At 37.8% G+C, this 63,386-nt stretch overlaps 2 protein-coding genes across 7 annotated transcripts; one reads left to right on the top strand and one right to left on the bottom strand.

The window, feature by feature from the left end:
- The first annotated feature begins 26,635 nt into the window (after positions 1 to 26,635).
- Positions 26,636 to 46,163, top strand: LOC115989608 (phytochrome E). Of its 5 annotated transcripts, none has more exons than XM_031113387.1 (5): positions 26,636 to 28,838; positions 29,530 to 30,337; positions 31,716 to 32,009; positions 32,241 to 32,318; positions 45,598 to 46,163. In XM_031113387.1, exons 1-5 carry the CDS (start codon positions 26,792 to 26,794, stop codon positions 45,824 to 45,826), a joined length of 3,456 nt encoding a protein of 1,151 aa, XP_030969247.1. In that variant the 5' UTR covers positions 26,636 to 26,791; the 3' UTR covers positions 45,827 to 46,163. The 5 variants fall into 5 exon arrangements, with proteins under 5 accessions (XP_030969247.1, XP_030969246.1, XP_030969250.1 ...); XM_031113386.1 differs by having other exon boundaries at positions 31,713 to 32,009; XM_031113388.1 differs by lacking the exon at positions 32,241 to 32,318 and having other exon boundaries at positions 26,637 to 28,838; positions 31,713 to 32,009.
- Positions 46,164 to 46,675: 512 nt separating this feature from the next.
- On the bottom strand, positions 46,676 to 55,476 carry LOC115989610 (protein MEI2-like 5). Of its 2 annotated transcripts, XM_031113391.1 has the most exons (13): positions 55,220 to 55,475; positions 53,136 to 53,178; positions 52,903 to 53,046; positions 52,403 to 52,824; positions 50,952 to 51,110; positions 50,741 to 50,857; positions 50,481 to 50,632; positions 49,605 to 49,696; positions 48,562 to 49,522; positions 48,373 to 48,457; positions 48,182 to 48,250; positions 47,776 to 47,955; positions 46,676 to 47,517 (listed from the first exon to the last, which is right to left on the bottom strand). In XM_031113391.1, the coding sequence occupies exons 2-13, from the start codon at positions 53,164 to 53,166 to the stop codon at positions 47,389 to 47,391; spliced, it is 2,541 nt and encodes an 846-aa protein (XP_030969251.1). In that variant the 5' UTR covers positions 53,167 to 53,178; positions 55,220 to 55,475; the 3' UTR covers positions 46,676 to 47,388. The 2 variants fall into 2 exon arrangements, with proteins under 2 accessions (XP_030969251.1, XP_030969252.1); XM_031113392.1 differs by lacking the exon at positions 52,903 to 53,046 and having other exon boundaries at positions 55,220 to 55,476.
- Positions 55,477 to 63,386: the final 7,910 nt, after the last annotated feature.

Below are 63,386 nucleotides of genomic sequence, written 5' to 3'. Positions count from 1 at the left end.
TTCTCAGCACACAAGTCTCATATGTACACATATGCCCACTTGAATATTAAAAATCAAAACATAACATGGATAAAAAACACAAGCCATTGAATATTTTCCTCACAAGCCCTAGAAACACGAAAAACCCCATTCTGCATTTAATATTGAAATCGTGCTGCAAGTATAAACCTAGACGAGCAATGGGTTGTTTGAGGGACTAAAATCCTGGTAAGAAAATCAGTCATTGTTTGGGTTTTTAATTTGGGCTTGTGGTTTTTTCATAGTTTTTTGAGTAATCAGTCAATGGTTAATGTTACTTGTAACGGAATGAGAATCTTGGTTGTGTTTATTGATGTTTATGAAAAATGTGACCACCTGTTGTTTGGATTTGTGTTTGTTTATGGGCATTTTGTCTGTCGTGGTCATTGTCTCTCACAGTGGACCCAAATTTCTATTGGGTTTAAATTTTAGTGTTTGCATATGCTTATTAGTAAAACAGAAACAAAAGCAAAGCAAAAAATGTGGTCCCTCTGATGTGTGTTGCATCCGAAAAGTAAAACAGAAACATACAAGTGTTTACTCTTTATGTGTCTATTGTTTACAATTCTTTAATTGTTAATTATGTACGTGTCAAATGGTAATTTGTTATTGCAGATGGATGATGAAGTGAAATTCGAGGTTCATTAAGGGGGTACTTTTCTGTGGAACCCAAGTTTAGAATACTTTGGTGGGAAAGTTGAAATGATGTATAAGGATCCTGATAGGCTTAGTTATTTTGAAATAGAAGGTATATGTGCGGAATTGGGGATTGATGAACCATCTAGGGTTCATTATTTAGCTCCTGGGGGCAGCTTTGAGCAAAACTTGAGGTTGATAGAAGATGATAAAGATGTGGTGTCCATATGTAAGCTTAATAAGGGAGGGTTAAGAGACACCATCATATTGTATGTGAAGAGTGGTCATGCTCCACTTGCAATTGAAGTTCCTGATGGGGTTGGTCAAGGGGTTGGTGCCAGGGGTGGTGTAGGGGTTGCTACAGGGGCTGTAGGGGTTGGTGCAGGAGCTAGTGCAGGGGGTGGTGCTAGTGCAGGGGTAGAGGAGAAGTTTGATTGGTTGAATGAAGGTCTGGAAGGAAAAGACTTTACTGATGATATATTTGGTGAGTCTTCTTCACCTCACACAATTCCATTTGAGCCTAACACTGTCCCAACCACTGATACACCTCAACCAAACACAAATATACTTAGGCCAAGCAATGTTCCTCCTCTAAACATAAATTTAGATGAGTGGGCTGAACCAGCTTTAGAGGATGATATTGCAAGTGTAGATGGTTTTGATGATGAGCTGAGACTTGGCAACCCAGAATTCAATGAGAGGATTGATATGACAAATGTTAAGTTGGTAAAAGTGATGAAATTTCCAAACTCCAAGGTTTTTAGGAAAGCTTTGAGGGAGTATGTGATTCAGCATCACATTGATATCAAGTGGAAGTTAAATGAGAAGAAGAAAATTTATGTACATTGTAAGAAAAATTGTGGATGGAAGTGTTATGCCTCAATGGTGACTGAAGATGGCACATTTAAGATCAAGACACTTAATCCTAAGTGTACCTGCCCCCTAACATTTCAAAATGGGCAAGTTACATCAACCTATGTGGCAAACAGGTGTTTGGAGGATTTTAGTAAGAATCCTAACTGGGAGGTCTCAGGTGTTAAGCACTATGTGATGCAACAAATTTTGATTGATAAGCACTATGTGATGCAACAAATTTTGATTGATTTAAGTCTTAGTCAGGTGTATAGATCAAGGAAGGCAGCTAGGGGTTTAAGGTCCGTTTAGTAGAGGAGTCTGAATAATGTTGTTTAAAATAATGTGGAAATGTGGTTTAAAAAGTGTTGTAAAAAATATGTATTTATAGTATTCATAAAGAGAAAAATGTGTTTGGTAATATGTTTCAAATAGATATTTTGGTGTTTAGAAATATGAAGTTGTATGCCATCTAATAAGACATACACACTTAAGCCATAAATATCCACTAACATGGATAATAGGCATGACAGACTGTACATGGTTGCCTAGTAAATTCAGGTTTCTGTTTTCCTAATTAGTTTTATGATTTTTGAACTTAAACCTAACCCTATGGTCTAAACCAATAACTGCACAATAATAAAATGGTCGTTTAAACAGAAAACTCTACCAAACAAGTTGTAACATTATGTATAAAAGAAAGTAATACATCTAGAGCAACACAGAGTCAAGATTAACTCAAAGTAGTTATTATAGGTATATTTTGAAGACATTCTTTTGCAGACAAGTTACATACAACATGGGAAAAAAAACCAAATCTAGAATCACAATCATAAATTATTTGTAGGAAAGCAATTAACTAGTTAAACCTTAATTAGCTTCAGGAAGCCCATTTCACAAATTATATGTATATGAACAGTTAGAAGGGCATGGAGGAAAACGTGTCCAACATCAAGAGCAACAAGCAACAATCAACAGCAACCAAGAACAAATTTCAGTAACGGCAAACATGAACTTTGAATTTAACACAAACATTAAACACTTACCTTAGGTGCAAGAACTGTGTTGGAGGATGATGATGAAAATGGTGGAATGATTGAGGAGGACGAAGTAATGTCTACGAGCTCCATATGTAATGCTAGACGCGGTTTGAAGGGCAATTAAGGTGATTTGAGATAAAGCCTATTGTGGGATTAACAAAATCCAACAATAAACAGTGCTTAAGGGTGTGGTTGGGCTATGAGAGTAAATATGGTAGGTGGAGAGGTTGAAAGGCAGTACAATTTGGGGAGATGTTTGTGATGAATTTAGGGCTTTAATTTTGGGGATCTGCTCAACGATTATGAAGGAGATGATGGCCGTTGGGACGAGTTATGGTGGATTGGGTGGGTGTGTGTGTGAGATTAATGAAGGGTGTGTGAATTATGATGATGCGACATGGCTATGCGAGAGGGACAGGAGAAAAGCTTACAGAGTTTCTTGCTACACAAACGCGTGGGAGAGACGTTGCTGAAAGGCCACATTGCACTGACGCGTAGGAGAGAGGAGACCATCTGCTTATATGCGTGGGAGAGAAGAGTGAGAGTTTAAGTCAGGTAGGCCCAGAGTGTTGAACTCTCATGTGAAATACAAACTCAAACAACCCTTAAACACTAAACTCAAACAACACATATTCTAAATCACGTATCAAACACATATTTCAGCATGGGGCCCACCTGTTTGGGTGTTTAAATAGCAAACGACATTGCTGAAGATGGGGTACTGTGAGAGTGCCTTTTTCGGGATACTCAAGCCCAAGGATCCCGGGCCTGAATGAAAAGGAAGGATTTGGTGGACCGGGCCTTGATTCACCGCAGCTAACGAGCTGTTTAAGAATCAAGTGAATGCAGAGAATACTCCTGACAATATACAGAAAGACAACAAACAAGGATATCGAAGAGTACCAAAATTAACAACGTAAGTTCAGAAGGAAACAAAGCAGGATTAGCAAAACGATAAAAAAAAAAGAAATAGTGCTGCGGGGATCCTGGGAATTATTAAGCAGTGTTTCATTAATAAGTTATCTGTTTTGATTACAGAAAGCTCACTAGGACGTGATACAAGGTCCAATCAAGCTCAAAAATTGCAGTCTTGAATGGCTATTTCAGCCTTCAAAACTTGCAAAGTTTGATTCTCGTTGAATCCGAGTATGTGCAATAGTGGCCTTTACAGGATATCGGGAAGCAGTATTTGTTCTTCCCTTAGTATTTTCTTTCTGCATAGTTTTTTCTGATGGTTCTTCCTAGAGAATTTCTTCTTTCTTGTGTTTCTTTCTTTTTTTCTCGCTGCTTTCTTCACAACCCGTCCCCTCCTTTTATAATGGAGTTTTTCTGGGTGTCCCGGGTTCCCCTGTTTTGTTCTTTTGTAAACAGAGCATGTTCTGTCCCTGTCGCCTCGGTAAGTCCATTTGCCGTTTTCTCTCATTCTTTCCTTCTCTTGGTTCTGATTCCTTCGAAAGCTTCTGGTTGGCCATCCTCTTTGGGACGTGTTGAGGTATGCCCTTCTCGGCATCCCCATTTCTGGCGTATTCTTCTTTTCCCTTTCTTTCCTATTTGGGCGGAATCCTGTTCTGCCATTTTTGAAAGTCATTCGTTGCCATTCTTCTTCCCTGTCCTGGTTTCCCAAGGCCCTTTTGCTGTCTGTGCTATGAGAGGTCACTCGCGTTTCTTGTTTTTTTTCTTTTCCTGTCTTCTTTCTACCGATCTGTCCCAGTCTTCTTTTTTATTTGTGCTTGAAGGGATTTGAGGATCCTTGCTTCTTTATATTTTGTCGTGGTCTCTTTTTGGGATGCTTCTTCCTTTTCTGGGCTTCAGGATCCTCTGGGCCTTCCTTTTATCCCCCATGGGTCATCCGTGCCTATTACTTTGGGCTTAGCCTGAGATTTTTCCTTTTGGGCTTGACTTTTTCTTCTGTTTTGGGCTTATTTCATTATGACCCTTTTTAGACCTCAACATTTAGCCCCCCGAACTCGTGGGTTGCCTGAAACCCACGCGTGAGTGATTTAGGTTTCCTAAGATTTTCGTGGTATCCCCCTTTTTTCGTCTTCTACTGGGTTCCCTTCCTTTTTACTTGGGATCCCGACCCTTTTCTGTTGCTTTTAGTCACCTCCTTTTTGCATGTTGTATTCCCTTATAATTATTACCTTTTGCAGCTTCCTTTTTATACGGGACGTGGCAGTTAGGTATTTGAGGTAAAACTCCTCTACCCACTTTTCTCGTTTCCCGTTATTTCTCATTAATAACTGCTGATCACTTCAAATTAAATTTCTTGGCAACTGGCGCGTCTTTCCATAAACTGTTTTCCCCAACTGCTATTTGCACCTTTATTGTAGCCGTTTCATCTTATCACTTTGCTTCTCTGAGTTTTTCACTCTTTGTGTTTCTCTTTCTTTTTTCTCTTCTTCTCTGTTACTCTGGTCTTCCTCCCTTTCGCATTTTCAATCTCTTTTCTTCTCAGAGTGCGTGTTGTTTCGATGTCTTCTTCTTCTTCTCGAAAGAGGAGAGAGCGTACTCCCAGTCCTTCTGAGGGTGAAGGTTCTTCTGGTTCTGCTCCGAGTGATTCTCACGAAGTTACTGAACGTCCGGCCTTCCCTTTACGGGATCCTTGGTATTCTCTCAGTTTATTTTTCCCTCATATATCTCATGGTGAGGCTCCTCCATCCCCTCACGTTTGGATGTTTTCTGGTCAAGCGGGTTTCGCCGGTTCCGCCCAAGTTCCTGACCCTAGAGAGATTTTTGATCTCCAGATCAGACAAGGAATCTGAGAGGCGGTTCCTATTTTCTTTGATTTTGTTCCAGGAAAGATTCAGGGCTGGCCTATATGGGTAGATAAGGAACTATCTGATGCTGAATTTGTGGGTCGTTTGGAGCGCGCTGGTATCCTAAAGGCGGTGGCTATTTCCAGAAACCTTGAGGGCTTCAGAGACGCCAAAGGGCTCAGGCATCTGGTACGTCATTGGTGCCCTTCCCTTCATACTTTTTTCTTTTCTACTGGTGAATTGACAATTACCTTAGAGGATGTGGTTAATAACTTCCTCCTCCCAGTGTTTGGTGAAGATAATCCCTTTGATATTAACCTTTCTGGTGAGGATCTCGTGGTAGAAGAAAAATTATTTGGTCATTTCGGTGGTCGCGCCGCCTCTTCTGGTGGTAAGCCGGCTAGGATGGGGAGATGGGTGATGACCCTCTCTCGTGAAAAAGATAAGGAAGTGAGGTGGGCCGGTTTCCTGGCTTTTTGGCTTAGTAAGTTTTTGTTTAGTGAGTTCCCTGGGTACGGAGTGAAGTCTTCGTTTTTTCCGTTGGCAATCAAGTTGGCTCGAGGTACCCAGTATCCTTTGGCCCCTCTGTTTTTGGGTCACGTTTATTCTCAATTGGACCAGCTTCATGGAGATGAGGCTGAGGGTGATTCTTGTTATGTGATCACTTCATCTCTTCATTGTGCTATTCTTCAGATTTTCATGTGGGACCGTTCTGCAGCTACTTTGGCTAAGTGCAGGAATTTGAAATTTGTGAAGGACAAGTTCCAAGGATCCCCCAACATAGTGAAGGGTCTTTGTGGCAATTCTACTGATGCCTTTCCCATTATTTTTCGTTGGATTAGCTTGAAAGGTGGTGGCCTCAATCTTGTGGAGTTGTTTGACCAAGCAAGGAGCTTATATTGGAGATCCCCTCGTGAGTTTGGTCCTGGCTTTGCGTGTGATTCTGTGTTGTCTTCTTTTTTATCTTCTACAGGTAATACCTTTGACTTGCGCCGTGGTGATGAGGGCAGTCTGGCTTATCTTGCCTGCATTAGCCCATCCTGGCTTCCTGTGCCTTCTTCAAGTGGCCCAAAATATACTCATTATTCAGCACACCGGGTGCTCCGGCAATTTGGTTTTGATCAGGACATTCCTCCAGTTTTTAAGGATGTGGTGCCATCACTTCCTTCCTTGGATCCTTTCTTGAGGCTGCAGGCCTTTTCTTATTGGTCACGGAGGAGCCCCCAATTTGCAGTGCCTAACTCCCAGAGAGGAGTCTTTGCTTCTAGTGGCTATACCAGTTATTGGAGAAGAGTACAAAAGTCCTTTGTTGATTATGTTGGCACTGGTACAGTTCAGGATGCCCCGAATCCTAGCATTGTTTCTGCTCCGACATCCAATAGACGTCTATCCCTTCCTACTGCTGGGATTGTTTCTGCTGCTGCAAGCAGCAAGACTGGGTTTGCAGAGTGGCATGCCTCCAGGGGAGGTTGGGTGACTTATGGACAGGATTTTCCTGAGACCTGGCTGGGTGATAGTCTCATCATTGGTGCTTCCTCTGGGGTGCCCATCAAAAGGGGTGCAACAGAGACAATAAGTGCTGCCACTGCTCCGAGTAAAGGTAAAGATGTCAAGTCGAAGAAAATGAAAGCTGCTGATGTTGGCGAAAGTACAGGGGGTGTGGAGATAGGCTCTGAGGCGAAAAGAAGGAAAACGGGGAAATCTCAAGCACACTTGGCATCTTAGGAAGGCAAGGATGTCAGGGAACCTTTGGTTTCAAGGACCCGGAAGAAAACCAAGGTAGAGTCTTCTTTTCCCCAGGTTCCTGTGACTGCTTCAGTCCATGGTTCTTTAGGATCCTCTGGTTTGGTATCCCAGCCTCCTTTAGGACCCTCTGGGCGTACTCGTAGTAAGCAAAAGACTTCCAGAGAATCTGTAGAGAGAGAGAGAAGGGCAAGACTTCTTTCCTTCTTCTCTTTTTTTTTTTTATTCACCTTATTGTACTTGTTTCTATTTTGCTGACGAGTGGTGATTTCCTTTGCAGTCCAAGCGCAAGTCTGATCACAAGAAGGGTAAGAGCCAATCTTCTGGAGACGACGTGGTATGTGTGTTCCCCTTTTTTTTGTTCTTTCCCTTTTGTTCTGACATTGTGTTGTTTGCATTTCCTGCTGTTGTGTTTTTCTCTCTTTTTTTTTTTGACACTGCCTTCTCCGCTTCTTCTTCCTTTAGGTGGAGGTATCCCCTCCTGTGACTGACAAGGCTCTAGGGGGGGAAACTATCACAGCTCTTTCTGTTGTTTTTCCTGTTATGGGGGAGGAGACCCCTACTGATGATCCAGCTGAGGAAACCGGGCAACCGATGCAAGGTTCCCAAGATTCTTAGGATCCCAAAACTTCTAGGACCCCGTCATCTCAAAGTCTCCATCTTGAGCGCACTCCTAGTCCTATCAGGACTGTGTTTCCTCAATCCTTGTCAGATAAAGGTGCTTTGGGAGACACTCCTTTATCCAAACAAACAGGTAAACCTTGTTTCCTTGAAATAGCGTTATATTTTACTTTCTTTTTCAGTTTTTCTTGAGTTCCTCCTTTTCCTTTTCCTTTTAAGTCAAACCAGTGAGAAATCTGCTCCTAGTGTTGCCTCTTCTTTAGAATCAGAAAGCTCAGAAGGTGAGTGCAAGCTGCTCCCATCGTGTTTCCTTTTCTTCCCCCCCTTCTTTTTTTTTTTTTATATATGGCGAAGCCCCCTGCATCTATCCCTTCTTTTAGCCACTTTGCCATTGGTCCTTCACCTTTTCTTCAACTTGCCTTATGTTCCTACCCAGAATCTTCGGGGAAGTCAGGAGATCAGGAAGAAGAGGCTCTGCCCCAAGAAGCTGGAACCGGTTTGTTCTTCTTTTTCTCCCTTTTTTTTTAGACTAAATCCGTTCTTCCTTTTCTTTTCTTTTCTTCTTTTTTTTTGAATATTGATACAGGCTTTGCAGGTTCTGAGCCTGTTATTCCTGAAGGAATTGTGAGACCTATTCAAGTTGCTGACCTTCGTCCAGAGCAAAAGGCTGCAAGTCCTCCTGTCTCTGCAAGTGGTGACACAGTGATAGGGGATGCCTCGAAGATGACTGCCCCAGATCTTGATTCAAGGCTTTCCTCTTTTCTGGCTCGCTTTGATCTCTTGGAATTCAACAGTCTTCCTGCCAGCCACTTCCATGTTTTTGGGTCTTCTTATGGCAGCTTCCTGCGTTTCTCTGTGGAAGGCCTGCCGCCTAGAGAGTCTGCTCAAGAGTCACGGGGATTTTACCAGCGGCTTCAGGGGAGGCGTTTTTCTAGGCAATATTTTAATGGAGTTGCTGTGTGCTGTGCTGATTTCCTTAAGGAATTCCTCCATAGATTCCTTGTCTGAAGAAAAGCTTTTGGAGTGGAGAGGGGTGGTGCAAGACCTTCTAGAGGCTAAGTTTAATTTGTCTTTTCTGCTGGATCACTTGCGTCTGCTGGCTCATATGCTGTTTCAGAGGCAATCATTCGAGAGTATAGACATTGAGATAGCTGCTGCTGAGGAAGCTTTGGCTCGTGCTCACAAGGTTTTGTAAGACTTGAAGGTCAAGCGGCAGAGGATCCTTGCTACTTTGGCTGTGCCTGTTATTTCTCCAGATGCCTCCCTGTTGGCCGGCCTCATTCCTTAGCTTTTTTTTTTTACATAAACAATTTGGGATTGTATAAGTTTTTCTTTTTGAACATTGTTCTGCTCTTTGCTTTCTCTTTTGTGTTTCAAAACTGCTTCTTTTTTTTCTTAGTATGTGAATCTACATTTTTCTTTGGTATATTGCCTTTTCTTTCCTATGGCTCTTTTCTTTCCTGAGTCCTGGACCATGCTCTTCACAGGCTTCACTGTAAATTCTGGTCCAGGTACCCGGTAATCTATTGTGCAAGTACTGAACTGGGTACACTGGTATCCTTCCCTATGTACATATTTTTCTTTTTGAGACACGGTCCCAGTTCATGAACTTTGACAGGTTCCCTTTTGCCAAGTGCTAGGCTAGGTATCCTAGATATTTTACTTTTATTCTGTGATCCTAGACCTATGCACTTGGGACTGTTTGTGGGATATCTGAAATTATTTGTGAGGTGAATCCTGGGCCATATGTAAAAGGGTATTACATACTCTCCCCTTTTTTTTGACTCAGGTATCCTTCCTTAAATTTATCCAAATTTGGTTTTTTCTGCAGTATTTAAAGAAAAACTTAAATGTTGAAGAAACAGGAATTTCATTAAAACATGGTCATTTTCAAGGAACAAAGAAAAAGTCTTTTGGTGCAGTATTGACCACAAAGTGTCAATCTATCACATGTTCCTGAACAAAATTATCTTAGACCAGAATTCATGATAAAGGCTGAAAAATAAAAAGACAAAAATAAAAAGAACTTAGCAGATAGTGAAGTTGGTGAAAGGACCCTGAGGTACCGGGATCCCCTTGTCCTTATGCATAGTATTGCTTCAGCCATTTCCCGTTTATGGGCTCTGTCAGGACTGTTCCATCTTCTTTGGCAAGGTAATAATACCCACTTTCATGAGCTGCATTGATGATGTAGGGTCCTTCCCATTTTGGGGTGAACTTGGAAGGCCCTGGCAGGTTCCTCCTCACGTGCTCCGCCATCCTTAGCACTAATTGCCCTTTACTGAACACTCTTGGGCGTACTGCTTGTGCATATGCTCTGGTCATTCTTTGCTGGTATCTCTGGCTCCTTTTCTTAGCCAGTTCTCTTTCTTCTTCTACTCCTTCCAGATCTGCTAGCCTCTTTTCATTGCTTGCGTCCTCACTTTCTCCCTGGTTTTCCTCCAGAACTATCCTTGGTGTAGGAATGACTAACTCCACAGGGCTGATGGCTTCTGTTCCGTAAACCAGGGAGAATGGGGAGAATCCTGTGGCTGTCTTTACAGAGCTTCTACATGCCCAAAGCACATCTGCCAGATGGTCACTCCATTTTCCTCCATACTCATGCTTCATTTTCTTAAGGATTTTTAATATTACCCTATTAGTAGCTTCAGCTTGGCCGTTTCCTTGTGGGTAGTATGGGGTAGATCTTCCATGCTTGATGTGGCATGCTTCAGTTAATCCCTTCATATCTTTGTTTATGAACGGGGTTCCATTGTCGCTGATCAATCTTCTGGGGATCCCGAACCTTGTAATGATGTGGTCTCGAATGAAATTTGCTACAGCTGCTCCAGTAGCTTTTTTCAAAGGGATGGCCTCTACCCATTTTATAAAGTACTCCGTGGCTGCCAGGATCCATATATAACCATTGGATGGAGGATTTATGGGTCCTATGAGATCGAGCCCCCAAGTATGAAAAGGCCAGGGCGTCGTCATATCCTGTAGGACATTTGGGTGATTGTGAATTGCATCTCCTAGGACTTGGCAAGCGTGACATGTTTTGACCAGCTCCTCAGAATCTCTTTTCATCGTTGGCCAGTAATATCCCAACAACAGTAACTGCTTGTACAGCCTTCTCTTTCCTGGATGACTTCCACAATCTCCAGAGTGCGCCTCTCTGACTACTTTTCTAACTTCCTTTGGTCCCAGGCACCTGAGGGGATCCCCATGGTATCCCTTTTTGAATAAAATGTCGTTCTGCAAGAAATACCTGCACGCTAGTTTTTTGAGCTTGTGGGCCAGTTCCCTGTCGGTTGGCAAGATCCCCCGAGCCAGGTATCCCATGAAAGGAACCCGCCAATCTTCTGCAATAAACACCGCGTAGCTTTCTTCTTTATCAATTGCCAAACAACATTCCTGGCATTTCCCCTGTATGATTGTTGCTTCCTTGTCCATATCTGGCCAGTAATACCCCATGCGTTGCATCCTTCTGTATAGGCTGACTTTTTCTGCAACTCCACATGCTTGGGCGTGTAATTCTTCTAGTTTCGCCTTTCCTTCCTTCTCGGTGATACATCTGGACAGTATTCCTCCTGGCAGTCTTTTATACAATTCTCCTTCTATCTGAGTGTAATCCATTAGTTCTTTGATGTTCCCTCTAGGGCTTGCCTCTTTCATCCTTTCTTTGATTTCGTCCCTCCAGTCCCACTGTTTGGATTCCCCGGGGTACATCCCTTGGAGGATCCTTACAATGGAATGTTCCTGCCTTCCTATTTTTATAAGCGTATCCCTCCCATTAAATGGTATTTGGGATCCCAGGGTGGCGAGAGCATCTGCAAACCTGTTTTCACTTCTTTGAGTGTATTCTATGCTGAAGGTTTGAAATTCCATTTCCAGCCTTTGTGCCCAAGTCCTGTAGGCTGCTAAGCTTTGTTCCCGTAATGCGAAGTCACCTTTCACTTGGGAGACTACAAGATTAGAATCTCCCAGCACTCTCATATGTTTCACTCCTATGCTGAGTGCTATAATCAACCCAGTTAAGTATGCCTCATATTCAGCTGCATTATTAGAGCATGAGAAACCAAGCTTGAAGGACAGGGGCATGATATCCCCATTTTCGCAGCTTAGTATAATTCCTACCCCATTTGAAGTTGCTGTAGTTGACCCGTCAAACCTCATGGTTCATTTCTTCCCTGGGATCTCCATCACTGCTACCTCACCAGGGATTTCCTCGCTCAGTGGGCCTTCTTCCTTTCCTGGGAATCAGCCTTGGGAGTTCTTACACCTATATCATATTGTGAGAGCAACACTAGCCATTGTGCTATCCTTCCCATGAGAAGGGGCTGGTGCAGGAGCGCTTTTATGAGGTGGGACTTGGTTACCAAGAGGATTTGGTGAGCTGAGAAGTACCTCTTTAACATTTGGGATGCATAAACGATCACTAGGCAGGCTTTCTCTATTCTGGGGTACCTGGTCTCGGTATCCTTGAGTGTTCTGCTTACATAATATATGGGCTGCTCATTTCCTTGGTCGTTTTCTTGTGCCAGCAAAGCTCCTATTGCCTGAGAGTTTGATGCTAAGTATAGCAACAGAGGTCGCCCACGTACTGGTGCCTGGAGGGTGGGCAGATGATTCATAATGCCCTAAATTCTTTGAAAAGCTTCCTGCTGCTCTGTTGCCCAGGTAAATTCATTTCCTTTTTTCAATAGTTTGGATAGGCCTGCTGTAGCTGAGGCTAAACCAGGCACAAATCTCCTGATATAGGAAACCCTTCCCAGGAAGCTTTTGAGTTCCCTAATAGTAGTTGGTCTTCTCATCGTGGCAATAGTTGTGGCCTTGGCTGGGTCTACGCTTATGCCTTTGTGATGTACCAGGAACCCAAGGAACTTTCCAGCAGACACTCCAAAGGCGCACTTCATGGGGTTCATACGTAACTTGTATTTCCTGCATCTTTCAAAGACTTGTTCAAGTACTTGGAAATGTCCTGTTCTGGTTTTTGACTTAACCACGATATCGTCTACATAATCTTCCATCTCCTCATGCATCATGTCATGGAAAATGGCTGTCATGGTCCGTTGAAACGTAGCCCCCGCATTTTTGAGGCCAAAGGGCATTACAGTGTAGTAAAAGTTCCCAATCGGAGTTCTGAATGCAGTCTTCTCTGCATCTTTGGCTGCCATGCGGATTTGGTTGTATCCACTGTACCCATCCATAAACGAGAACATTGAATTTCCTGCAGTTGAATCTACAAGGAGGTCGATATTGGGCAAGGGGAACTCATCTTTAGGACATGCCTTGTTCAAGTTGCGAAAGTCTACATAGCAACGGATCTGACCATTTTTCTTCTTCACAGGTACAATGTTGGAAAGCCATTTTGGGTGTTGGATGGGTTTGATAAAACCAGCTGTTAGTAATTTCTTGACCTCTTGGACTATTTGAGCTTCTACCTCAGTGTGGAAGACCCTAGCTGGTTGGACTACTGGCCTCATCCCTGGGTCCATATTAAGAGAATGGACTACCAACTCTGGGTCTAGACCTGGCATCTCATCATAGGTCCATGCAAACACATTTCTGTATTTTTGAAGCAAGGTTATCAATTGTTCTCTTTCTTGAGCCACCAATTGACTGCTAATGAAGACAGGTTTTCGGGATCCTGGTTCTGTTCCCAAGTCTACTTCCTTTAATTCTTCCTCAGGCTGAATCTGGGCCTCCTTAACTGGTTCTTCTGGGATTTCTTCTTGGGCCATCATGCAGCTTGGTGGTCCGGGACCTTTCTGCACAATGCATTCGGGTCCCGCGCACCTTCACAAACGATAAATTAACCTTCCCCCAGGTTCCCACACCACCACACATTCTCGGGATCCTGAAGAGCTGGGCTCCCTCTTTTGTCTTTTTCTTTCTAGAAGGTTTCTCAGGTCACGGGTGCCCCTTCCTCCTTCTTCTTCTTCTAGGACAGGTGCCCCCAGGGTCCCTGGGGCGGGGTTCTCATCATCTGGCTCCAACTCATCATAAAACATCGTTTCTGCAAAGTTCACTTCTCCCTGGCTGAAAGGATTATGATTGGCAGGGATCCTTATGGGCCTCCCATTCAGTCTCCCTTTAATGCATTGATGGAACGTGGATGGAATAAGGCGATGTTTATGAAGCCACGGGAGTCCCAGCAACACGTGATAAGAAACTTCTGCATTAATCACATGAAATCTTGTCAGAGCTACTATCGGCCCCACCCTTAAGGCTAGCTGCGCGTATCCTTCTGTTGACTCTACTGATCCTCCAAATCCTGTTATCTCCATGGGAGCCCCCAGGATCCTTCTGTCAACTAAGCCAACAGCTTCCAGGGTACTTAAGGCTATGAGGTTAAGTGATGCCCCCGTATCTACCAGTGCTTTTCTGACTTGACCGCCATTTATGGTGGCCATTAGATAAAGGGGTCTACGGTGGTCTGGGTGCTCAATCTCCATGTCTTCATCAGTGAAGGTTATTGCATTGTTTGTTTCCAGGAAAGCTCGACTAGCATGTGACTCAGCTGTAAAGCATTCCATCCCTGAATCTGCTGCTATGCTCATGAGAGACTCTGTGGCCACCCTCCTTGCTTCTGGTCCGAATCCTAATTGATTGAATAGTGACCTGAACTTGGGATTCTTCTGGAGGGTCCTGACTGTGCTCGGATGGAAGGATCCTTCAGATTCTCCTGCTTCTGCCGGGTTCCCGTGTATTACCACTACTACCACCCCTTTTCCTTTGTGGTTAGGCAAGGGGTTCCTTTGCACTTCCGGCTCCTTCTGAGTGAGCTCCAGGGTTCCTTCTCTCAACTTTTTGTGGAAGAATCTGCGAAGGGTCCAGCAATCCTTGGTGGAGTGCTTGACATAATTATGGATTCTGCAAAATAAAGGGTTCTTCCTTTCTTCTTCTGTTGGTGGCCTGGACACAGTGAATGGCCTGACAACCCCATTTCCAATCCACTTGTCTAGGACATGGCTTAACTCCTCAGTTGTACATGGAATCACTGGTGGTTCCTCAAACACCTTCCCATCTGGTCTCTTCCTTTTCTCTCCTGTTGATGCTGTCATAGCTTGGGATGCGGGCAGCCTTTTTGTTCTCATGGTTTGCGCCATCCTTCTAGTTCTCTGTAGCAGGTCAGCAAATTGTGTGATACATAAATTTTCAAGGTTGAGCCTGTAATCAAAAAGCATGTTGGCTATACAGGTTTCTACGAGCTCCTTTTCTTCATGGTCTCCATAGCAGTCTAGGGACACATCTTCGAATCTTTTAATGAATTGAACAGGATCTTCTCCAGGTCTCTGCCTCACCATTTGCAGGTTCTGGAAAGTGATTTTGTCTTCACCAGGGTAATATTTGGCGCAGAATTTTTCCATCATCTCATCCCAGGTTTTGATGGACCTGGGTCTCAGTGTGGTGTACCAAGTGTATGCCCTATCCACTAAGGATTTGGCGAATTCCCTTAGACATAATTCTTTGTCTCCTGCATAGGGGCCCATAGTGTGGACAAACCTACTCACATGTTCCACGGCACTTCCATTCCTTCCATCGAAAGGATGGAACTTTGGGGGTTCGTACCCCTTAGGGTATGGTTTGCCAAGAAGTTCTGAAGGGAACAGGGGATCCCGAGAGAATTGCTTGGGGATCCCTGAGAGTTTTTCCCTTTCTTGCTCCAGGAGGGCATTGACGTCTGCCAGTGTCAAGTACTGAGGGTTGGCCCTTCCTCCCACTGCTGACCCTCTTTCTGGCTGCGTCCCATCTTGGTGGCCAGTAGGGGGAATATTGTCTCTGACTTCCTGTGTCCTGCCTTCTTTGAGAAGACGAACTTCTTGCTCCAGATCCTTTAACATTGCTGTCATTTTGGCCATTAGGTCTGGTTCCTGCCTTGCGTGTCTTTGTTCTGACACCACCTCCTGTTCTACCAAGGGTATCCCACCTCCTTGCCTGGAGACTTCCTCGTTTTCTCCTACAGGCTCAGAGGCCGTAGGTGGCACATTAGTTCCCTTGCTGTTTCTTTGTCTTGGAGGCATTCTCTGTGAAGGGTTGCTTCTTTCTTCTTCTTTGCCCAGTCCCCAGTGGAGTCGCCAAAATGTGAGAGTGCCTTTTTCAGGATACTCAAGCCCAAGAATCCCGGGCCTGAATGAAAAGGAAGGATTTGGTCAACCGGGCCTTGATTCACCGCAGCTAACGAGCTGTTTAAGAATCAAGTGAATGCAGAAAATACTCCTGACAATATACAGAAAGACAACAAACAAGGATATCAAAGAGTACCAAAATTAACAACGTAAGTTCAGAAGGAAACAAAGCAGGATTAGCAAAACGATAAAAAAAAAAAAAGAAATAGTGCTGTGGGGATCCTGGGAATTATTAAGCAGTGTTTCATTAATAAGTTATCTGTTTTGATTACAGAAAGCTCACTAGGACATGATACAAGGTCCAATCAAGCTCAAAAATTGCAGTCTTGAATGGCTATTTCAGCCTTCAAAACTTGCAAAGTTTGATTCTCGTTGAATCCGAGTATGTGCAATAGTAGCCTTTACAGGATATCGGGAAGCAGTATTTATTCTTCCCTTAGTATTTTCTTTCTGCATAGTTTTTTCTGATGGTTCTTCCAAGAGAATTTCTTCTTTCTTGTGTTTCTTTCTTTTTTTCTCGCTGCTTTCTTCACAACCCGTCCCCTCCTTTTATAATGGAGTTTTTCTGGGTGTCCCGGGTTCCCCTGTTTTGTTCTTTTGTAAACAGAGCATGTTCTGTCCCTGTCGCCTCGGTAAGTCCCTTTGCCGTTTTCTCTCATTCTTTCCTTCTCTTGGTTTTGATTCCTTCAAAAGCTTCTGGTTGGCCATCCTCTTTGGGACGTGCTGAGGTATGCCCTTCTCGGCATCCCCATTTCTGGCGTATTCTTCTTTTCCCTTTCTTTCCTATTTGGGCGGAATCCTGTTCTGCCATTTTTGAAAGTCATTCGTTGTCATTCTTCTTCCCTGTCCTGGTTCCCCGAGGCCCTTTTGTTGTCTGTGCCATGAGAGGTCGCTCGCGTTTCTTGTTTTTTTTCTTTTTCTGTCTTCTTTCTACCGATCTGTCCCAGTCTTCCTTTTTATTTGTGCTTGAAGGGATTTGAGGATCCTTGCTTCTTTATATTTTGCCGTGGTCTCTTTTTGGGATGCTTCTTCCTTTTCTGGGCTTCAGGATCCTCTGGGCCTTCCTTTTATCCCCCATGGGTCATCCGTGCCTATTACTTTGGGCTTAGCCTGAGATTTTTCCTTTTGGGCTTGACTTGTTCTTCTGTTTTGGGCTTATTTCATTATGACCCTTTTTAGACCTCAACAGGTACCAAACGGGCCCTTGATCACTGGGAATGAAGAGGCTAAGTATGGCCTACATAGAGCATCCACACCAGCTCGTGTAAACTTATCATTTATTTTACACAGAAAAAGCTATTTTTTCTATTTTACACATCTATTTTTACAAAACACCCGCATCAGTTCATCTATTATACAATATATTTTATATAAATGATATTTTTATATTCTTTTTTTAATATTATTTCACCTACCCGTTTCTTTTTCCAATACCTCCTTTTCTTTCTTCTTTCTTTCTTTTTCCTTGTCTCTACCGTTTCCTCTTTCTTTTCTTCCTCTTCTTTCTTCTTCTTTCTCTTGCGGTCAAAACCCAGAAGCACCAAAGCAAGAACTCCATCAACACCACAACCATCACAAGCACCACAACGCCTCTCCAATCCACCGATCTCCATCTCTATACCCATTTCTGTATCAACTTTCCCTCTCGGTCTAATCCACACCATTTCGATCACAAGCACCGATCCACAACTCCAATCAGGCAAGCACCGATCTCCACAGCTTCGATCCACAAGCACTAATCAGGCAAGACCCATACCCACGAGCTCCGATCAAGTGAGACTCACGAGCTCCGATCGTTCCAGTCAAGCACCGATCTCTCTTTGTTGTTTGTCCGTTTGGGTTTGTTTATGTGTGGATGTGTTTGTGTATCTCTGTGTTTTTTTTTTTTTTTTTTAGCAAGTGTATCTCTGTGTAGATTTGTCTGTATAGATGTGTTTGGGTTAATTTTTAGTTGATTTTGGATTAATTTTCTGTTGATTTTAGGTTAATTTTCAGTTGATACTGGGTTGATTTTGGTTAATTTTCAGTAGATGTGTTTGGGTTAATTTTCAATTGATTCTGGCGCGCTGGGTTGTTGTAATGGTTGGAGAAGAGAAGTAGTTTGATAGAGGAGAGAGAAAATAAAATAAAAAAATGGTTTACACGGTGAACAGTAACTGTGTATATATACACAGTTACTGTTCATTTACACAGCCAGGTGTATATTATACACAACTTTGCACCCACTGATGTGGGTCTTTTTTTGCTCAAAATATGTAAAGCTTGCACCTTTTTCTATTTTAGAAGAGTTTACATGAGCTGATGGGAATGCTCTTAGGGGTTATGCAGAAATGATAAGGAGGACAGATGTAGGAAGCAAGGTGATACTGCAAACGGATATGGAAAATGAGAATGCAAAACCCAAGTTTAAAAAGATGTACATTAGGTACAATGCACATGAAGTTGGCTTTCTAGGTGGTTGTAAACCCTTTGTTAGGCTAGATGGATGCCACTTAAAGGGTAGGTTTGGTGAGCAATTATTATCTACTACTGCTAAGGATGGAAATGACAATATATTCCCAATGGCAATGACTGTGGTTGAGCAAGAGAACAAAAATAGCTGGATCTGGTTCTTGAAGCAGTTTGCAGATGACATTGGTAGGTTAGAGGAGCTTAATCTGGTATTCATCAATGACAAGCAGAAGGTATTATGATCTAGCTCATGTTCATGACTTCATTACTTGCTTACTTGATTGCTTACATGCTTACTTGCTGACATTAAATGCTTACTTGATTGTAGGACCTTCTACCTGCAATGGAGACTCTATTTCCAACTGTAGAGCACAAGTATTGTGTGAAGTACATATACAATAATTTCAAGGTTAACCACAAAGGCATGGAATTGAAGAGTGTACTATGGAGGTGTGCTGACACAACATCAGTTAGGGAATTTGAGAGGAGGATGGAGCATCTTAAGAGTTTGGATGAAGAAGCTTAGAAGTACCTTGCAAATATAGAGCCTGCATAGTGGACCAAATCCTACTTTTCTCCAAAGGTTTTGACAAATTGTCTGGTAAACAATCTAAGTGAGAGTTTTAGCTCTGTGATTATGAAGGCTAGAGACAAGCCAATCTTATCAATGTTGGAGTGGATCAGAGTTAGACTTATGAGCAGGCTATACATAAAGAAAATTGGCATAGAAAAGTATGGTGGCAAGTTGTGTTCAAGCATACAGGACAAGTTGGAGAAGTTGAAATTAGAGTTTAAGAACTTCTGTGCAATGACATCTGGGAGGTTTGTGTATAAGGTTGACAATGAGAAGGAAAGGCATATGGTGGACTTGGTAAGAAGACATGTAGTTGTAGAGTATGGGACTTGACAGGAATGCCCTACAAGAATGGCATTGCAGTCATTTTTGTGAATCGTGAGAAACCAGAGGATTATACCCATCCATGCTACTACAAGTATGCTTTTGTGAAGACATACAAGACACCCATACTTTCCATACCTGGTTAGTCTGAGTGGATCTTAAGAAGCCAACCCAAGCCTGTTGTACCTACTATCTATAAGCCACTAGGCAGGCCACCCATAAAGAGGAAGAGAGAGGCTGATAAGCCAAGGAACCCTTATAAGGTGTTTAGAGCAAACAAGCCAGTAAGGTGTGGAAGATATCAAAAGGAATGGCACAATGCAAGGAGATGTAAGGTCAATGTCACTGGTAAGATACCATGGGAGAGGAGGAAGAGATTGCAAAAAGAGAAATCTGTAAGTTTTTACAAATTTTTTTTATTATGTGCAAAATGCCAATAACTGACACTGTAAACATGCTCATATTTGGTTGCAGGCAAGTGGAAGGCCTTCCACATGCAGACAAGGATCCCAGGCCCCATCTTTATCACAGGCTCAATCCTTATCTCAGGCTCAATCTGCTTCCCAAGCCCCATCCTCATCTCAGGCCCAATCTGCTTCCCAAGCCCCATCCTTATCTCAACCCTTAGCATCATCTCAGCCCCCACCAACACATCAGCCTTACACTATAGCCTCATCCAACCAAGCAGCAGGGTCACAAACACCAGCTCAGACTCCATGGTCACAACAACCAAATTGATGGTACTCTTCAAACTTCAAGTACACAGTTAGAGGAGCTCATTGGTTCTTTTCAAGCCAGCCAGCACCACACACCCCTGCAAAAACATGGGACATTAGAGCACCATCATCACAAATACTATAGTTTTATGTTTGACGTTATATTTATAAAACTGTGATACTGGTAGCTAACATGTGATTTCTTGTACTTTGTAGCCTACAAGATCACTTACTACCAGAGGAGCTGCTTTAAGAGGAAGGGGTAATGCAGCTAGGACACAAAAATGTAAAACAATAGGTGAAAAGGCTAGCTGGGGCATGGGCAGTAAATGAAGACTATGTCAAGACACTTTTGTTGCTATGTATTAGGGTTATGTAGTGTTAGGGTTATATGTAATTTGTAGACAATGGCAGGGCAGACAATTGTTGATTATGTAAGCTGTTAAAACACTGTTGGGATTTATTTGTATTTTTGTAAGTTTTGTAAACGACGACAGCTGCAACTGTTTTGGTTATTTTTGTACCAAATGTCGTATATTTACTTGTAGTTGATGAAAGATTATTCAATGCCATCTTAAATGTGTATATAATTTTTCAACTTAATGCCAGGTGTTCAAAATTATTATTTTGACTAGTTATTGTCACGTGGTTAATTATTGCAGTTGAACATATATAAGTTTGTTTATGTGTTTATGTATTAAATATAGCAGTCACTTTTGAATACAAGAGGTGTATGTGTTGAATAGTAGGTTTATGTGTGCATTTGTTGTCTTTTCTTGCAAGTTGATAGATAGTTGTCATGCACTTTAAACTTTAAACAATTCACTTTCAACATAATTATCTTCACACAATGCACTTTATGCACAAACTAACATAGTTCATAACATCCAAAAAAACACCAACAACTTACAACTCACAAGTAGCCAATTCACTTTAAACAAAAACACCAATAGCATCTAACATAAATAACATTTTATCTTAAAAAAGCTTATATTATAAAGCAACTTTAAGCCAACAGCATCTACCATCTTACATAGTTCTATTACAATACAATTGAGGACCAACTTATACATTATAACCCACCAGGTAGACTCAATCTCATCATTCCAACATTCTCACTTGAGCCAAAACATGAAAACAACATAACCAAAAAAAAAAAAAAAAAACCATGACTGAATTAGTGCAATTCTGCACTTTCTCTCTTACTCTAAAGCTCTCATTGCTATTTCCTTGGCTTAAACAGAGGAAACTCGAAACTTTCTCTCCCTCTCAATGGCTTTTGCTGCTCTTTCTTGAGCAATTTTTGCCATTTGGGTAGCTTCAACTGTTGTCTGGGTAGTTGCTCTTTCCCTTTCATATGCAAGTTACAGCTCACTTTACAGTAAATCCAGCCATTGTTGCACCAAATGGGCAGCTTCATTCCCATGCATACAAGTGGGATTATCAATCCATTGAAAGAAAGGGCACTTGGGACCAACCTGTTCATAAATTGAATTGAACACATCACATTCCAAACTCACTTGAGTCAACTAGATTAAGTAAAAACTATACTTACCTTATATCGACTACAACCCAGAAACCTTCCAAAATTATCCACTATAAGACTTGTTCTCAGCACACAAGTCTTATATGTACACATATGCCCACTTGAACCTGAGTAATTTCCACTCGAAGAAGACATCACTTATCAACTTCGAGTGAATCAAATTTCCTGTGAATCAAAGCTACCATCAAAACTTGAAATCCCAACCCACATAAAGCAAAAATTTCGTACCTGGTGATGATCTATCTTCGAATATTCAACGCCTCAAGACAACTCAGAATCAAAATCTCACCCTCACATGAAAGTGTTATGCACCACGATCAGAAAATCAAAACCCCAGCTCAATACAAGGGTTTTTCGTGTTTCTAGGGCTCGTGAGGAAAAGATTCAATGGCTTGTGTTTTTGATCCGTGTTATGTTCTGATTTTTAATAAAATAGTGTTTTTCTAACCTTTAAGGGTGAGGTGGGTAACGGAGAGCAAACAGCCATTGAAGTTCAGGTGGACAAAGTGTTAAGTTTTAAACCACAGGTAGGTAATGTGAAAATGGGTCAAACCACAAGTGGGTTTACTGTAATTTTTCCTATTAAAATATTCTTTAGTTTTCTACCTAATTAAGATCATTCACATTTTTATTAAAAGTGGAAACTATAATGCATTATTTCCTAGTTACAACCTAAAAAGTAATAAATACATTGCCAATAACTAATCTAGATCAATTGATTTAAGCTCGATGGCTAAGCTTGAAGGTAAGAAGGTATTAAGTACTCATCTTACCCGGTCAATTTCCTAGAAACTGGTCAACAAAGGAATCTCATTGTCAAACAAAAGTGAATCCATCCATGCAGTAATGTCATCCATTACATCAAAAGAAATTAAAACTAATCATTCAAAAATTAATCCATAAAGAAAACCTGAAATTCTTCACAAGGGGAAAAAAAATGCTAGTCTACACTCTACATGACGTACATATTGAATAATAAGAAAAACAAGCATGCGAGAATTGTGATGCGGAAACCGAAATCACGTGCTCATGCACTGTGGTTTTGCGGCTTTTGCTTAATTTGTTGCGGAGGTTTAGCGAGAAAGTGAAGTGTTTTATGATGATCTCTAAGCAAACATATGGGCTTTCGTGATTTAGTGGAATGGGTTCTAAACTAGGAAGTAAAGACACAAGCACGCTATGGATACAGGTACGATATGAGCAATTTATAAGTATAACACGGATACAATACCGGCACAACACAAGTAGGACACTTGAAATGAAGTATCCATACTGTCTAGGTTCTAAAGCATTTGGAGATATGTTTCTTACCATTCCTTTCGTTATTATGAACCCATAGAAATGAAAATAGATTGGGAGCAATGCAAAGTGGATTGCGCCATCAACACTGATGAGATAATCTCTTGAGCTTTAAACAAAGATTATGGTTACTGTAGTAACAGCTAAAAGGCTAGAGAGTAGAGACAGAGCTTGACACAGTTAGTCTAGCCACTACTGCAAAGCAAATGCGGTTGTGGTTCAGTTCCAGGAAGCTAGTTCTAGTGGCATTAAGGTAGTGATCATTCGGGATTCGCATGACATTGGCGTTGTTTTGGCGTTATGGATATCCGCTTTAAAATATGGGGCATTAATAAGGTGCACCTAAATTTGAAAGTTTTATTAAAGAACCTTGTAGGCTTGTAGATCAATTAATTGACATATTCTCGTAATTTCAAAAGAGACAACAAAAATTTAAATTCCCATTTTTCGGTTATAACTATCTAATTATCCGAAAAAAATATATTTAAGATTACAATGTCTCATCAACCGAATCATTGTCTATATCTAATAAATTAGTGGATATCTATCTATCATAAACTACAAAAATTTTGGCCCTACCACCTTAGTTTAATATTAATATACTCACTAATCTAGGCACTAGTCTAAATGGTCGGTGTTGGTTGCAAAATTTTATAATTTCAAGTACATATTATAAATGACTTAATAGGTACTTGAAATTTTAAAAATTACTATATCGGTTTGCATTAAATTAAATTTTTTTAGGATGTTAATAGTGCAACAAGTGGCACAACAGGGAGTTTATACATGTAAAAGCACAAGAATGTAACCTAGTGGGGTTGGCCAAGCGGTTCGGCGCTTGGTCTCAGAGTGCTTGTACTTGGCTCGACTAGGTGTGCTCCCTAGTTCGAGTCCTGCTACCTACACTTTGAAAAGAATCCCTGGGCTAGTGCTTTACCCCTTCGTGGGCCGACCCGGGATGAACAGTGATTAGTCTCTGGTTGAAAGCTTTGAGGATACACTGTGGGAAACCAAAAAAAAAAAAAAAAAGCACAAGAATGTGGAAAAAAGACGCGGGAAGTAGATGTAGACCCAATGTAACTATGTAAGTTATTAATCCATGTAATAATGCACTCAATAAGAAAAGTGACATCAATGCAGTTTTAAGATGTTAAAAACAACATTTAACACTGCAACAAGTGTCATTCAAGCCCTATGAAAGAGAGACACGTAAAATACACAATTGTCAGTATAACTATTAAATGCCTTTTAAGTATAAATAAAGGACTCATTCTCAGAAAAGGAGACCACTCTCCATTGACAAACTTGCTTATATAGATCATTTGCTTGTAATAGTAGTTCCTTAATAGACCCTTTTAGTTCATATGGCTTTAGAAGATGCTCATGTCAGTAAGTTCATTTCCTTAGAATATGTTACTTTGATTAATCTTGTTTATACAAGTTTCGTTTAGTTTGATTCAAGTTCTTAATTGTTAATCTTGTTTGATCTTTAAAGCATTATCATCGATCTAATTTGGTGCTTAGTTTGTTTACTTAGGCATCGATCTGTTTACTAGTTTAGAACTGTCTAGGCATCAAAATTTTATGATGGCTTTGATACTTAGAATTATCATAGATTACTTAGTTTCATTGAACTCAATGGCTTTGGATCTCCCTTAGAATTTAGGTCTGGTACTTGTTTAGTTAGAGTTACAATTTACTTGCTTTCCATATAGTTCTCTGTTAATAGTTCTTTCAGCTTTCATGCTAAGTGTGATGAATGAGTTATTTAATGCGCGCGCACATACATACACACAATAAAATAAAATAAAATGGATACTTGGGCACAAAATTAGACTACATTTAAAAGCTAATTTGGATTTGATTTGAATTTTGATTGTACTTCAACTTTAGTATATTATTATCCAACTTGCTAAGGTTAAAAAATGGTCATGCGTAGTCATTGAGAGAGACACGAAAAAATGCTTCTTCTTTTTTCTTTTTTTTCTTTATCCTCCGCACCAACCATCCTAGATTGGACTATCAATAATACTGTCAATAATATCCTTAGTTTTAGAGAGTTTTTACTTAATTGTAATTTCAGTTGGGTCAGGAGAGAATATAATTCAACGGTTCACGTTGCTGCAAAACTCTCCCTTTCATCTTTCAAGTCTTTTTGTTTCAATAAACTCAGTCTTCCAGATGTCTTAAGGACAGTTTGTGAGGCTAATTGTAGTGCCCCTATTTTAGTTTGATTTTATATATGTTGAAGTTTATCTTAAAAAAAAAAAATTTTGTTTTTGTGGGTAAGCAAATGTTACAATACAAACTTGACAAAAAAAAAAATGTACAATCTTGAGAAAATATTGTATGAAGCACATTTAAATTCAATTTTATTTTTGCATATTAGCTGCACCATAATGCTCCATTAACTTGTGTAAGTATGGTATCCAAATAATTTTGTCCCCCCCAAAAAAAGGTGGTATATTCCAAATAATTCGAGGTGGGCTTTCATGCTGGTCCCCATATGGCCGAATGCTATGGTAGATAAGATAGGCATTGCACTGATGAACCATCATCATCATCATTATTGTTTTGTTATTTTGAAAGACCCTTTTTTTTTCCCCTAATGTTTGATAGAAAGATCATAATTTCATTAAACCAAGACAGAATTTACAACAAACAGAAATAAACATCTGAGAGGAATCTCCTCCACCCAAAATTTTACTACACATCTTTTAGGCACCTTTGCTGATATGGGCCACCATGAGAATCAACATTTTTAAGAATAATTCAAATAACATAAGGACAACTTTTTGGCAAAATTTTAATTGGAATATGTGTGACATGTCATTCACATGTTTTGCACTGATTTCGAAGCACCTACGTTGTTCATTCTTTTTTCTTTTTTTGTTGTCCACAAAAAGTTAGTCAAACATGTGGCCAATATCTATCAAAGGAAACAAATGTAATAAAATAAACCGAGACACTCAGGAAATTTGTATTAAATTTGATATTCCCTGTAAAATAAGACATAGCTATTAAAATAAGAAAAATTGAGAAAGTTTTCAAAAAAAGTTAGTAATATATATATTTTTTTTCGTTTTAAAATGGTTTATTAATATGTGTCTTGGTTTATTAATATGTATTTTAAGAGTACGCATTAGTAAAATTTAAAAAAATAATAATTAAAAAAATAATCTTAAAGAGTATTTTTTAGAATAATTATTAATAAAATATTTTTAAAAATTTTTGACATTATTTTTATGAAAAATATATAAAAAATATGTAAAAAAACTAATTATTTTTTTTTAATTTTTTTAAAATATTTTATGAACCAATTATCTAATCGCACTCTTAGAACATCTTCAGCAAATTCATCAAATTTTTGTACTGTTTGGAGAATGAACAGTGACTTTTACTTATATCTACCTATTTTTTCAAATACACTTTCCAACAGATTTTCTATCTCATTCTCTATCTCATTTAAATATTATTTCTTCATTCATTATTTATTCTTTTTTTAACAACTACACATCTTCCAACATTTTTTTGTTCAACACCTTATTATTATAATAAAAAAAAAATTTTTGAAAAATGAACAATAACCCATCAGACTTGATAAGCTCATGTTCATGAGCCAAAATATTTTTTTGGGTATAGAGAATCTATTGAAGTGATTTTTTTGTTGTCTCATTCTCTATTATAGAGAATATTTTACTTTTACATAGACCATTGGAGACCATTGGAGATGCTCTTTAACGATAGTTTAACTCTTTAGATAAGAAATATAATAATATTGGATTAGCAATTAGAGTAATGCCAAGACTGGATTAGAGAATAAAGAAAGAATAAAGAGTTACCTCTAGTTACTACTAAGACTGGATTAGCCATGAGTAATTCCTGTTTAGAAGAAGATAATCACAAACTGCAAAAAATGAATGAGACAGTGACTCGTGGAAGGTACAGACAGAAGAATCAAGCAGCAGAAGCGGCAAGTACAGTTATGATAAAGATCCAACTACTCTTGCTCTTACTATTACTACTAGTTCTAGTCCTATTATGCAGCCAAGCTAAAGAAGCAGAGGCAGAGGCAGAGTCAGAGGTATCTCAAAGTATAAAAAAATGGGTCCTGGAAGTGGAGAAAGAGGCACAACAACCTTTTCATCTTCAGCTGCAAGCAATATCATGAAGCCAAACATTAACAACGACAAGGATAAAAGAGACAAAGCAATTGCTCAGTACAATGCTGATGCTGGGCTGTTGGCTGAGTTTGAGCAGTCTGGTGAGTCTGGTAAGTCCTTTAACTACACAAGATCAGTGTTGCATGGTCCACAATCTGTGCCTGAACAACAAATAACTGCTTATCTCACAAAAATCCAAAGGGGTGGTCAAATTCAGCCCTTTGGTTGTATGCTTGCAATTGAGGAACCCACTTTTAGAATTATCAGTTATAGTGAGAACTGCTTTCAGTTGTTGGGTTTGACTTTAGACACTCAATTTGAGTCAAAACAGTTAAATGGTCTGATTGGAACCGATGCTAGAACCTTGTTTACGCCTTCTTCTGGAGTTTCTTTGACGAAAGCTGCCTCTTCTAGGGAGATGTCTCTGTTAAACCCGGTTTGGGTCTACTCCAGGAGTACCCAGAAGCCATTTTATGCTATATTGCATAGAATTGATGTGGGGATTGTGATTGATTTGGAGCCTGCGCAGTCTGGTGATCCTGTATCGTTCCTTGCAGGGGCAGTGCAGTCACAGAAACTGGCGGTTCGGGCGATTTCTAGGCTGCAGTCACTCCCTGGGGGAGATATAGGTGTGTTATGTGATACAGTTGTGGAGGATGTTCAGAAGCTCACTGGGTATGACAGGGTTATGGTTTATAAGTTCCATGAAGATGATCATGGTGAAGTTGTGTCTGAAATCAGAAGGTCGGATTTAGAATCCTACTTGGGTTTACATTATCCTGCTACAGATATCCCTCAAGCTTCCCGTTTCTTATTCAAGCAGAATCGAGTAAGGATGATTTGTGATTGCCATGCAAAATCTGTAAGGATCATTCAGAGTGAAGAACTAAAGCAGCCTCTTTGCTTGGTCAATTCAACTCTTCGTTCCCCACATGAATGTCACGCACAATATATGGATAATATGGGCTCTATTGCCTCATTGGTAATGGCAATTATCATCAATGCTAATGATTCATCGAAGCTTTGGGGATTGGTAGTGTGCCACCACACCTCCACCCGCTATGTCCCTTTCCCCCTTCGGTATGCTTGTGAGTTCCTTATGCAGGCATTTGGGCTTCAGCTATACATGGAGCTTCAACAGGCATCACAATTGGCAGAGAAGAAAATTCTCCGAACGCAAACCTTACTATGTGACATGCTCCTCCGGGATGCTCCATTTAGTATTGTGACACAATCTCCTAGTATCATGGATCTTGTTAAGTGTGATGGGGCTGCATTGCTCTATGGTGGGAAATGTTGGTTATTGGGTGTTACTCCAACTGAATCACAGCTGAAAGATATTGTAGAGTGGCTGCTCACTAATCATGGGGATTCTACGGGGTTGAGCACAGATTGTTTGGCCGATGCTGGTTACCCAGGTGCTGCTTCACTGGGTGATGAAGTTTGTGGCATGGCTACTGCAAGAATCACTTCAAAGGATTTCTTGTTCTGGTTCAGGTCTCACACTGCAAAGGAAGTAAAATGGGGAGGAGCCAAGCATCATCCAGAGGAAAAAGACGATGGCAGAAAAATGAACCCAAGATCATCGTTTAATGCTTTTCTTGAAGTAGTAAAAAGTAGAAGCTTGCCTTGGGAGGTTTCAGAAATTAATGCAATTCATTCTTTGCAGCTTATTATGAGAGACTCATTTCAGGATATGGAGGACAGCAATTCTAAGGCATTGAAGTTCATTCAGCAGAATGATACTGAGATACAGGGGATAGATGAACTCAGTTCAGTGGCATGTGAAATGGTCAGATTGATTGAAACAGCAACAGTTCCAATTTTTGGGGTTGATTCAGCTGGTCTCATCAATGGATGGAATGTAAAAATTGCTGAAATGACAGGATTACAAGCTAGTGATGCTATAGGGAAGTCCCTGGCCAATGAAGTGGTTTATGAGGACTCATGCAGAACGGTTGAAAATCATCTATCTAGAGCTTTGCAAGGTAAATCTTTTTTTACGTTAACAATGACATTCATTGAATATGAGTTAACTATCTAACTCAAATATCATAGTAAACTACATTGCATTTCATAACACCTGTATGACACAAATTGCTTCCTGATCTAACTTCTATGACTTGTGTTGGCATTCAATGCATGAAAATCCTATTCATTCAACTCAACTCCACGGACGCACATTTTAAGTACATGGTGTGGTTGCATGAATACATTTGTCTATTCTATAGTGACTTGAGCCATCTTTTCTTTCAAATCATCAGATCATATTCCTTTTGACCCTTTGCAGTGCTTTAAGTGCCAAAGAAGCACTACCAAATGACTCTTATAATTGTGACAATTCTTATTCTTCATTGCCATGCCTAAGCCTCCAAAGAAACTTCCTCTGACTTTATTTTTAAATTCTGTTTATTGAATGCTTTAGGGCACAGAACAAACGTTTTATTTTTTATTTTTGGGTGAACTATGAGTATTACTTTGAATTGTAATACTGTAAAAAGTTATTCAGGCTAAATATTTGCAAAGATATGGGGGTTGCCTTTCAGTTTGCAGTCTTGCATGTCACTTCTTTTTATATTTCCTCAAGAAATTCCCAGACTTCAGCCTGCTCATTTTCTTCTATTTTCATAACATTACCCTAATGGTATAATTTCTAGTTTAACTTTTATTACTATCCAGGTGAGGAGGATAAAAACATTGAATTAAAGTTGAAAAACTTTAGGTCTGGTCAGCAAATGTCAGTTGTATACATTATGGCTAATGCCTGCACAAGTAGGGATTATGAAAACAATGCTGTTGGAGTGTGCTTTGTGGGTCAAGATATTACATCTGAGAAAGTTGTTATGGAAAAATTCATCCGCTTGCAAGGTGATTATAAGGCTATCATACAAAGTCTGAATCCATTGATTCCGCCCATATTTGCTTCCGATGAGAATGCCTGCTGCTGTGAATGGAATCCAGCCATGGAAAAGCTAACCGGTTGGACGAGAGATGAAGTTATGGGTAAAATGCTCCCTGGGGAAATCTTTGATGGTTTCTGTCAGCTGAAAGATCAAGATACACTGACTAAATTTATGATTTTATTGTATCGAGGAATTAGTGGTCAAGAAACGGAGAAGTTCCCTTTTGGATTTTTTGATAGAAATGGAAAATTTGTGGAGGTGTTCTTAACAGCAAACAAGAGGACTGATGCAGGTGGAAATGTAATTGGTTGTTTTTGCTTCTTACAGATTGTTGTGCCTGACCTGCAGCAGGCCTTAGAAGGACGCAGGCAGGAGGATAAAGAATGCTTTTCAAAATCAAAGGAGTTGGCTTACATCCGACAAGAGATGAAAAATCCTCTAAATGGTATTCGCCTTGCCCACAGCCTTCTTAAAACTACAGCTGTTTCAGAACATCAGAAGCAATTTCTTGACACTAGTGACGCATGTGAAAGACAGATCATGACACTCATCGATGACATGGATTTCAGAAGTATAGAGGAAGGGTAAGGCTTCTCAATGTAGGCCCATGACATGCATTACATTTTAAATTCTATGTTATATTTTATTGGTTCTTTAAGTTCTTCATCTGCAACCCATATGGTGCAGACACCATATATGTTTGTTGAACCTGATTGATGGTGATTGATTCCAGTTGACCTGATTGAGCATAATTAATGCTGAGTGATGTTGATTCTGAAGACTTTCTAGGATTTAATTTTATTAGCTTTTATTTTCGTGTTTAATGTAATTGATTATGATTTATTTAAAGGCCCCAGGGTTCTCTAATGTAGACGGCTTATCATGGATTCATAAATTTTATTTGGGAATTTCCTTCAAATGCTTGGTTCTGATTCTAAGCAACTCTTGGTGTTGAAGCCATGCTTTTAGCAACCACCTGCCCCATGCATAAGTGCTTATCCTAATCAAGGGCCTGGACTGGCAAAGATCTTTAAATGGCAATGACTTTTTTTATAGTGGAAATGGGCTGAGAATGCTTCTCAATCCGTGCTGGTGCAGTTTCCTAACAAATACTAGGACTGAAAATTGAGAATATCCTTGCATGGAGGCATCTTTCTTTTCAATGTTCGATGCTGATTCTAGATAACTCTAGGTGCTGACTCCTAGATTTTGTATCCTTTTTCCCCTACATAGTGGTGATTCCGAGCAACCCTAAATGCTGACTCCTAGGTATTCTATTCGTTTTCCTCTGCTTGGTGCTAACTCTGAGTAACCATAGGTGCTGATTCCTAGGTTCTATCATTTTTATTCTTCTTTTTGTTTACCAACTCTTCTTATAGTTCATTGTCAAGCATCACCATAAGCTATAGAACTCGACCAAATTCTTTATATGAAAAGCAATTGATTACATTAGAGGTTCAGGAGAAGAACCTTTCTCATCATTATTTCTCTATCTTTGATGCATGACACTGACACACATGCTTGTTTAAGCTTTCCAAGTTCTGTTGCTACCATGTACTTAACTGCAGTTGTTAAATAAGGTCAGAGAAAGACATACACCCCCCCTCCCCCCTCTTTAACATAGGAAAAGACAATTGAATTCATTCTTCATTTATAAGTACTATGTTAATCAGATTTAACTTTTCCTTACCTGTAGTTTCTTTGATTATGCAAACTGCAATTTTTCTTTTCTATTACTTGGTGTTATTATCTTTGGAAATATATTGTTACTCCTTTGATTATAAATGATCTCCTATCATCTCAATCATATTTACTTCTCTCTTTTTTGTTTTTTTTTTTTTCCAAATTATTGTTAAACACCTAGACACCACTCTCCATAGACTCAGATTAGTCATTGTTTGCACTTATGAACCTGTGTAGCAATACCCCTAAGTGTGTAATATCTAATCCTGGTTACAGCAGTAGCTTGCAGTTAAACATGGAAGAATTTCTCTTGGGAAATGTTTTGGATGCCATTGTTAGTCAAGTTATGATATTGCTGAGAGAAAGAAGCTTACAGCTTTTTCACGAGATTCCAGAAGAAATCAAAACACTATCTCTATATGGTGATCAAATTAGGCTTCAACTGGTCTTGTCAGATTTCCTGCTTAATGTGGTGAATCATGCACCTTCTCAAGAGGGCTGGGTGGAAATCAAAATATCACCTGGTCTGAAGGTTATACAAGATGGCAATGAATTTATCCATTTACAATTGAGGTATCCCAACCATGACTAATTAATTTTTAATTATATGCACAGCTAGTATATTTAAAAATCCCTGCTATTTCCTCTGATGCTATTTTCATTACATTATAAACTACTTTTGAGTTAATATATGAGCTTTTAAGGAGTTACACCTGTAACAAATTGTAAAACAACACAAAAATTAAAGACTAACCTCCTGCTGTGATTGTTCGAGTTTTTGAAGAGAAATTTTACTTGTGGTAGATTCTTCAGGGAGAAACCTTCTAGCTTTTGGCCTACCTTTATGAAACCTTTTGATGGAACCATATGCTCATTCAAAAGGTTAGGTTTGGGACACCTCTTTTTCTGTTAGTTTCTTTTCTAAACTCTTTGGAGTTAGTTAACAATAATTATTAGCAGATACTTCATTTAACTGTTCATAACACAACCTTTCAGCACTAGAATCCAAATAGGCTGAAACTTTTTTTTTTTAATCACACTAATATTAAATAAATAAATAATATAAACATGAATATACAATAATTGATAATCAGGATAAATCCTTATATGGGTCACATTAAATCTCCTAATGGAGAAATTTCTCACAACACCTCTAATCTTATTATCTGTTTATCATAATTTCTGCGTTTTAAAATATGAATTTTTATTTCTTTTTAAAAATATATTACGTTAGAATAGAAAGGATACCTTCATGTTGTTGAGTTGAGTCCTTGCCATGTAAAGTCTGTCAGTTAAGTAACCAGCGTCTTTCTTGACTAGGCTTGAAAGTCATGTAGTCCATTCCATTTAGTTCATTCAGACATTTGGGGTCCAATAAAAGTTTTTCCTCATTTGGTATTTAGATTTTTTGTCATTTTTTTTGTTGATGATGTTGATTACTCTCGAGTCACTTAGTTCTATCTTATGAAAGATATATCAAAGTTGAATTCCATTATCAATCTTTTTACATTGAAATAAATTATAAGTTTGATGTTTGAATTTGTGTTTTTAGATCTGATAATGCTCATGAATTCTTTTCATACATATTTGAATCAATTCTTTGATGATTATTGCTTAATTCATCAGTCTTCCTGTTCACACTAATGATGTCAATATCATATGTACCAACCCATAATGGACCAAATGGTATTTACTGTACTGGCCACTAAACCAGTAAGAATAACCCCCTGAAACATATGGATAAAATACCGGGGTGTGCCGATCTGTATTGATTGTACTAGGAATTTGTCAGGTGTCTTGGCCAGCATTGATATTTCAGACAATACCCAAAAAAAAAAAAAAAAAAAAAAAAAAAAGAAAAGGAAAAACAATTAAAAGAGCTATAACACATGCAATTTGGGCAAATATGTTGGCTAGTGTATTTGGGCTAACTTCTATGTTTATAAACACACAATTAGGAGCATTATGTGTTGCTGATGAGGGCATAAGGAATGAGGGTGCTGGGGCAGCATTGAGTCAATTACTTGGCTTCATGTTTTCTCAACACACTTATGGCTCCTCATGTCTTACTAGTGATGCTCCTAAGGGCTCTTTGAGGGGGGACCAGCCTAGTCTCCCTACTCGAGTTGGATTGATGAGCAGTGATAAGAGGCAACATGTGGAGACACCTTGCTCCACATGATGCCCCAAGGCCATGGCAGAGGAGGGCCCATGGTGGGCAGAGATGGTTTCAATGATGGGTAGTAGCAAGTGGTGCATGGCATTGCTGGCTTACTTGTGGATTCCTTGTGTGTGGGCTTGGTGGCTAGAGTGCAAGGCAAGGCTAGGCTGCTATGATGATTGAATGTTGTGTGCAAGGCATTGGGCTAGTGGGGGTTGGTTGAATGCATGGACAAGTGCTAGTGGGCTAATGGTAGTTACTTTGTGTGTTGCATGTGAGCATGATGTGTGGGCTGTAATGCTAACAAAAGGCCTTGAACATGGGCCAAACCTCTCCAAAATGTGTGGGAACATGTTGGGTCGGCTACTGGAGGATGGGCAGAGGCCCCATAGTCTGCTGAGACATGGTTGTGCATGTGCAGTGGCAGTTACTAAGCAGTTGCAGTTGCCAAGCAGTTCCTAGTTTTCCTGATGATTAGACCTGTTGTGTAGGGGCTAGAAACGTGGAGAGTAAGCCAAGACAGTATCAGTTGAAGGTGTCCTAAGTCAAAACACAAATAACAGATTGTCCAAGATCCAGGCAGTTACTAGGCAGTAACTGCTATAGCAGTTAATTCTGTATATTTAACCCTAAGGCTGTTGGGAGTGTCAATAACAGAGTGTATTTGGCCTTGAGAAATTCTTTGTAATTCTCTAGGCTTGTAAAAGGGTTTCCTTTGTACTTGAGATTAAGTAATAAAGGTTAGGGGGTGGGTTCCTTGTAAACAAGGTTTTGAAACCCGAACTGGATCATACGGTCCGACCGGGAAAACCTCAAATCGTTCATTTTTGCGGTTTTTTTAGCCTCAAGAACCGCTATATGGGGAAAAAGCAGGGACCCGTGCGAACCGCGGTCAAACCCCATAGTTCTGAGAACCGTAATCAAACCGTTTCTCACGGTTTCCTACTTTCCATTGAATCTGAACCTTAAAAAAAAATAAAAGAATAAAAAAAGAAAAGGAGAAAAGGAAGAAGACAACGACAAAGTAGGGGTGACGCCATGAAGCAACTGCTTCTTCTTCTTCTTTCTTTTTTTTCTTCTTCTTCTTCTTTGTCTATCTCCCTGTCTCCTTTTTTGGCTGAACTTTGTTATGTATGTGGTCTGGTTTCTCACTTTCTCTTTCTTTGTATTTGTTATGACTACTCTAACACTAGCTGCTAGCATTTGAAATATTGAAAGCTTCCTAAGCTCTCCATGTGTCTACAGTACATTGACACTAGCTGCCTAGCATTGGAAACATTGAAAGCTTTTAAATTTTTAATAAAAGATGAGCTCTCCACGTGAAAGGAAAGAAAGGAAAAATAATAAAAAGAATAAAAAATCACAATTAAATGTTACTACAATATTTTTATAATGTTTCACAATAAATTTTAAGTAACAGATTGTTATTAGCTAATATTGGTGAATAAAAAAATAATTTCAATAGTAGGTTCAAATTAGAACTAATAACAACTTTTCACATAAATTTTGTTGTGAAAGTATTGCTAAAAATGTTGTAGACTTCTTCGCTGCTTCTGGAGACTTCTTCTTTGCTGCTGCGTGCTTTAGTGTCAACTACTAACATATAATGCTTGCTTGCTATCAAGCACTTCCTTCTTGGGTTTTGTTATTAATTTAACTTTAAAAATTTTTAAATGCATGGACATCTTCTGATCTAGCTTTTGATTTTTTTTTTTTTTAATTCATAATAAATGGTGAACAGTAACTATTCAAATGGGCTTGGAAAAAAAAATGATCGGCAGTCAAATGGGCTTGGCCATGAGCAAATAAACTAATTTGTCTCTTAACTATTTTATTGGGTTTCATAAAATAAAAATTATTGGGTATTAAAGTGTGTTTTGTCATGACTTAAAAATAATTTAGAAACTCAATAGCTATTTATGTTTTTTTAGAATTTAATAATTTTTATTTGTATTATGAAAGTTATGTTATAAAAAAATACTATCTATATTTGTTTTGGACTATTTTAGTTAATTTTTCTTTTTTTTAATAATTTAATGATTTTATATATATTTAAAATTATTATTAAATTAATTATGACTTCATCACGGTTCGACCTCAAAAACCTTGAACCTCTCTCTTTTACGGTTCAATAAACGGTCCGGGTCTGAAAACCTTGCCTGTAAATGTTGTGTGTTTAAACGTCCCTATATAATCTGTTCCAAGTGTTATTGCAGTGTGTGTAGTGTTGGCTAAGACTTAGTCAGGGACTTAGGGCTATCACAGGCAGAAAATTTGAGTGAAAAATTGACCTTGTGACAATTGGTATCAGAGCCTAGCTGTAATGTCTTCGGACACTAAGACAAGGGTGACGGTCTTGGAGAACATACTTGGAGTTCCTGCAAAGGGAGAACAACTTTTTGTGTGCGACAAATTGGATGCATTGTTTGCAGAAACTACTATGATACGGAATGAGATTTCTGATAAAAGGAATGTTGTGTTGATTCGTGTTGAAGAGTTGGCTACTGCACTAGATGCCCGGGACAGTGCAACAAGAGAGACCCAAAGCCAACTTGAGACAGAAATTGCCTTGTTAAAGAGGGCAATGTGTGGCCTGCCTAGGGAGGGGGAAATGGCCACCAAAGTGAAGGTGCCTGAACCAAAGCCCTTTAACGGTGCTAGGAGTGCCAAGGATTTAAAGAATTTCCTTTGAGACATGGAGTAGTACTTTAAGGCTACAAGGGTGCCTAATCAAGAGATGGTAACCATTACTATCATGTATCTTTCAAGGGATGCCAAGTTATGGTGGAAGACCTGTGTGGAAGATGATGCAGATGCTAGTAGAGGGAAGATTGACTCGAGGGAAGCCTTAAAAGAAAGAGTTGAAGGACCAGTTCTTGCCTACCAACACTGCATAGGTTGCAAGAGACTCCTTGAAGAAATTGAAGCAAACTAGTATAGTGAGAGAATATGTCAAGACGTTCAGTTCTTTGATGCTGGATATCAAGAACATGTCAGAGGAAGATAAGTTGTTCAATTTCATATCTGGCTTGCAACCTTGAGCACAGTTGGAGTTAAAGAGGCAGGCAATGCGTGATCTGTCCGCTACTATGTCTGCTACAAATGCTTTAGTGGACTACAAGTTAAATAAGCCTAGTGGGGATGATGAAAAACGTAAGTCCAAGGACAAAGGCAAAGACAAGCAGAAAAAGATAGCAAGAAGAACAAGGATAAGCAGAAGAAAAATTAGGGTAATAAAAGCAAAGGAGAGAGTTTTACCTCTCAACAAAGTAAAGAAAAACCCAAGTTGAATTCAGGCTGCTTCATATGCAATAGCCCTCATCAAGCAAGAGACTGCCCTAGGCATGAGAAGCTTAATGCAATGGTTGTTGAAGATGAGAGGGGGCAGTGCGATGAAGAAGTTCGGGGCTGTCTTCTATGTTGCACTGACATAGACACGAACACGAATACAGAGATACAGCAATTTTTGAAAAATAAAGACACGACGGTTAAATAATTAATTAAATTTTATATTTAGGCATATTTTTCAATACTTTTAGATATAAAATACGTTTATGTCTAGAATTTAAATTATGTAAGAACTACAAATAAGTAAACTAACACCCAAAATAGTACAATAATACACATAAAATGTTGAGAGTACAAACCATAAAAGGATAACAAGTTCAACATCAAACTAAAAACATAAAAGGGTAACAAGTTTTAAACTTTCAAGATTATCACAGAACAAAAACATCATCCTACAAAAACGTTTAACTAGCTTATCAATAGTGACAGTGAGAGTGGGATTTTTAAAATTAAAAAAAAAAAAAAAAAAAAAAAAAAAAAAACAACAACAACAACAACAACAACAACAACGCGTTATAATAAGTGAATATTTGAGTAACCCATTCAGTCATTCACCCAAACCAAATGGCCAAATATCTGGAAAAAAAAAAAAAAAATGAGAGAATCTTAAAGAGGTTGGACCTAACGCCGAGAGAGAGAGAAATCGGAAGGGATAAGCACGGTGTCGACGTCTATGGAGCTCGCTGATTGGCCCAATCTAGCTCCAGCGAGGGACAGAGGTCAGCGGTAGCAGCGGGCAGAGCAGAGGTCAGAGGGAGGGTGGGTGGGTTGAGAAGTGAGAACTTGAGATGTGGGTTTCGGGACTTATCAGGCTTGTTGTTTTAGGGTATATCACAAAATCAATGGTATTGGTAAGTCTATCTGTCAAAATCTGTGATTTCCTTCTTCTTTTTTCACTGTTGGCATGTCGGATGTGTCGGAGCCGTGTCGGAGAAGTGAAAAAAAAAAAAAAAAAAAAAAAAAAAAAAAAGAGGAGATAGAGAGAGACACTTGCCGAACATCGGAATCCGGTGAGTCGTACCCGTTCCGGTGTCCGACACCGACACGACACCAAAAATGGCATATCCATGCAACCTAGGCTGTCTTATGTACAAGTAGAGATGAATGGGAATAGGGCTGAAGCAATGCTTGATACTGGTGCTACCCACAATTTATTGATGAAAGTATGGTCCAACAGCTTGATCTGAAAGTGAGCAAGTGTCCAAATAAGATCAAGGCAATAAACTTTGAAGCAAAACCTATTTCGGGAATTGTTTTTGGTGTGAAGTTCAAGGTTGGTGAATGGACAGGAAATGTGAATTTCCTGATTATAAAGTTGGATGACTTTGATGTAATTCTGAGTGATAAATTCTTTGTGGCTGCCAAGGCTGCTTTGCTGCTATTCATCGGTGTGATGTGGATTTTTTATGAGAAGTAGCCATGCTATGTTCCTGTTAGGCGTGTGGCAGGAAATAGCAAAACTAGTAAGGGGAAAGAGCCAATGGTGTCAGTCATGCAAGTTGAGCATGGGATGAAGAAAGGGGAGATGACTTACTTATGATTGAGGTCAAGCAAGACAAGTTTGTTGAAGTTCCAGATGTTGTTGCTGGATTGTTGGAGGAATTCATTGATGTGATGTCTCCAAAATTGCCTAAGACCCTTCCAGCAAGGCGTGTTGTTGATCACAAGATTGAGTTGGTTCCTGGTTCAAAGCTTCCTTCGAAGGCTCCATACAGAATGTCCCCTATGGAATTGGCTGAGATGAGAAAGCAATCGACTGCATTGCTTGATGCAGGCTACATTTAGCCCTCCAAAGCCCTTTATGGTGCCCCTATTCTGTTCCAAAAGAAGCAAGATGGATCATTACGTATGTGTGTGGACTATAGAGCCTTAAACAAAGTAACTGTGAAGAACAAGTACTCGATTCCTTTGATTCAAGACCTGTTTGACAAGTTGTGCAAAGCCACTTACTTCACCAAGCTGGACTTGAGATTAGGTTATTGGCAAGTGAAGATTGCTGAAGGGGATGAACCGAAGACAACTTGTGTAACTCGGTATGGTTCTTATGAATTTTTAGTTATGCCTTTCGGTTTAACAAATGCCCTTGCTACATTTGGCAACTTGATGAATGATGTATTCTATGAGTTTGTAGACCGTTTTGTTGTGGTTTACTTAGATGACATAATGGTATATAGTGAGTCCTTGGAGGATCACTTGGAATACCTTAGGAAGGTGCTGTTCAAATTGAGGGAACATCAATTGTATGTCAAGAAAGAGAAGTGTGAGTTTGCCAGCAAGAGATTTTGTTTCTAGGGCATAAGGTCAGCAAAGGTCTTGTGATGATGGATGAGAGAAAAGTACATGCTGTCCTTGATTGGCCTCCACCAAGTAAAGTTGCTGAGTTGCGGTCTTTCCTTGGGTTAGCTAACTATTATAAGAAGTTTATTCAAGGGTATTCCAAAAAGGTTGCTCCTCTTACAGATTTGCTGAAAAAGGACAAGAAATGGGTGTGGACAAATGCATGTCAAGAAGCCTTTGAGAAGCTTAAAGTTGCTGTGTCGAGTGAGCCAGTACTGCGTCTGCCAAATTTTGAGTTGCCATTTCAAGTCCATATTGATGCTTCTGACAAAGCAAATGGTGGTGTGCTGGTGCAATAGAAACATCCAATTGCCTATGAAAGTAGGAAGCTGAATGATGAACAGAAATGTTCAGCACATGAGAAAGAAATGATTGTTGTGGTTCATTGTTTGTTAACTGGGAGGTTGTATCTGCTAGGCCCTAAATTTGTGGTGAGGACCGATAATGTAGCCAATACCTTTTTCAACACACAGAAGAAGCTATCTCCTAAGCAAGCTAGGTGGCAAGAGTTGCCGCAAGAGTATGATTTTGTGTAGGAGCACAAGCCTGGCAAGCATAATCAAGTAGTAGATGCACTTAGCCGCAAACAAGTGTAAGAGTATGTTGCTACCTTGACTAGAGTTGAGTTAGATTTTGTGGAAAGGATCAAGGAAAGTTCTAAGCTTGATGCCACTTACTAGAAATTGGTCAAGATGTAACTACAGGCCTAGTGCGTCGTTACTGGCTTGAAGATGGATTGCTGTATGCAAAGGGTGGTAAGCTGTTTGTTCCTAATGGGACGATCCGTAGAGAGTTGTTGAAAGAGACTCATTATCCACAATGGGTAGGACATCTGGGTAAGGAAAGAATGTATGCTTTACTATCCCGTTCTTATTATTGGCCTAAGACAGAGTTAGACATTGAGTTGTATGTTAAGACTTGTCTAGTTTGTCAACAAGATAAGAGTTTAACTCAAAAGAAAGCTGGTTTACTGTAACCTCTTCCTATACCGGAAAGTCCATGGATTTCTATTTCAATGGATTTCATTACCGGTATGCCTAAAGTTAAGGGAATGGGTTTAGTTTTTGTAGTGGTTGATCGATTTTCAAAGTATGCCATGTTTATAGCTGCACCAAATACTTGTACAGCAGAGGTAGCTGTTGGTCTGTTTTACAGAAATGTGGTGAAGTACTTTGGTTTGCCTGAAAATATTGTGAGTGATAGAGACTCTCGTTTCACTAGTCAGTTTTGGACAGTTTTGTTTGGGTTGCTGGGTTCACAGTTGAAGTTTTCTACTGCTAATCACCCATAAACAGATGGTTAGACCGAGAGGATCAATGCTGTGTTGTAAGATTACTTGAGGCACTATGTGACTGCAAGTTAGAAAAATTGGCTGGACTTGTTGGATTCAGCACAGTTTGCTTACAATTTACATAAGTCTTCTTCAACGAGAATGAGTCCATTCGATTTGGCAATGGGGTAGCAGCCCCTAACACCTCATGAGATTGCAAAGCAGCGTTCAGGGGGCAGGTGTCCTGCAGCATACAGATTTGCTATTGCTAAACAAGAACTGATGCAAGAAGCAGAAGACAGTTTGTTGAAAGCACATCGAAGAATGAAAAAGTATGCTGATAAAGGGAGGAGTCCTCTTGAGTTCCAGGTTGGGGACAAAGTACCGTTGAAGCTAACTCCACAGATTTGGAAAAAGTTTAGAAGTGAGAGTGTGCATAGAGGGTTAATTCCAAAGTATGATGGTCCCTTTGAAGTTGTGAAGAGAGTTGGTGCTGTTGCTTACAAGTTGAAACTGTCTGAAAGGTTGTAGATTCACCCCACAGTTCATGTGAGCTTTCTAAAGCCTTATCATGGGGATGAGCAAGATCCTACAAGGAATGAGGTAAGGCGTGCCCCACCTACTGTTATGGTACAGTTTGATCGAGAAGTGGACAGAACTCTTGACAAGAAGGTAACGGGTTATCGAAAGGGTGGAAACATGATAACTTATTACTTAGTGAAGTGGAAAGGGGCAGCTGAAATAGAAGCAAGTTGGGAGAAGGCATCGACTTTATGGCAGTTTGAAAAAGAAGTGAAGGCATTTGAAGATACCTTACTGACGAGGACGTCGGCTTCTTTTGGTGGGGTGGTTTATTAGAAGCATTATGTGTTGCTGATGAGGGCATGAGGAATGAGGGTGCTTAGGCTGCATTGAGTCAATCACTTGGCTTCTTGTTTTCTCAACACACTCATGGCTCCTCATGTCTGACTAGTGATGTTCCTAAGGGCTCTTTGAGGGGGACCAGCCCAATCTCCCTACTCGAGTTAGATCGATGAGCAGTGATGAGGGGCAGTATGTGGAGACACCTTGCTCCACATGATGCCTCAAGGCCATGACAGAGGAGGGCCATGGTAGGCAGAGATGGTTTTGATGATGGGCAACAGCAAGTGGTTTTGACCCTATATGGTGGTGCATGGCATTGGTGGCTTAGTTGTGGATTCCTAGTGTATGGACTTGGTGGCTGGAGTGCAAGGCAAGGCTAGGCTGCTCTGATGATTGAATGTTGTGTGCAAGGCATTGGACTAGTGGGGGTTGGCTAAATGCATGGACAAGTGCTAATGGGCCGATGGCAGTTACTTTGTGTGCTGCATGTGGGCATGCCGTGTGGGCTGTAATGCTGATGGAAGGCCTTGAGTATGGACCAAGCCTCTCCAAAACGTGTGGGAACATGTTGGATGGGCTGCTGGAGGATGGGCAAAGGTCCCATGGTCTGCTGAGACATGGGTTGTGCACGTGCAGCATGTGCAGTAGCAGTTACTAAGCAGTTACCAAGCAGTTCCTAGCTTTCCTGATGATCAGACTTACTGTGTAGGGGCTGGAAACGTGGAGAGCAAGCCAAGACAGCATCAGTTGAAGGTGTCTTAAGTTAGAACACAAGTGGCAGATTGTCCAAGACTCAGGCAGTTACTAAGCAGTAACTACTATAGTAGTTAATTTTGTATATTTAACCCTAAGGCTGTTGGGGTTTCAACAGCAAAGTGTATTTGGCCTTGGAAAATTCTGTGTAATTCTCTCGGCTTGTAAAAGGGTTTCCTTTGTACTTGAAATTAAGTAATAAAGGTTCGGGGTGGGTTCCCTGTAAATATTGTGTGTGCTGTGTGTTTAAGCATCCCTATATAATTTGTTCCAAGTGTTATTGTAATGTGTGTATGGTGTTGACTGAGACTAAGTCAGGGACTTGGGGCCATCACAAGTAGAAAATTTGAGTGAAAAATTGACCTTGTGACACACACACATAGTGGTAACCCTAAAACGGTACGTCGGTATTAATTCGATACTAAAATATTTTGTCCCCGTCCAAACCAAAACAGAATCTAGTACAATATTTGACAACTTTGTTCCCTAAGCATTGTCATTGATTCTTGCTAACACTTTACAAGGGCCAATTTTCCTCACTGAGCTTGTTGTATTACCCATCTCAAATTAAAACAGCCCACAACCATAGTCACCAGCTTAAAAGATTACATCTCTCTTGTCCCTGTCCGCTCATTTTTTCTACTTCCTATTGTTGTCTTCATGAATGTGTTTTATGTGTTCTACCATTTCTTTTTCTTTACAGCTCACACAATCCTCCAATGGCAAAGGAACCAGATCTAAACCACTGTTGGGATTCTGCCTTAGAAATTTTTGAATAAACTTATCTTTGTTGTTGTATTAGTTGATTGGTTATACGAAAATCCTGCATGACAGAGTACCCATTGCTTAGGATTGTTGCCCACTGACTGTCTAATCAGATTTCCAAGAGTTTTATTGGTAAGTTTGGTCTGCCTATTGGATGGCAGATAATATGCAGTACATATACAGTTTAGATTGTTGAAATAGAAAGAGGAAAAATAAAATGATGTAGAGAGAGAAAAAACAGAGGCAATAGAATTAAAGTGGTTCAATTTGATGCCCTAAGTCCACAACCAAAAGCCCTTAGTGGCTACATCTTCACCTTATTCAATTGTATTTTACAATGAATCTAATATAGGGTATATAGAATACATTAGGTGCATTAGGTTTAGTATACTAACCCTAAAACCATAGTAACCCGTGGTATTATAGAAAACCATGGTCTATGTTTTTTATGGTAATATCTTGATATATTCTATAGGTTGCACAATTTATAGAAAACCATGGTCTACTTTTTTTATGGTAATATCTTGATATACTCTATAGGTTGCACAATTTATGATAATATCCTAACATATTCTAACATATATCTCAATATTCTCCATTATGTTCTCCAAACATGACTTATAAAATTTGTCCTAATCAAAAGTAACAGAATTCAGCCCACCAAGCAGGCGAGAAATCTGTTTGAAGTACTATTTAGCTACATGAGAAGCATCCAAAGTCTTCCAGCATGGTATAAAATCCATCTGCAATTACTATAATAGAATCCATACTCGTTTATGTTCGAGGCAACCCAAGAGTGAAATCTGTACTGACATCAGTCCATGAACTAGTTGGACTGGGCAATGGTCTTTACAAACCAGCATTGGTAGTTCCTCCCTTTCACACTTGACATATGTGACAACAATCAATAAACTGTTGAACATCACTTATCAGCTTTGATACCAACTGATGCAATGTGATTGAGAGAACAAAATAGTTAAAGAAGGGAAATTTAAAAGCTAGTTCAAGCTATAAATTTAGCAAGAACATTTCTACCCAATTCCTGAGATAAAAGGAGAGAAAGCCACATACGTTAGCTGAAATTTCATCGAGTAATTCACCAAAAAACTATCATTACAACTTAAACAAATCCTTAATAAGACAATATTATTAGTAAAGACACAATCACAACCAATAATTTTAATTTAATTTAACAGTTACTAAATCTATCCTACACTGGTCACATTTATTAAAATGTCATATGAATTATTTTATAAAAACTTAAAAGACATAAAAACAGCTGCGAAAAGAAACCAAATGGATCACATAGATAGCTTATGGGCTTTTAGGCTTCTCTTTAGTAGTGTTTGTACAGAGCCTTCTTCAATATGCTTTGTATCAGTTTGAGAATCCAAAATATTTAGGATGGAAAATTCTCAGAATGAAAGAAAAAAGAAACAGATTTTAAAGTTAATTTTAGTGGGAATATGTATGTGAAAAGGCCAAATTTAAAATAAGTTTTGTGTGTGTGTGTGTGTTTTTTGGGGGGTGGGGGATGTGTGTTAATTTCCCAAATTTTAAAATTTATTTTGTTGCCTTCATTGACTATGGTTGCACATGAGAATTTTTATCGCTTCATTGATGCAGTATGGCCTTCATATATTCAGTTCAATGTGTGTTGTGTACTGTCCGAAGCTTAATGCAATATTTCAGGTTTCCAAAAACACATTCAGACATTCATTTGAATTGTCTTAGAAACCCATAATGTTTCTGTTATGTTTAGACGTAATAACAGAGTAGAGATACAAGAAAATTCAAGAAACTTAGAAAGAGGTTCTGCCTCATAGAAAAACAACACAACTTCTGTCCAATAACTAAAGGAGACCTGTCATTAATGGCCAAAATTAATTTTTTCATAACTCTCTTTAACACCAATTCCCCCATAAAAATTCCATTTGTATTTTTTTATTTTTTTATTTGTTAGAACATAAACCCCTCAATATTCCCAAAAGGTCCAAAAATTAGTTTGTGTTTACAGTGAGAAATTAGGTTGTATTTCCACAATCTTTGCTTTTCTCAATCAAAAGCTTCAAAATTTAACACATCACAGTTTCCTTTTTCTGATTTAGCCTGTCCTCTTTGGTGTTCTATATCCCCTTTTCTACCTTCACAGAAACACACAGACTGTTTCTTGTATGATATTGGAAAATGTACACTGTTTTCTTTTGGGGCTGGAGGGGGATATGTACTCATTCATGTTTAGGCTTTAGACGTGCTTGCAGGTCTTGAACATACATTGTTAACTTGTTTCTCCTGCGCCATTCTTCTCAGATCTTTTAGTTCCAGTTAATGTATCTAAAATGGACTTCTCTAAGATACCATGTTGCCATTTTAGGCAGCAAAGTTCTAACTGGAAAATCCATATTGCACATGATACCATTTAGCTCCAAGCAGGCAAGTGAGAGAGAGAAAAACCCTCCTAACATTTCATCATCATTTCATGCGCACACTTTATACTGTCTTTTAGACCAGTTTGTGCAATGATGACCTTGTACCCGTGATTGTCTTTCTCATTTTTGCTACAATTAGTACCATAATCACTTTGAAAGAAAAAAAACAAAAAAACAAAACAAAACAAATAGATGGTTTGTGCGTACTAAAATTCAATTTTCCTGTGTATGCAGAATGACTCACCCTGGTCAAGGCCTTCCTTCTGCTCTTATCCAAGATATGTTTGAGGGAGGAAACCAGTGCTCAACACAGGAAGGCTTTGCGCTCAACCTCTCTCGAAAACTTCTCAACAGGATGAATGGTCAGGTTCGCTATGCTAGAGAGCATAGTCGATGTTATTTCCTCATTGACCTGGAACTTAAAACAAGGAAAGAAAGGCAAAAGAGACTCATGGACAGATAAAGGCAGCACAACTTAACTTTCCCATTTCCCGAACTACTGTTATAATATTTAGGGTTCAGGAAGATTATCTGCAAGGGCACCTCAATTGTGCATGGATATGTCAACAAATTTCTGGTGAACTCTTCGTGGTTTGTCAAAACGCCCTTCCCATTTGGTTAGTTTTGACAATTAAGCCTATCCATTGCCATACAAACTGTTTCCTCACTGTATGCCACCCAATTTGAGGTAGTATCGATATGTATATTGACTCTCCAGCTTAAAAAATGTATTGCAGGCAACATGTCAGATTCACTATTCAAGGCGCATAGCATGAATGTCTCTTTAATTTCAGGATTTACTAGTAGATGAGTTTAGTGTATTGTTCACCTTTACAGTGTTTCTGCTTTCCATTGAAGAAATCTGTAAGCTTCACAAATTGTGGTTGGAGCTTTTAAAATCAAAATTGCTTTTTCTTATTTGGTTCCGCTTATTCATTTTGAGCTATCGTAATTGTTGTGTTCAATGGTCATACATTGAATTCAATGATCCCAAAAATATTTCAAGTAAAAAGAACAAAGAACAGCAAGAATAATGAAAGTACACAATGATAAATAAATGAATACTGTAACTGCACAATTGAGTTGCCAATACACAACTTCATTTGACTAACCCGTCAGCATCCTAAAATTAAGTTGATGTGATTTACTAAATATCACGTATAGCCTGACCAGTATATCGGTTGAAGGCTTCATAAAACAAGGTGAATTACTAATTTCAATACAGTTTAGACAGTAATGGCTCTACCCCTGCAATATTTCTTCCAAATGCTGCACAAAATAGTTTGGAACCATTCAAAAGCCACCTAAAAGATGTTGGGAGTTTCCCACATCTGGATTTAAGTCACCTCCAGTATTTAAGAGTTTACAGAAATAGTTATGCCAATTATAAACCATGCCCCTCAAAACAACAAAATCTGGAGCGAGTAGCATCACAATCAGTACAATCTCATGTTTCAAATACAACATGCGAATTTCCATTGCAAGAATACCAAATACAAAGGATTGAGCAAAAGAAGAAAAAAAAAAAAAATCTGTTCTGTCTCCCCCACTATACAATTTTGTGCCCCATGTTAAATCACAAAACCCTCAAAAACCTCCACCCTTGATACACATATATCCATATAAACATCATATTTGCAGATTTAATTTATCCAACACCCAATTACAAAAACAAAAACGAGCCCAAAATGAAAAGAGAGTGGAGAAAACATGGCACAACTGATACTGCATTTGCCAACTCAGATAGTTATGTTTACTCATGCTTCAACTTTGCTTCTCCCTCGTATATCAAGCCAGTGATCTGCAATGCATATCACCAAAATGCTCCTACAGGCTACAGGTTCTTCCAGAGCTTTCTAGCAAAATTATATAATACTAGGATACAAAATCTCCATACCTCCTTTTCCTTTCCCCTATTAATAGGATTCATTTCTTCCTAAAATTTATACACTTGATTATATACGGCAAAGTTAGCATTCCCAGCCACCATCAATTTGGGCTGAGCACAATCTGCATTAAATACTGTTAACAATTCTCAGGCCCCTCACCAGGGCCAACCTTTGTCGGGCTTCCTGAAGAATCAACCAAGTGTGACTCATTTGGGGTAAGGACCTGGATGTTCAAACTGCTGGAGGGAAGATGTTCTTGAATGATCTATACATAAACCATGTGAATAAAAAATCAACAAAAGCCATGACCTTGACCAATTAGACCACACTGTTAGTGCTTATTCAAATTGATTTACAGACAATTGTCTATTGAAGTCATATCGATAAACATAAGACAAAGATACGTCAAGGAAATTCCAGCATGCTTGAAATTTCTGAAACTTAAAGATATCCATCATTGAGACTAATATCACCACAATCAAGCTTAATCCACTAGCATGTTATGCAGTTAAAGCTTTATTACCTGATCACCAGCCTCTGAACCCTCTGAGTGAAAGAGAATTGGACGGCATCGCTTGTCTTCATTCATCAAGCTTGAATTCTGGAAATGGGTCACAAGGGCAGCCTTACCCTGGATTCGAGCATATGCCAAGGAAGCAACTTTCTCACTATTAAACTTCTCCCACTTCTTTCCGTTAAACGCCTGCATAAAATTAGAAACATTAAATTAGATCTACAATTTGTCTTTCAGTACATTATTAACCTGGAAGCCCCTTTCACTTTATAACATGCAAGGACCTCATCAGTTGCTAAGCCAAAACTAACATTTATGAGGTCAGGGATAAGGTTTGACTCAAAATAGCAGGCAACTAAGAGAACCCAAGGAACTGATCCAAAGAAAAAATACACTTGAGATATAAAAATAAAACCTCAAAGAATGGAATAATGTGAGAAGGAGACAGCATATTGATAAATGCGTAGCCCACATTGCATTTATTCTGCACCAACAAAAAGAAATGCCAATCAGTTCCAATTGAAGAAGAATTAATGGCTAAACATACAAATACAAACTAGAAAGAATTGTTGAAGCTTCTCCTTCACTATCACCATATATAATTACCTTGAAATCAATTGGTAGATAGAGAAAATCATAAGTACCCCTGTGGTTTTCATCAATAGCAGCTAATAACATTTTTGAGGTGTATCTGTAGAACAGGAATAACAAAAAAATCATCATGACTAGGCTTTCAATAATGCAAATATATGGCTATCTATTCACAAATAACAGAAACATAGAGCTAATTCTTACTTATTTGGGATATTTTTTATCATTAAAGTAGTCCGAGTATCTTCCCCATTTTTAATCTTATCTAAGTCAAGCTGAAACTGTTTCTTGCTATCAACCTGGTTCCCACTATTTTCAACCCTTCTGTTCCGCCCTCGCTCAGTCATGCCCTCCATGCTGGTAGGTGGCAGTCCAGAGTAAGGACCATTACTTAAAAATACAGGGCTAAGCCTTGGCGAGGACCGTATCCTGAAACTTGATGAACCATTTTCAGACATGCTCCCAGGTATATTAATGCCAGGGTTAATTGCAGCACGAGCACCCATATTTACCATAAAATTTCCATCATTAGGACCCAAGCCCATGCCTCCATAAGCTACAGGATTCACAAATGAAGTTTCTGGTGACTCTGGGAAGAAACCGAAGTGCCTCTCAAACGGAACACCAGAAGGAGCAGATCCAACATGATGATGGTGAAGTGGCTGGGACGAGCCAAGCAAAGAGCCATGCCGACCCGAGAATGGAAAGGCATGGCCCTTTCCATTAGATGTATATGGATGTCCCACAGATGGTCTTGGCCAAGCCGAAGAATTGGTGTGCTCTGAGTACAGATTTGGACTTCCCCAAAGAAACTGCTGTCCAGATAATGTTTCAATGCCAGATCCATTTGAAGTAGAAGGACCAAAAGAGGATATTGTTTGATGGTATTGGCTCAAATTGGGCTCTGGAAATGAATTTGACTGTTGCAAGGCAGCTCCATGTGCTGCATTTGTATTGGTAAACATATGGTCCACATGACCACCCCTTCCTTGGTCCTTGCCAATAGGAGCAACCTTCACAGAGTTTGATAGTTGAGGATGAAGAATTGAAGCCAATCCGGGCAAATTGTTGCTAGTGGTTGGACTCATGGTCCTGAAACCAGGGGATTTACTGATAGTTTGCATAGAACTATGTTCAATAGGGCTGTTATACTGTGCCCAGTTACCTACATTGCATTGACCTCAGTTTGTCAAAGAAATAGAAGTTATAAAAGAAGAAGGAACGAGAAGTCAATAACAGAAGACTACCTGGTGGAGAGCTGGCAATTGGTGAACCCACTGGAGGTCGAAAACTCCGAGATTCATCTTGTTCAAGCTCTTGATTCAGTTGCAACATCAAGCTAAAAAGCATATTCCAATGATAATAAAGCAATATTCAGCCACACAAAAAAACAAAAAAACAAAAAACAAAACAAAACAAAAAATAAGGGGAAATTAAAAATCAGCTATTAAGAACTTTGAATTTAATAATAAATAGTAGATGAAAAAAAAATTCCACTGATACTTCGCAGGAAACACCAAGAGTGGATACAAAACAGACTACTCTACTCCCATGACAATAATAGTTCTACTAGCAACAATTTCCACTTCCTTACTGTTAACTTGTCTTTTAGGAGGAAGCTTAATGCATCAAGGAATGAATTCTCGCAACATTTTTTTTGATACATAGATAGTTTGGGTGGGAGAATTCGAAACCTAAATGTCTCCATTACAAACACTAGGAGGTGCCAACTAGTTGAGCTACAAGACTCTTGACCACAACATCCAAAGACAAGAAACAAAAAGACCAAATAATGTAAATTTCTCTCAAGCAGAGTAGCGGTGGCAAGTCAAAGGGAGAGTTTGATGGTCGACATCTCAGCACAGACAGAGTCAAGTAACGTAAGTTTGCAGTAAATCATGTGCACTCTTTCGTCCCATCAAATACATGGATGTCAGATACCAGAGTTCAACACCAAAAAAATAAAAAATAAAACATTATTTTTGCACACAATTAATTTGCTACCAAAAACAAAGTGAAGAAATATTATTTTTATCAAGTATTAAAATGACTATTACATGAGAATTAATAGTTTTGACAGGTTATATTTAAAATGAAAAAATTAAACATATCAGTGTACGCACTTTCGACGAGCTCCACCAGGGCGACTAGGTTCAAGCTTTATGCGTTTACCAGCTATATCACTTCTATTTAATGACTTAAGTGCTGCTTCTGCGGCCCTAACATCATAAAATTCAATAAACTTATGATGCCTCTTGTGTGGTGTTTCCCTTATCTGCTTTGTACAAAATTACCAAAATGCACAGATGTTAACCATATATGCAAAAAAATATGCCAGTAGAAAATGAGGAAAGGAATAATATAAACAGAGATGAACTATCACCTCTTTGACCTCGCCATAAGCCCCAAATATTTGACGGAGATCTTCATTTGAAACTGATGGATCCAAATTAAAAACTACCAGGGTTCCTTGATTAATATCCTTGTCTGATGGATTATCCTGGTGTAATACAAGGAAAAAAATAGAATCATATGATGATCGAAGTATCAACACCAGAAAAGTAGATTACTTGGAATTGGCATTTATCTTAAACCTTTGGAATTGAGAAGTGGATGTCAAGTTTCCTCCTTCGCAATGGCTTGTTTTGTAATCCACGCATAGCAGTTCGAGCAGCGCGGATATCATAGTAAGATATCATCACAAAACCCCTATGTTTACATGCAGTATACAGAGTTCTGATATCACCATATTGCTACAAAAAGAAACAAAACAATAATAAGAAGAAAGATATTAAAACATGATTTAGCACCATAATTTGTATAGAAAGGATATGAAACCATTAGTATTTAGTTAATAAAGAATAAGAATATATACTGAATTGAATCTCAGAACTCACTGACTAGTTTCTGCACTCAACAATTATTGAGTGTCGGCACAACAATTGAGAAAACCTCTATAATTTAATCGATAAAAGGGAATGAAGGAAACATGCTTCGATAAACTAATGTTGAGTTCCTTCTGGCAGACACTAATAATAAGTTGAGTACTCAAGAAAAACTGCAGTGAAAATATAGATATAAGTTAATTATTTTATTAAAAAAAAAGAGTTTCATTAATTCACTTTGAATGACAAACTCCCCTTGCCTTATCGTATCCTCCGTGCTTGCAAACTCCCTCACCACCTCGTCCAACACTCACCACCACCTCCATATAAACCCCAGACCTTTGTTCCACCTCCCAGAACCCTATCTCCCCAACAATGAAGGCAAACAGACACTTATATGAGCACAAGTGACTTCCAAATGGTGCAAAGTTTTCCCCAAAAAAAAAATGCACTCCTGAAAGGCTGAAAGCTAATCAATTTCTGCACCCAAAAACCTTACCCTAGTCCTTGTAAAATTGATGCCAAGATCAGTTATAAGCTCTTAATTAACTACTTATTCATAAGAATGTATTCTATAAGCCAGACACTATTTACTTCATGTTATACAAAAACAAAACAAGGCAATGCCCTCCTTAGCATTTGAAACCAGGATGTGCATGAAGTTGTACAAAAAACACTAGAAAACCATGTGAAACATTGATACAGGTCGAGCATATAAACAAGTGCATTACTAGGAAAGAAGAAAGGTAAAACCTATTGATCACGGACCACAATCTTTTTTTTCTTTTTCTTTTTTTTTTTTTCTCTTTACTTGTTGGAGGGAGGTGGAGGAGCAGGGAACATGATTAGGAGATATTTCTCAAATTTCGTTCAAATGGTTCAAACCTCAAGCATTATAGATGCCACAAGAATTCAAACAAAAACAAACTTAAGCAATGAAATCAAGAAAGTGACATAGTAAAGAAATTAACAATGTTTCGTGTGAAACGTCAACTTCTTTCTTGGATGAATATGTAAAACATCAAATTTTATCCATGAAGCATATCCACCTGTGCATTTGCAGTTGTAAATCGACAAAAGAAGCTGTCCCAAATCACATGATAAAACAAAAATGTATTCTACAGATTATACTAAGAGGATCTTGGCATAACTCTAATTACCTCAAAGAGAGTTTTTAGTTCTGAATCCTCAACATTACTATTAATATTCCGAACAAATAATGTTCTCGAAGGATGTTCACCATATGGGTGTTCTCCAGCAACAGCTCCCACGCCATTTGGAACAGCATAGGGAGGCATCCCATTCCCAACACCATCAGATAAATTTATCTTTGACATACCCATGCTCAAGTTCTCCTGTAGATCAGTTTCCAATTCCATACCTCCTCCACTACCAAAAAGATCATAATCTTCCAAGTCTTCCAGTGAACCAGGCAACCCACTTAGGTCAAAATCATCCATTATGCCAGCTAAAAGTTCATCCTCGTCATCAGGAAGAAAGCTTCCAATTGCATGAGTTTCAGGATCTTCAAGTGAATCATCATCAATAGATTGACATCCATGCTCTGTTTCATTCAAGTTCACTGCATGTTGGACAAATCAAGTAAGAATTCATGCAATGAAACGGCATACAAAATCTATAAGAAATCTCCAGCACCTACATTTTTCATGAGGAAGAACAGGCAATGAGCTTGAAAAAAGGCTAGCATCACTAGAGGCATGGTAGGAATCAGATCCAGATATGACCCCCCACGCACCATTGCCTGCCTCTTTAGGAACATTTATTGGTGGAATCTTAGTAAGACCTATCAAAAGAAGCTCATAAGACTTGTCCATCAGAATTTTATGCCATCTACTCCCCACATAACACAATGGACATTTTTTAGAAAATTACCTGAAGATGAATGGTTTGGAAACTGCTTCATTGCATCACCTTTCTGATTAAAAAATGACAACATATGTGAGAATCAACTTCTGCAGTGGTAAGGTATTTGAAAGAAAGAGAAAAGTTGTGTGCATCAGAATGATAAGTAAATTATTACTGTGAATGGCTGGTAAGATAATATCTTATTTGCTCTGGGGAATGAAGGTCATCACAAGAAGAGGACCCATCCCCTTCCGCTCACCCCAAGGGGCCAAAACTTACTTATCTTATAATAAAAAATCACAAAAAGCAGCCACATACATGATGAACTCTTATACTCAAGCACCATGACAAATAGCAGCACACTTAGAGAGCCATAAAACTTGAAAAATAAGAAAACTATGGAAATTCAGATTATGACAGACTAGAAAAGATAAATTAATAGATCTTATAAACTTCAGGGCTCATACAAAATGCAAATTCCAAACATAAATTGTTGACAAGCTAAGGAGAAAAAAGATATGAAAAGACTGTAAAGAGCTCAATCCTAGATGGCTGGCTTCACTATTTATTCATGTTAGTAACAAAATAAAGTTACATGATTGCCTTTCCTTGCATATAACACCCAACATTGTCCAAATAGATCCACCTATTATTAAATAAGTATAGGCAGCTGTATTCATGATACTGCCCCTGGTAAAAAAGGGTCATGGTGCATGTTAGTAACAAAATAAAGTTACATGATTGCCATTCCTTACTTATAACGCCCAAAAATATCCAAAAAGATCCACTGAGTATTAAATAATTTTAGGCAGCTTCATTCATGATACTGCCCCCAGTAAAAAAGGGTCATGGTGCACATTCTAAACCTTAATAACAAAAACCACTGGAACTTCAACTGCAACAAAAGCAACCCTTGCAATACGGCAATTAGCCTAAGAGTCATCCATTCACGCATCCATATCATACAGTTCAAAGCAGTGCTGCTTTGCTATAACACATAAAACAAATCCAAGCATAACTTTCAAAACATTTCTTAAGAGTGAATCACTTAAGTCTGTGCAAGGATGCAGCATATCAAACTAGGTTCGCAATTCTAGCTCTAAACTAAACACTCAAAAGTTCTTATTTCTGCTGCATAGTTAACTTTCATTCATCAGGACACATAACAAATTCATAAAACTCCTAGGTGCAGAGCTAGGAGTTTGAGCATTCATCAAGATACCAAAAACTCTTCGGATCAACTAAAAGCTTTGCGCCAGTGCACTCTTTTTGATTGGTCAAGGTGTTGGGGTAGTTCCTTGTCTCTCTTAGACTAGCCATTTGATTTCTGTACTTTTGTTTTCATTGCTACTTTGTGTTCATCATCGTGAATTCAAAAATTTTACTATTTTTTTATCAATAAAACTGCACTATAAGTACCTATCAAAAATAGAACTCCTATGTGCCCCTTTACTACAGCTTATTATTTGGGTTTTTGAAAATGGGATTCTAGGAAAAAGTGAAATTTAAAAAGGTTATACTTTGAAACTTCTCCCATACCCCGCAAAAGTGTGAACTTTGTACACTGGCTACGACCATATGCAAAATGTTCCGAATTGAAGCATCCTATACACAAAAAATAACTACAAAAGATATAACTAATTAAAGTCACAGATGATTAAGTCTAATCCATACATATTCAAATGATATTAACAATTTAACATACTTTCCCACACAAAAAAATAATTAAAAAAAAAAACTTCACCCCAAAAAAAATAAAAAAACCCATAATTACAGAAAAATAAATACATGAGTGTCTAAGTTAAACAATTATAGTAAAGAGAGAGAGAGAGAGAGATGAAGCAGTGAGGTTCAAAGTTTAACAAATTACTATACGGAACAGTAAAATTTTCCATTCGAACCAAACAGGTTAAGCAAAAAAAAGAAACCCAAAACTCAAAACAAAATTAACCAATTAAACTCCACACAATCACTATCCAAACACTAATTTTGGGAAAAAGAATTCGATCAAACCCAGTAAAAAACCATTCACACCAATACAATTTCGCATTACGCTAAGCTACCAAACAAAAAAGTAAAAGAAACACAGAGAGACAGAGAGAGTAATTTACCACAAAGTCAGCGAACCAAACCCTAGAGCTTCACAGAAGAGAGAGAGAGAGAGAGTCTTCACGATCACAGAGAGAGAGAGAGAGAGAGAGAGAGAGAGAGAGATGCTACTCTTTGTTAGTACTTAGTTCTAGCTTTCTCTCTCTATAAGCCCAAATGGGAATGCAATTTTTTTTGTTAGAGAGAAAGAAACTATGATTGGATGAAAGAAGTGAAAAAAGAGCAGAGAATGATTGAGAGAGAGAGAGAGAGAAAAAGAGAGAGAGAGTTTGGTTTCTTTCTTTCTTAGAATGTGGGCTGATTCATTCATTCAACTCTATTTAAATTGCTTTTGGTGTCCAAAATTTTTAATACTATTCTCTCTTTTTTTGTAAAATAATTGTTTTTAGTACTATTAGTATTAGTTTTATTAATTAATTAATTAATAATTTTTTGAAATTTGAAAATTTTGAAGCTTTGTGAAATAATTGGTATGATAGTAATAGCTAATAGGTACTACCATTTGGATAAATGATCCATATCCAAAAATTTTGACCTTGATAGTGATCTTAATTTACTATATTGACTAATTTCTATTTGGGGTGGAATGGATAATGGTAATTTTGACCCAAAAAAAGGACAAAAATGGGTATTTGGTTTTGTTGCTTAAGAGGATAATGACGAGTCACATCAGCCAATCCGAGTTCTTTTTAAGGAATTTTTTTAGAGAACCAGCTTAGCATGATGATGCAATTACTCCATTTATTTAGGATTACGATTCCAGATCAGTAATGCTACAACCATGTAAAATTATCCAATTTTACTACAACTCATCACGTAATAAGTTGAAGTAGTAAAGTGCGGTAGGTTTATATCGGTTCACACATTTATTACTTATAACTTATCACATGTAGAGTTGTTATAAAAGTTGTGTAATTTTATGTGATTTTAGCATTTTTCAATTCAAATTTTGACAATTTTTTTTTTTTTATGAAATATACATTTATAAGATGAAAACAGAAATTTAAAAAAAAAAAATTTTGCACGACAAGACACCGACATGGGACAAATTCTCCATTATCAATCTGAAGCATAGAAAATCTGAGTTCATGTGCTTTTTGTTTATAGTGATATGTTTGGTTACTATCAATGGTTAATTTTCTCAACAACCTGGTTTGCATTATTGCCCGAATACAAAAAAACAAATTTTTTTTAGATTTGGAAAGTCCACCAAGTTTGCATAAGAGATCACACTTTTTCTACAAAAATTTGAAGACATAGAAAAGTATCACCTTTGCTTCCCAATTTCGGTGTCTCAGCCTGATAACAAGGAGCAAACTCCATAAAATGGATTTCATAAATTGAACTTCTATCATATCTATTAAAAATAAATAAAGGCAATTCAAATGAATATATGTGATTTGATATGCTTTGATCATTCAAAGCTATTATATCAATCTCAATACTTGAAAGGTAGACTAAAAAAACTATAGAGTAGAAATTCGGGCTTAAGAATATGTTTTCAACTTTTTTTTTTTTTCATTTTATGAAGGTTGTTACAAATAATTAGGGCATCAATTACCCTAATGATATGTAATATAAACAACAAACAAATTTGTATTGCAATATAAACAAGAATTACATCAACATAGATGAGTACCCCACCACCACTAAGCTCCAAGCAGTTTTTTTTTTTTTTTTTTTAACACTTATATGCACCTAATTTATATTTAAATATGAGATGTGCTATGTCTATAATATTTTCACAACACTTTCACAACAAATTATAGGTTATTACTTGTTTTAGTTTAAACCTTATCGCGGACATTACTTTTTTGCCCACTGGTAACAGCAACTAATAACTTGTCACTTATGATATGTTGTAAAAGTATTGTCAAAATGTTGTGGATATAATATTTCTTTTCAAATATATGTCTGCTTTATTATTTTGCTAGATGTAATCACACACAAAAGTATACATTTTATTATTTTGCTAGGTCATTCACTCATTTGTCAAATTAAAACATTTAGATCCATCACATTATGTCTCAACTAACCTAATAATTATAAGACTTTTAAATATATGTATATATAATCAAAGTTATTGTAGAATCAAAATTTTATCGCAATTTCGATCATCATTTTGCAACTCAATTACATACACAATTTAGATGCATACACTTCATTACAAGCAACTTTAAATGTTATTATGAGATTGTTAGTATTGGATGATAATTCTGAAATCATGTAATAATCATTCATAGAGTTATTGTTTATAAAATAAATGGCAATTTATACTTTTTTCACCCTAATCTATCACCCCAAGTACACCTAATCCCTCTAAACTATCAAAAAACACAATTTACCCCCCAAAGTTATCTTTGTTTCAATGTACCCCTACTGTTTGTTTTGATGTTAAGTCTAGCAGAATTTAATATTAAAAGACCAATTTACATCTCTCCAACAAACAGACTAGACTGTAACAATGCTAAATTTAAACCTCTTCCAATTTACAACTTCTAGCTAGGGATAAATTGGTTTTTCAATGCTAAATTACATTAGAGTTAATAACAAAACAAACTGTAGGGGGATAAGTGTAACGTATTTTTGGAATTAGGAAGTTGATTGTGCATTGTGATAGTTCATAGTAATTGGGGTGATAGTTTATGGTGGAAAAGTAAATTTCCCCTAAAATCAATTATATTCTAGGTTGTAACACGTGCTTATGTACAGAAATATTCAGCAATTGTGATGATGAGATGATCTTACTTTGGTAAGTGAGGCTGTCATCTTGCTTGGCACCAGAATTAAGAAAAATAAATTGGACACGTGAAACAATTTTAGATAACAATTAGAAATTATTTTGGATTTTGATTGTACTTCTTATATGTGTGTGTGTGTGTGATTCTATAAGTTTATTACCAATATCGAGCAATGCCCAGGCCTTCAACTAAATTATATGAAAATATAAGGGGTCACAAACTAATAGTATCAATACATTAATGATATGAATAAAGTCAGGGGACACAAAATTTTCACTAATTTGTTTTATATTAGTTAAATTAACATATTGTAATTGATGCAGAAAAAAAAAATTATATGTTATAGTACAATCTTGTAAAAGTGATGTTGCATCACTTATAACTTGACACCTATAAGTTATGAAGAACCATCATGTCCCCTCAAGAAAAAGAAAAAAAAAATTCACAAATTCACCTTGCAAGTTCTAACAACTTCTCAATAGTCTATTTTATGCCATGTAAATAACTTTGCATCTCTTTCTTATCTTCTTCACTCAAACCTGAGAAAAATGAAGAGATGACAATCAAACTTCACCAATCGCACAGGACAATCAGAGACGATGCCACGTTCAAGCCAGGGTGGTCACAGGACCACCTTGACCTGGGAAATTTTATATATATATATATATAATAATTTAAAATTTTTATATTTGCCCACCCTTTGAACAAAGGTTGTGACCACCCTGAAATTCTACTTCTCCTTCTTGTTCTCCTCCTCCTTCTTCTTCGTTCTACATTTCCTTTGCAAATCTTTTTAGTTTTTCTAATTCTTGAGTTGTCTGCCCACTTCAACTTTATTGCATAGTTTTGTGTAATATTATTTTTAGTTTTGTTAGCCTTCACATGGCAAGTACAAGTAGTATTTGAAAAGGAAGCTGAAATTCAGCTTTTTATTGACTTTAAGCCTCCTGCCTCCACGTTATCATCATCTTTTCTTCTCTTTTCCTTTTTCTTTTTTTTAATTCAGCTTTTTTTTTTTTCTTTCTCTCATTATTAAATACATTTTAATCTTATTATATTTTAAAGATTGTTAATTTGTTTTTTGGGCTTAAAGATTGACATACTAATTGAAATATGACTTATAATTTTAAGACCCTTAATAATTTATATGAGTTTTAATCAATATTATATATACATATTTATAATAATGACAACTTAGTAATATTATGTGCGCCAAAATAGACCAATGCCAAGATATTTTGTTTTAATAGACAAACCGAAATGGGAGCCTTGAGTCTGCTTTGGGCAATTGGGGTAATGGACTAGCTAACTAGTGGTAATAAAGTAAGTAAACAAATAATTATTAAAGGAAAAAAAAAAAAAAAAAAAAAACTATGCAATTGTAAGGCAATGGGGTGAGGCATTGTATTTACTAGTTTAGAATTTACATTGTGGTAATGGGGTGTGTGCTAGACTGTTAGTGGTCAATAAAGAAAAATAATGAAACAACTAAACAACAAAAATTTATGTTGGATTAAATTGTTAATAGAGTCTTGCTATGGACATAATAATAATTAATATTTTTATTATATCAAGAAATAATATTTCAATTGAACTTATAGTTTATTGTTTATTTTTTTAGCTAGTATTATGGACAAATATTTGATACGAAAATCATGTACCCAAGATTCATCTCCTACCAAAAATATTATAGACAAATATTTTTTTGTTATCAATATATAAAACTCTCTATTTATTAAATTGTTTAATTTAAATTTCTAAAGGACCACCCTAAAAAAAATTTCTAAAGCTGCCACTGAGGACAATCACATTAGTCTTCACCTAGTCCATTTGATTGGCCTCACCCTCCTCACAATAGCCATGCATCACCTTCCACTCCATCCCTTTCTCCACCAATGGCCATGGTCTACAACCACCTCTCCAAGGCTGTGAAGACCAAAATCAAACACAACTCAACAACTTCAACTTGCGATTCCTCAAAGTATAGGTCGCACCACCTGGTCTTGTAATTTTTTAGTAGTATAAAACACTTTTTTTTTCTAGTATAAGTATGATTGATATCCCACATATGAAGATTATGAGGAGGAACAATGGATTTTTTTGGCCATGGGAAGAGAAAATGCAATATTCCTCACGTTTGGAATGGGCGGTGTTGGACAAAAGCAAGTAAACTTGAATCCCTTAATCTCTATTGATCAAAAGAAAGATAACTATCAAACCCTAAACCTTCTATTTAAAATGAAAAAAAAAAAAAAAAAAAGTAATTATGTTGTAAATTAAATGCTCAACAACAAAAACAACAAAGAATTTTTTGAAAGAATATGATGCCTATCGAGTGGCGATGTTAATTCATGGAGAATGTGTGAGAGTATGGGCAAGGGCAACAAATAAATAATAGGGAACACTACTTCCTTGGCTTTTTCTTTAACTAGTTTTCCTTCTTCCCATGCTAGAATGCTAGAACCCTAAAATGTCTCTCTTTTTTTTTTATTATAAATTTGTTTGGAAAAACAATTTCATATAATTGTTTCACTCTACTCGTATATTGAGTTTTTAAAAATAATTTCATGCAATATGTGCAAAATGAATGGTAAACCCTTTGTACGTTTTAAATTTGGCCTCACGCATAAGCCCCTTTTTTTAAAGTAAATAAATGATACTCCATGCAGGTTGAGGACCAGATGGATCAATTATTTGTACTAGTATACACTTCATGTATATACATTGGTATAATTACGATAATGGATTGTATATATTCATAGTATTATATAAAATAATAATAAATTTGAAAAATATTTTTTTTTGCGAAGCTTAGATTAAGGGTGTCCAAGCAACCCAAACTCCTGACCAAATTGCCTAGACCTACCTGTTCGTCACCTAATCCGATAACTCTAGCTGTCAATGGTGGGTCTCAGCCTTCAAAACCTGAGTCTAGTGGGTCGAGTGGTGGGTTTTCTCCTCTAAAACTCAAGCCACCCTACCCGACCAACTAGCACTTTAAATCAACCCTCCTCCGCTCAAATATTCTCAGATTCAGTGACCTTTAGCTAAAATCCGATAATGTTTGGTACTCCTCAACTCATATTCGACAACATTTTGCCCTCCTCTACTCTGATCTGACCAAGTTTTGCTCTCTCCTTCGCCTACCGCCACTCCTTTATCGATTTTGATTGAATTGATTGGTCGTTTTCTAGAGCCTGATTTGACTTGACTTGTGGTAATTGATGGTCAATGGCAAGTCTCATCTTAAGCAGGTCCGGCCCAAATCTAACTTGACTTCTTCCACCTGACTTGAGCAGTTCGGATTCAAGTTGAGTCCAAAACCGACCCGTGGACAACCTTAGTTTAGAATAGACGAATGAATTTGCATGTAAATATAACCATACATTATTACAGCATAATTGAACAAACACTTAACATGTATTTGAAATTTAAAAACACTCGGCATCAAATTATAGGATAATTAAAGAATATTTGACACAAAATTAGAATCTAATTTGGATTATTGATTGGACTTTCTTTGAACTTCCATTCCAATATGAAATGGTTTATAGGTGCATCACATTTAATTAGGAAACTTTGTATCTCTTAAGAAATTATGTACTTCTTATATATTTTATATCTTTCTCTTCTCTAAAAAAAACGCTAAAGAAACTTGTGTGATCGAATCTTACCATCACAAATATTTAATTTGGACTGATTTGATATTAGTAAACAGCTAACCACAGTTCTTAATGTAGAACCAAACCAACTCGAATTCAAGTTTTGAGCGATAATTTATAGCAGCAACCATCAAAGTTCAATTATACGGATAATAACCATAAAAATTAAAAATTATATGGATAATACTCTTTTTTTTTTGCTAAACGTATGGATAATACTCTTTGTTGCTAGTCATCATATGAAACTAATGATGTCAGGAGTGATGTGTGAGATAAATCTTGTTTCCTATATCCACGCCAAAGATGCAGGTATTAAACCTTTTTTTTAATATAATTATAAAAAAAAAAGATTATTATAATTTTTTTCATACGTGTATCTTTGTTTGTTTGTTGTTGGCTGGGAGTAAATAAGTCTTCAAAAGATAAAATGGAAGCTTTTTATTTATACTAGGAATATTCCATTAATTCACTTAGCTTTCACACTTTGCACATTTTACACCTTCTAATCTCAAAAAATTCCACGGTACCGGAATCAAGAAAGTTGAGTACTTACAAAATTAGTATTATATAAAAAGACTAACGTATTAGTTTATGAAAAGAATTTGTTAATTTATTGAAAAAACTAAAAGACTTAATATCTTTTATAATATTTATTAAAAGACTAATTATATGATTCTCAAAAATAAAATAAAATTTAGTACTTAAAAAAATTATCTATATATCATATCATATCATATACTATATAATAAAAGTTGGGTTTAGACGACGTAGTTGCACCAAGTAGCTTCACCAAATTGAAGAAATTTTTTTAGATGAAAAAAAAAAACATTTAAAACCAACTAATATTAGATTAACATTAGATTTTTTGTTCCTGTCAACTTCTAATTACAAAGACCAACAAAAACTAATTAGATAAACCCAATCCCAATCAAATATTACTCCCAAAACTAATTAGATAAAACAAGAATACAAAAACTTCTAATTAAAATGAATTAAAAGGACAAAAAAAAAAAACTAATTATATGAAGACTAAGACGCATAAAATATAAAAAATAAAATAAAATAAAATAAAAAACAGGATGGAGAAGATGAATTTGATCACCATTGAAATTTTATTTGCATCAAATACCACTTCCAAATATTAATATTTTACTATTATATATTGACTCCTTTTAATTTTCAAACTAAGTCTCTCTCTCTCTCGATTTAAAAAAAAAAAAAAAAATCTTTCTCTCCCTCTCCTAGAAGCTGTTTGTCTGATGATAAAGAGCGCAATTATCAAAAGTAGACATCATAAGTTGAAACTCTATTAAAAAAAAGAGTTTAATAGGCTAGTTTATTATTAAAGGTAGCTAAAATAGTCTATCAGATATAAAGCACGTTATCCAGAAAATCACATAATGCATAGCAGCATACGGGTACGTTCTAAACTGAATGCATGAAAAATGTCTTTTTTTTTTTTTTGCTGAATGAAACATGTCTTCCTCTCACGTGGCTTCTCACCATGTATTAAATCTTAGGATGTTTGTTCAAAAATTATTTTTTTTAAAAAAAAAACTTAGGATTTGCTTTAATATAATCTGGCCAACTAGAAACAATATATGCAGTTTTAATTAAACTTCATTCTCAACCCAAAAAAAAAAAAATAAAGAATTAATTATTTTTTTAATTATTTTTTTAAAGTTCAACTTCAACATTTGACTATAAATATATTTTTTTAAATGCTAATTTTAAATATGACTATTTCAGATGCACATTCCCTCCAA

Source organism: Quercus lobata, chromosome 5, assembly GCF_001633185.2.
Source record: "Quercus lobata isolate SW786 chromosome 5, ValleyOak3.0 Primary Assembly, whole genome shotgun sequence".
NCBI lineage: Eukaryota > Viridiplantae > Streptophyta > Magnoliopsida > Fagales > Fagaceae > Quercus > Quercus lobata.
This window is presented reverse-complemented; position numbering and strand designations above follow the sequence as displayed.

Coding starts and splice junctions, on each gene's coding strand:
- LOC115989608 (XM_031113386.1), top strand. CDS start 26,792: ATGGGTCCTGGAAGTGGAGAAAGAGGCACAACAACCTTTTCATCTTCA. Junction 32,010..32,240: donor TTTATCCATTTACAATTGAG/GTATCCCAACCA, acceptor TACTTGTGGTAG/ATTCTTCAGGGAGAAACCTT. Junction 32,319..45,597: donor ACCATATGCTCATTCAAAAG/GTTAGGTTTGGG, acceptor CTGTGTATGCAG/AATGACTCACCCTGGTCAAG.
- LOC115989610 (XM_031113391.1), bottom strand. CDS start 53,166: ATGAAGCAGTTTCCAAACCATTCATCTTCAG. Junction 52,825..52,902: donor TGTTCTTCCTCATGAAAAAT/GTAGGTGCTGGA, acceptor TCCAACATGCAG/TGAACTTGAATGAAACAGAG. Junction 50,858..50,951: donor TCCACTTCTCAATTCCAAAG/GTTTAAGATAAA, acceptor GTATTACACCAG/GATAATCCATCAGACAAGGA.